At 30.2% G+C, this 69,173-nt stretch overlaps 4 protein-coding genes across 4 annotated transcripts; all 4 read left to right on the forward strand.

Annotated features, from left to right (window-relative positions):
* Positions 1 to 4,059: 4,059 nt before the first annotated feature.
* Positions 4,060 to 23,981, forward strand: LOC111638776 (IST1 homolog). Its single transcript, XM_023384531.1, has 4 exons — positions 4,060 to 4,391; positions 10,176 to 10,408; positions 14,350 to 14,555; positions 22,860 to 23,981. Exons 1-4 carry the CDS (start codon positions 4,123 to 4,125, stop codon positions 23,229 to 23,231), a joined length of 1,080 nt encoding a protein of 359 aa, XP_023240299.1. The 5' UTR covers positions 4,060 to 4,122; the 3' UTR covers positions 23,232 to 23,981.
* A 38,333-nt stretch (positions 23,982 to 62,314) lies between these two features.
* LOC111638772 (SLIT and NTRK-like protein 3) lies at positions 62,315 to 63,174 on the forward strand. The gene is made up of 2 exons (XM_023384527.1): positions 62,315 to 63,111; positions 63,170 to 63,174. The coding sequence occupies exons 1-2, from the start codon at positions 62,481 to 62,483 to the stop codon at positions 63,172 to 63,174; spliced, it is 636 nt and encodes a 211-aa protein (XP_023240295.1). The 5' UTR covers positions 62,315 to 62,480.
* A 60-nt stretch (positions 63,175 to 63,234) lies between these two features.
* LOC111638773 (neuropeptide CCHamide-1 receptor-like) lies at positions 63,235 to 64,439 on the forward strand. Its single transcript, XM_023384528.1, has one exon. The coding sequence runs from the start codon at positions 63,235 to 63,237 to the stop codon at positions 64,366 to 64,368; it is 1,134 nt and encodes a 377-aa protein (XP_023240296.1). The 3' UTR covers positions 64,369 to 64,439.
* Positions 64,440 to 64,853: 414 nt separating this feature from the next.
* LOC111638777 (trophoblast glycoprotein-like) lies at positions 64,854 to 66,448 on the forward strand. Its single transcript, XM_023384533.1, has one exon. It carries the CDS (start codon positions 65,019 to 65,021, stop codon positions 66,222 to 66,224), a length of 1,206 nt encoding a protein of 401 aa, XP_023240301.1. The 5' UTR covers positions 64,854 to 65,018; the 3' UTR covers positions 66,225 to 66,448.
* The last annotated feature ends 2,725 nt before the right edge of the window (positions 66,449 to 69,173 follow it).

Raw genomic sequence — 69,173 nt, forward strand, 5'->3', positions numbered from 1 at the left:
ATATATATATATATATATAGTTATCTAAATTGATCCTTAAAGTGTGATAAACTATCTTTGTGCCATCTAGTGATTACAATAACAATTTTTATATGATTTACAGATTAAATTATAAACATAAAAAATTACATTATAATAAATCTAAACTAAAATAAGACATTTTTCGATTTAAAATATTGAATTTATTTTTATAAAAACATTACAAATCAATCGATTTATTACAAAGTGTAGGGTGGCAATAATTAAACGATTCCCATTCACGCTTTCTACAGCTATATCAAACAAGCGGGATGGCAAATTTAGTAATTATACTATTAAATTACGTGAAGAAAAGAACAGAATAACAGAAAAAATTTCAGCTTCAAAATCCTCCCATTGGGGAAATACGGCACTGTATAATAAATACATTGAAGGCGCAGACAAATTGACAATAAAATTTAATTTTTATGTATTGTACTTACAGCTATGTGCATCCGCAGAGGGGGGGCAAACGCACTAGCCCTCCTGGATTGAGTAATTCCACAAATTATAATCGTATAAGCGATTGAGATATGCCAAGTATCAAACCTTCGACCATGGAATGCTTTATCTTTGAAAAAAATTATTGATGTAATTATTTGTTTCCAAGCTTTGCTTCCACCCTAGAAAATTTTCTGCTGAGACCATATTTACAGCAATGAATGCCAGACTTTAAGATAATTAACACTTTCCCTGTTCCCTGTTGAAGAGGAGACATTTAACTATAAAAATGTTCCCTCGAATAAAATAAAAGTATTGAACAGGTATCTGTATCTACACTTTACTTTTCTGTTATAGAAGTTACAACGTATACACTTTGCTCTAGTATAACTATAATAAATTACGAAACTCTAATGTCGGTTATACTTACAGTATGCCTTGATTTTTGACAAGATCCATCAGAATTCAAAGTATAACAGAAAATATAAAGAATTAATCGTTGAAAATAACTATTTAAAAAAAACAGGACAGAATAAAACAAGTTATCTTTTTGATTAGGAGATAATTCGCAGGAAGAAAATAAAAACAAGACGAGAGAATTACATTGTTAGTGCTTGGCACTATTATTATATCCAAATTAAAATCAAATCAAACGATAACAACAGGAAAATTTTTTAATTTTATGTGATGTTTTTCTATTCATGCAATTTTTTCTTGATTATTAATTATTATAATTTCTAAGGAGAGAACATAATTAAATATGAACTTTTCTGAAATTTTTTTATCTTCTGAACTCTATTTTTGTGTTATTGTAAGAACTGCAGAAAGAAATTAACCAAAGTGATCGAGTCTTCAGACAGATGACACCTCGAGAAGAAGAAGAAGAAAGGTCATGTTACGAAAATTGATTTCACGTAAAAGCTATTGTACTTGAAATCAAACAATACAGTCTAACAAAGAAGAAACTTTTATTCTTAGTATTGATTAAGTTCATTATTTTATCAACAGATAAATATCCTTTTATTTATCTTTATTCGTATAAATGGTGGACTTTTTTTAACTATCAAGAAGTAGTTAGAAACGAGTTCGGAGCATTGTTAGACTTAGCAAGAATTCTGCGATACTGAACACAGCTCCGGATTCGAACCCGGAATCCTCTACGGATATTTGATTACTTGTTTATTAGATATGTGTGAAAAACTACGTTTAATTAATATAAGTATATTCTTTATATATATATATTCTTACTCTTTCAGTCGTGGGCATCTTTTTAATTAATCAAGCTCTTCGTGGCCATGCCCACAATGAGGCAACCGGATGATGAGGGAGGAACTACTCTTCGAAAACTTCCTGCAGTAGCGTAAGTGTTTCTCAACTGGAGTCACTGAACATTTCAAGGAAGCCACAGACCAAAAATCAACTTTTGGGAAGTCTGAGCATTAGAATAAAATATTAAAATTATATAAAAACAATCAAACTTCAATAAGTAAATTATTAGATAAATGTTTGTAAATTATTAAAACATTACCTTTAAATAAAATACAAAAGTAAATTTGACAAAGAAATTTTGAACACAAAGGGCGCGTTTCCATGTCAAGCAGCTGAGTAAACAAACCAATGAGCTAGATCGATCATATAAAACGAATTACTTTATTGGCTTGCTTATTTAGCTGCTTGACAAGGAAACATATCCAAAATGTTTTAATTATAAGTTTCGTACCTCCAATGAATTTCTTAATTATCTCAAACTTCCAATTGGTTGAGATATAGAAGACTTATCAAATTGTATCGGACGACAAAATAATTGAGATCACATCATTAAAAGAATAATTTTATTCGTGGAATGCATTTCAGTCTATGTATGCCCGAAATGCATTCCACAAATCCTCTTCAGCCACTTTTATATTGATACCTGCATCATTTTAACTTAATTTACATGGGTTAGTGATACCAACTTAGGGATTCCGCCTAAATTTCGAGGAAAATGTAAAGTCTGCCCATATTGGTAAACAGAGTTTCGGCAACGAGTAGGAACTTCCAAAAGTCATATGACTCACGACTGTTCTTCGGCGAGATCCGAAGCATATCGTTTCATTACGTGATGTTTTTGCTCAACTGTGCATATATATGTACTGTAGTTCATAAGAAATATGCTACTGTTATAGCGGCTGAACATTTGATCAAATTAAGGAATACAAAATACAATATATACAGGCGTTCCTCGACTTACAAACACGATTGTTCCTGGAGTTTTGTTGTAAATTGAGAGTATAATATACACCGGATAATATACAACCGTTCATAGGGCTGTCCATAATTGACATCTATAATGGAAGGGAGGGGAGTTAAGATTGTTTGTTTATTAAGTTACGGCAACGCAACACTTACGGGCGATCTGGCTAGGGGGAGTTGCCTTCCGGGAGATCTTTTTAAGGGTAACTGGCCCCTATTCACAGTGCGTACCGTGGGTGTCAGCCGCCCGGGACGGAGAAAAATTTCGCCCCCCTTATTTAGATATTTCAATTTAAAAGACCAAAATTCAGTTTTGTCACAGAACAAGCAATGAAAAATTCGGTGGTAGTGCAGCAACCTGTTTAAAAATAGCTCAATTGGATATTAGTGGTGTATATGAACGCGAATAAATCGTACAAGCAAAAAAAAAAAGGTCAACAGATTTCGCAGGATTCCCTCGGATAAAAAAGTTACTAGTTCACCCGGACGGCGAACCGATTCCCGGACTGTCCGGACGATAGCACTATCGTAGGCGCGATACAAGTATAGATTAGGATGTTTCAAATTTTTACAAGATATTATTATTATTTATTGTGAAATTTTGCGTCCCCCTAAAAAAGTGCTGCCCGGGGCGGGCCGCCCCTGCCGCCCCCACTACTGTACGCCACTGCCTATTCAGGTGTTACAGACGTGGAGAAAACCCGGAAAACTCCACGTAGCCAACCCGTCCTGGAGAGGCGCGAACTCATGATCAAACTCCCAGTTTCAGGGAATGGAACAGCTTGGCCATTGGTGAACCCGACCCACAATGGGCTTGCTTAAAAAAGGTCCTCTTAATGCCCACGGGCGGAAAAAATATAAAAAATATTTTGAACTAATTTCATTTAATGAAAATCAAACGAATCATTGCATAATTTATTGCATAAGTTATTAATACCTTTTTAAATCTAAATGCTAATGTAAAATACTGAAACATCTTAATAGTTAAAATTCTTCTCTTCCGGTTTGTAGAGACTTATAAGTTATATTATTACTATATTAAGATTGCGTGACAAAAGAAGTAATTATGCAATGCACTATATTGAATGATTTGAAAATTTTTTCTTATTTCTTTCAGATGCTACTAAAATACAAACGTGCGCCATGATACTTGTATTAAAATAATATTAATATTAATTACATTCATTATATAGCTTATTTATTATTAATGATAACTTATAAAAATATCACAAATATTTACAAATTTATTAATAATTACCGATATTCAGAAAATATTTTCTAGAAAGTAAAATTACCGAAGCAGGGAAATTGGCTATTTACGAATGGAATTACTTTGCTCATCTGGCAATTGGATTGACAAATTTGTATATTGCGTCATTGGTTGTCATAAGGTGACGTCATAATCAGGTGCGGTGTAGAAGAGGAACGAAGATGTTTACAACAGGACCTAATTATGGTAAACTGAAAACGAATTTGCGGTTAACGATAAACCGTTTGAAATTATTAGAGAAAAAGAAAACGGAATTGACACAAAAGGCACGGAGAGAGATTGCGGATTATATAGCAAATGGGAAATTGGAAAGAGCGAAAATACGCGTCGAGCACATCATTAGAGAGGATTATTTAGTAGAAGCTATGGAAATCGTCGAGATGTATTGCGATCTCATTTTGGCCAGATTTGGACTTATTCAACAGATGAAGTAAGTCGACAAATATTTCAAAATGATGTAATGAACGTTTATCTTGGGATTTTTTAGCAGATAAACACTTTAATCGAGAAAATTCATCTTTTATTAATTAAACTACAAATAATTCAGTTCTGGAAATGTCTATCAAATATACTTCTTTAAAAAAAACAATAATTTAGATTTGTCATGTACTAATTTAAATAATTACACCTTGCACTAATTTGACTATTTTACTGCATAAACAAGCAGAAAAGTAATTAGTCCATTCATTTATGTTATAAAACCATTTGATTCTTCTTCCTTGTAGTCTCTAGGACTCCATAATGATGTCTGTTTCGTGGGGTGGGGGAAAACTCAGAATGTGACAAGGGAAAGGGGAATGATCCTTGTGCAGTCACGTTTCACATTTACCATTAATCAGTGTCGTACACACTTTTTTAAAACATGTTTTAGTTTTTGCACTTATTTATATAGGAACATTGTACAATATACATTTACTTTTGCTGTTTTTAGTAAAGCTGCTTTATTTAAGCAGCTACAGAGTACTTTAAGTAATTTCCATTGTTGTAGGAAACATTTCTACACCTCGGCTACTCGGCATTGTTGTTTGGCTCTTCATATATGTTGTTTTGTATGAATAAACATGTTTAGTTGGAAATGACACGGAATTGTTGCCAAGACTGTAAAATATCGGAGGCAGCCGATGAAAGTTCGATGTTGTATAAAAATGCAATATAGAACTTTCATTGGCCTTATTGGACATATTGTTATCATATGTGTGCATTTGCCATTACTAATAAAATCTGAAAACATTTATGTCAGAGAAGATGATTATGTGGAAATCTGTTTCTAATTTTTCCAATTCAATTCTTCTGTCTTCAGTGCTTGTGAACCTTGCTGCACTTGTGCTGCAGCAGCTAACTTAAAATGGAAATAGCTTAACTGTCTTTTAACAAAGAGGCTTTACTAGGAAACGAATCCATAAGCTGTTAAGAATCATAGTAAAGTGGATTGTGCAATTTCTGTGATTGTAATTAAGTGTGGAATTTACATCACATTCTCACTATTTGTATGCTACAAAGGACTTGTCAGTTCATATTTTTACAAGTCAAAGAAATGTTACAATAAGTAACATTATGAAATTGTATTGTTGCTATGAAGTCATAGGTTGTCTTTGTTTCTAGGGTCTGTTGAGTTAAACAAGGTATTTTTTGTTGTTGTCGAAACCGTGTTGTATTTATGTATTGTATACTGGCACAATGAAGTGACTTTTCTTCAACACTAGGCAAGTTTCAATCTTTATTCAGTTAGTTACTAACTGAATAAAGATTGAAACTTGCCTAATGTTGAAGAAAAGTCACTTCATTGTGCCAGTATACAATACAAAAAGGTATTTTTTAAAATATACACAGAACTTCAATATTTATCATCATAGAACTGAGACTGTTAAACTTGCTAAAAATGTTTATTGAATTTTTTGAAAAATTTAAAGTTTGTTTTCAGAATCTTACCAAAAAAAAGGAATATAAGGAATGAGATTTTTCTAAATCTATAGACTACTTACAGATTTAGAAAAATCATCATTCCTTATATTTCCTACAGTGCATCTCATGGACTGGAGGAAAATAACTTTTGACTTTGTTTGGAATGCTTTAGTTGGGAATGTAATAAAGATGTTGAGTGGATGAATTAGCCAGAAATAATGCTGTTTTCAACCTAGTTAATGGGCCATCTTCAGGTGTGGACAGTTGAAAGTAGAATACCTCATTTTTTTCAGGTAGAACACCTGAAGAAGGCCTGTTAACCAAATTGAAAACATTAGTGTTATTTAAACTTCACTCACTATTAAAGGTGCATTGATTAATATAGTCTCTTACCTTTCATTTTTCCTCCCAGAAGATTCTGTAATGAATTGCATCTTAGTATTAAACAATTTGCTTTTTATTTGCTGGCAGACACAACATAAATTTTGCTGTCAAGATGGTTAAGGTACCATCCTACTGCTCTAGGTGAGTGCTTGTTCAGATTTGGTCCTTAACCTCAGGTATTTTTTTATATACTGTCCATTGTGGATATGTCACAATCCATCCTCATCATCCAATCTTCTCCCATTGTGAACCTAGATGAACCTACCATGGTTATGGAAAAAAAGCCCTCTTAGTGCCCATAGGGCAGAGAGTTAAAAATGAAAAAAAAAAATTGATTTTTCTAACTAGTTAAATTTGACAAGTTTTTCTCTCTCTCCACACATTTTAATAAAAAAATTATATTTTGTTTATTTTTGAAGTTCAGAATATCATTAGTTCTCTTATCTTCCATCTCAAATCAATAAAAGAAGAAAAAATTCTGAGTAAATATAATTTAGTATAAAAACTAAAAATGAAAAAGTTAATAGATATAGATAAACTATTTTATTTCAATATTGTGTGACATATTTAAAATTAACTTAGAGATAACTCAGCAACAAATTATGGTGTTTTAAATTGAAACTCAATTCAGCTTCTTTAAAACCTTTAATAAAAACACTTAACACCTTATATGCTGAGATATATTTATTGAAACACAAACGTTTTCAGCCTAATTGAATAGGCCATCTTCAGGTGAACTGGCATTCGAACGTATTTCAAAATTGTATTAAATGGAACGTTCGATCATTATAAATTCAAAATTAAAATGAAAAATAAATTAACAAAAAAAAATAAGTATACTAAATAGATTGACGCCATATTAATATAAATAATAAATAAGGCGATATAAAAAATAAACAAAAATAAAAATAAAAACAAAATAAATAAACCTAAAGGATTAAATGCACGAAAGAACTAAATTAATAAAAATATATACATAAAAAACGTCATATTATATTATAAAGGGCAGATAGGAACTAAGAATTTGTGTGTTTTAACTTTTCTTTTACAAGGAACTTCCATGCCGATGGTAAACCATCAGCATCTGTTGCATTGATACAGCCGTCTCTTAATTTACTCTTATAAATTTCAATTTTTTCATGTTGCAACACCAAAGATGGGGACCTCAACATCTTGAGAATAGATGCTTTATTCCATTTAACTACTGAAGCCTCCACTTGTGCCATATCTGACAAAACAGTGGTAAAATATCCTTTGCTAATGTCATATCTGTGTTCTTTAAGCCTAATAGCCAAATTTTGTCTTGTGACTCCAATATAGTCTTTCCTAGTTCCTAGCTGTTGGTTTTCAAAGGAAATTTTATACACGCCCGCTGTTTCTTCTTTCTTAAGCTTGTCTTTGTCGTTTCTAAGAATACTGTATAAATTAGGACCTCTTTTGTAAACAATTTTGGAGTGTTTTTATCTGAAACTTGCTTCATGATGTCCTTGAAGTTTGTATTATATGTAAATTTTGTGATCTTTAATTGATCTGTTCCTGTTCTTAGCCTCATGCCTCTTTCATAACTTTTTACTAGCCCTTCAATTGTACTTCTGTGGAAACCCAAATTTGTAGCTACTTCCTTAATTCTGTTAATCTCTTTACTCCTATCCAATATATTGGAGCAATAAGTAAATGCTCTCCTAATGAGTGCCCGAAATGCTGACATTTTGTATTCATGCGGGTCATTCGAATTAGCTGGTATGTAAAGAGGATTGTGCGTAGTTTTTATGTAAATGTTCGTTGTTATGCAATCTCCTTTTAGCTGTATGTCTATATCTAGAAAATGTATTCTTTCATGGCTCTTCTGCTCTAGTTTCAGTTTCAAACCATCATTGTTGGTGTTGTTAATAACCTGTATAAACTGTGTATTCTTTTGCCTTTTCTCCATATAATGCACACATCGTCCACATATCTTTTGTAAAATACAATATCTTTTTTGAAGCTATTAACAACTTGTTTTTCTAAGTTGCGTAAAACCAGTTCGCATAACAACCCTGACATTGGGCTTCCCATCGGTATGCCTTTTTTCTGTCTGTATACTTGCTTATCATAGCTGAAGAAGGACTCATAACGTATCAACTTGGCTAATTCTTTCAAATCATTCTCAAATGCACCAACTTCTGGTTTTATGCGAAGCATAAATTCGATTAAAGCTTCGTAACATGATTCTATCCGTACCGACGGATACAGGCTTTCAAAATCCATAACGGACCCAACTTCTTCATCCATTAAACTTAACTCTTGCAACTCCTTAACGACATTGGTCGGGTTACGTGCAACAAGATCACTGTTACATAATTGATCCGAAATGAATCTATGTAAACGTTTTTCCAAAATGTATGTGGGCCCTCTGCATTTCTCCACTACCGGTCTGACCTCTTTGCCTTCCTTATGTATTTTTGCAAAGGCAAATATTCTTGGAATTGCTGGGTTCGGGTTATGCGACCGTTTAAGGAAAGTTAATGCAAAACTTAATGGAGCTCGTTCAAGTTTTTTTACTCTTCTGTCCACGCCTGTGACAATGCTTTCATTAACTCGTTCACATTCTGTTCTTCTAACGTATTCTTCCAATGCTTTGTTATATCTTTTTCTTTCCATTATAACCATATGCTTACTCTTGTCCGCTCGTGTTAGGACCAACTCATTGTCATTCAACCACTGTTTTTCACGTTTTAGCTGTTTTATTTCCTTATTCTTCATTCTGCAGGTGTGATCTCTAAGAACAGTCTTCCATCGGAAAAAATCCTTTTCTAACTCGTTAAATTCTATCAATCCTCTCTCCATTTCTGCTAATGAAGTTTGCCATAAGTTTTCGTCTTCCGGAACAAAGTTAGGACCTTTTTGTAGAATTTCCTTGATTTCATTTGGGATGTGGACTTGGTCCCATATAACAAAAGGCGATGGGTTTATGTTTGTTTTTTTCTTTTTTGTTACTTGCTTACTCAAGATCCACTTCATTTTCTTGATATATCTTTTCCTTAAACTTTTTTGTACCTTTTCTGTCAACCTGCCCACTTTCGCATTAAATTCACTGAGACTTTTTGGATGGTTACTATATATTTCATTTTCTAATGCAATGAGATCTTGTAACATTCCATACCTTTTATTTTTTGCGATTCTGATGGATTTACGTAGGCAGTCTTTTCTAATTTTTTCTTTCAATGATGTACATTCCTTTGGAATACATATTCTATAAATGGACATTGGGAAAACTTTGTTAAGCCGACATTGCTTAAGAAATTCTAGCTTACTATCTGCCTTTATTAACTTCAATGCTAATTTCCTATATTCCTTATATATTTCCTGGCTGGTGTCGCCATATTGCCAATAAATTGGAGTCACAAGACGAAATTTGGCTATTAGGCTTAAAGAACACAGATATGACATTAGCAAAGGACATTGTACCACGGTTTTGTCAAATATGCACAAGCGGAGGCTTCAGTAGTTAAATGGAATGAAGCATCTATTGTCAAGATGTTGAGGTCCCCATCTTTGGCGTTGCAACATGAAAAATTGAAATTTATAAGAGTAAATTAAGAGACGGCTGTATCAATGTAATTATGAATATGTTACCTGTAACTTTACATTACTGTAAAAATTAAATCTATTAATGTTGCATTAATAAATTTAAGTTATTAAATTAAGCCATTATTTTAACTTTAAGCTGTTTTATAATTGTGGTTAATAATTTAGAATGGAAAATTTACTTTGGCTTTTGTGAAAAATAATATTAAATCTTGTATTTTATCAAGAATTTACTTGTAAGAATAACTTTATAATTAAATTCGAGTAAATAAAACATTGTCATTTAATCTATTAAATGTTTTTGAATGTTTAACATTGACTTTTGTAACAAATTAATTTAAAACTTATTTTTTACATTTAGAACTTTAGATGAAGGATTAGCTGAAGCAATTTCAAGTATTATATGGGCAACTCCAAGACTTCAAGCAGATGTAGCAGAATTAAAAATGATTGCAGATCAGTTAACATCCAAATATGGAAAACCTTATGCTCAAGCTGCTCGAGAAAATGCTTTGAAAACTGTCAATGATAAACTTATCCATAAACTTAGTGTTCAAGCTCCATCAAAAATATTAGTCGAGAAATATTTGATTGGTAAATTAAAATTTGAAAATGAAATATAATTGGAAATAATTTTGATATAGTTATTAGTAGATAACATTTTAAAATGTTTACATTAAATGAAAATTTATTTAGTTAGAAACAAACAATGAAATTTATAATATTTTTTATTATTATAATAAATAGTATAACATTAAATGTCAGTGTTTATTGTAATATATTCACTTATTTATTATATCAACTTTTTATTTATTACCATGGTTATGGAAAANTTCGTAATATAAAGCAACTAATATTTATATAATATATATATATATATATATATAGTGTTGTATATATAGTGAAGTTAAGGATTTTCAAAGAATTCTTGAAAAGTAGTGTGCTTGTTGTAAAGTAGTCATATAAAGTAGTCAACAAATGCAAAAATAACCTGTTCAAAACTGTTTGTTTCCCTAAGACAGCTTCCCCACTCTAGCATCCATATCATTGTACATTATCTGAATAACTTTATATATTTCCTGAGTACATCCTTGTTTCCATACTGTACCAGATTAAATGATTAGGTACTGTTTTAAGCCATCTGTATTAATGAAAGTCATATGTAGTTTTTACCCATTATCTGTGTTAAACTAAAAATTACATCTGTGGTTGGGTTTTTTCTTCTAAAAACTAAACTTATTCCTCTATAGCTACTTTTTCCCTAAAGGCTGGTCTATACACAGTGTCTTATTGAACATTTTGTCTTTTCAGTCAAAACGCATTAGTTAAAATGGGTTAGCAACCTGTTTTGTTACTAAGGGCACAATAAAAATTTTTAAAAACCATTGAGGGTGCATAGTTTAATTTTTGAAAAAAAAATTTACAATGATATAGTAAATAAACAAAATAATTGTTTTGAAATATGTACAGTCTGGTCTAATGAAGCACGCACCTGCGTATAATCGATAAACGCAGTCGTAACTTATCGCTTGCATTTTCAGGACACGCCACCTGTTATCATAGAGTTTTGAGATGGACCCTTCCGATCCGTGATGAAATAGGGATGAGGCAGTTGCTCAAGAGGGGCATTTAAGCGGTGTCACCTGACTGTTTTAATCGACAAAACTAATCGATGATAACTTTTTTATCCCCGCTTATATAGCGTGAGATTTTTAAGTGGAAAGTTACGGTAATCATTTATAAAAATTTACGATTATATCTTTTATTTCAATCAGTTTTTCCCTTTCAACGTCTTTTTATATTTATTTTATTGTAATTTGATTCGAAAAAGGAAATAAATAAACATATCAGCTTTCACTTAGCTCAAGTTTCAGGGACCAACGGCGGTTTCGTTTGTAATTGGAGAAGAAAGTGTTTTCTTTCACGGTTAGTGTAGAATTTATTATTTTAGCCGTCATCCATCCCATTGCCATTATAAACAAGCTGTTAATCGTAAATAAAAGATCCGGCTTCCGTTCCGATGTCATTGGTGCTATCTATCCCTTTAAATGTTTTCTCTTCTTCTGTATGTTCAACTATTAATTTTCCAATACTTTTTAATATTGCACGAGACATCTTCATAATTTCAGCTAATAAATCCAATATTGCTCTCTGAACGATGTTTATGTCCATTTTGTCGTCTGCTTTTTGTTTGTCTTTTTTCCCGTTAAGTGTCGCCTCTCGTTTCCCTGTAAAACAACTAAGTCTTGCAAGAAAGTCGAAGTTCTCTAATAAATTTATAAATTTCTAATAATCATATTAATTAATTTTTAACTTCGACTTTCTTGCAAGACTTAGTTGTTTTACAGGGAAACGAGAGGCGACACTTAACGGGAAAAAAGACAAACAAAAAGCAGACGACAAAATGGACATAAACATCGTTCAGAGAGCAATATTGGATTTATTAGCTGAAATTATGAAGATGTCTCGTGCAATATTAAAAAGTATTGGAAAATTAATAGTTGAACATACAGAAGAAGAGAAAACATTTAAAGGGATAGATAGCACCAATGACATCGGAACGGAAGCCGGATCTTTTATTTACGATTAACAGCTTGTTTATAATGGCAATGGGATGGATGACGGCTAAAATAATAAATTCTACACTAACCGTGAAAGAAAACACTTTCTTCTCCAATTACAAACGAAACCGCCGTTGGTCCCTGAAAGTTGAGCTAAGTGAAAGCTGATATGTTTATTTATTTCCTTTTTCGAATCAAATTACAATAAAATAAATATAAAAAGACGTTGAAAGGGAAAAACTGATTGAAATAAAAGATATAATCGTAAATTTTTATAAATGATTACCGTAACTTTCCACTTAAAAATCTCACGCTATATAAGCGGGGATAAAAAAGTTATCATCGATTAGTTTTGTCGATTAAAACAGTCAGGTGACACCGCTTAAATGCCCCTCTTGAGCAACTGCCTCATCCCTATTTCATCACGGATCGGAAGGGTCCATCTCAAAACTCTATGATAACAGGTGGCGTGTCCTGAAAATGCAAGCGATAAGTTACGACTGCGTTTATCGATTATACGCAGGTGCGTACTTCATTAGACCAGACTGTATATTTATACAAAATAAAGATTATACATGCATGTAATAACTCAAAAATGAAAATTAAAAGAATGTACATAAAATAACACAAAATTAAATAAAATTAAATTACAAGTATACAGTATATATTTATGCTTGCATGACCATGGTTCTAGAGGACACTTCTGAAATGCATCATGTGTGCCACATTGCCAACCCCTGAGCTAAAACATTGTGTAGCATGCAAAATGAAGGATTTCCCTGACCTGAAAAAAAGACAGATGAGAAAAGCATCATTTTCTGACAAAATCGCAAATAAGTCGTTTTGTGTAGATGCTCATTACACTCTGTGTTGGCATAAAATGGCAGTATATTCTCAGTGCAATTTTTGACCCAGCATTACCAGTAATATGATTTAAATTATGGTGTGTTTTTGCTAAAATGATTAGATGTTATATAAAATTATGTCAAAATTTTTTCTCTTAAGAAAGAGAATAAAAATTATTGTTACATGTTGTAAATAAATGTTTTATTGAAAAATAGATATATAATAATAATAATTTAAAATATATATAATGATATAATATCTGTCTCTTTTAAATAGTCATTCGGTACCACTGTTTGTGTATAGAGAGAATCTTTTTTTGCTGTTTTTACAGGTGCCTTGTGAAAACAGCAAAATTGGCTAAAAGTAGTGCTTCCTCCATACTGAAGCTTCACAAATGAAAAAAAAAAATTTCAGAAAAAATGTAATTGTGTCAATGTGAAGAGTTTGTTTTGACTGACTGTTTTGATTGAACAGGCAAAATGTGTGATAAAACATTGCATTTAGACCAACTTAGTCTTTATTTAGGATTTTGTTTTTATGTTCGGTGTTGTGATATGAGCTTAATTAATATTTATTGAAACAATATTATTAAGACGACAAAAGATATTTTTGTTCAGACAGTAAGCTACTTGTTATATTTTATATAACAAGTAGCTTACTGTCTGAACAAAAATATCTTTTTGTTTTAGTTTAGCTTTTTAAAAGTGTCATAAGTAAAACTAATAAATTAAATATATTAAATAGGACAGTAATATATTAAAAAATGAAGACTAACAAATAAGTTGAAAGCTTTTTGAAGTCTTTGACATGTCATTCTAAAATGTCAGAACACAATCAACACTAATGGAAACAACCTTTCTTTATAGGCTCTTCTGCCTATACATTTAAATTGTTTAAAAGTCCTCTAGCATCAGATATTTGTAAAACATTTTCTCTGTACAAACTGTTGGAATGGATGTGTTGAAGACTTCAAAATGTTTTCATTTTTGTAATTTTTATAATAAATTAACATTTTATAAATAAAACAATTATCCTGTTATTGTCTAACTGAATTTATAAATTATGAATTTTATATGGAACTAAGATTATGAAAGTTAAGTTTTAAGTATGTATTCTTTACATTTCCAGAAATTGCTAAAAGTCATAATGTACAGTATGAACCTGATCCAGATGTTATGAAAGAAGATGAGCTTATGAATGCTGAAGTTGAACCAGCTGATACACTTATAGATTTTGAAGATAAAACAAATCAAGTTCCACCTTTACCAGGATTTATAGGTGCTGGTGGTTTTATCAGACCTCCAATGCCAACTCAACCTTTTAATTATCCTTCTGTAAGTGTTTTCAAAATCATTTTAATAATAATAATTTATGTAATTAATTATTTAGTGGAATCATTCTGGATTCTTCTGCCATTCACAAAAGCATGTATTGCACAGAGTTTTCTATTATTCAATGCATGTGTGCACATACACATGTATGTAAATATTGCAATGTAATTTAGCCAAATATTTTCTTATAATTTTGGATTAAAAAAAAACAATAAGACATTATTTATCACTTGAAAGCTGTAGATCTTAGAGTCTAATTACAAAAAATAGGCCAAACATGATCGTTACAATATTGTAATTTGTAACTTTTAAATTTATATTTCAGACTTTTTATTTTAATTAGGAAGTTATTCCCTTCTAATAACTGCAAAAAATATAATTAAATCTATCAAAAATAATATCAGAATGAAATTATAAAAAAATACAACTCATTATTTCAATATATTTAAATGTCTGAATACTTGTTTTACTGATTAATAAATGTAATAAATGCTGTTGTCAAGAATCATGTCATGGTTATCATCAATACATGGTATTAACATAAAATTACTGTCAATTTGTTTATTAGCAGTGCTGTTTAACCACTAAAATTTAATAACATCAATCCTCCCTAATACACAAACCACCTAACACAAACTAAATAAAACATTATTTAATATGAATACATAAAATTTTTTAAATTTTTGTACATATTTTTTTATGATTTTATTTTTGAAGGTTTTTCTGTTTTCTTGAAAAAGTGTTTTTGAAAACATGCAAAGGCAATGGCAATTGATGGATTTTATATAGCTGATATAAATTATTACAAAATAAGATGCAAATAGTGGATCATTAAAAAAAAGCTCCTTATCAGATGAATCTAAAGTTATGATATATGTTGTTTTAATCATGTTGAGTTTTGATTTTGTGGACTTAAAAGAAAATATTTGCAAATTAAATTTTATTTTGTAGTAGGCTTTTCAAATACAGAACTTCAGGACCACTAAGACAAAATCTGATGTTTATTTGTCTGCTAGTATATACATACCCAAACAGAGCAAAGATAACAGGAATAAATGAAGACCATACAGGTTTTTGTTTAAGTGGTCTTACCATGCCAGGACACTTTGTCTTCTAACAATTTGTTTTTACAAACTTAGAATCCTCATCAATATATAATCATAATAATTTAACAATATGGAAATAATTAAAAATTCAAAAAGTTCTGAGAAATATTTAGTTATAATTGGGTTAATTAGTGATTTAATGATTAGAGAATTTGGACTTAAAGTTTGTAGGCATATCACCATTCATTGGTAATATTAATTATTAATAAATTTGTATTAATTAAATTTTGATGCATTGAAAATTAAAATTGCAGATGATATTTTAAAATAATATGGACTAGGTTTTTTCCTGGACTCTGGATAGAATAACTGATAAAATTCTTGAATATTAACTGAGTATGATCCTGCCTTAGGTAAATTTTTTGGTATCTTGAAATTCAGTTAAGTTTAAATTAAATTTTAAACATCCAACCATCATATTTTACTCCTAATATTATTAGAACAAACATATCATGCTCAATTGTGTAATCTGCACATTATTTCAAAAAAATTATAACCAAAAGTCAGTGCACAGTTTATTTGAAACAAATTTTGTGACACAACACACACAGGCCAGGGTGCTTCAAGTTACTAAGTATTTTGCTTACTTTGCTCATGATAAATTTTGCTTGTCAACAGCAATTTTGATTAATATAATGACTATCTTATAGTCAATAGTCACAAGCAATATTATTAAATGTTTTTGTGTGATTTATTTCATGAAATTGAGGATAAATAAAGTATGGTAAATATGTAACTGAGACTGACAGTAAATAATTTTTATACTTATATTACCTCTTAGTTTGTTAGTCAATTAGCAGTTTTTACCTATGATTTAATTAAACACTATTAGGAGTTTTACTTTCATGTAATTAGTAAGTTATAAAATACATTACAAAAGATTGCATCTAATTTATCTTTACCAGATAAATTAAAAAGTCAATATGGTAAAGATAAAAAAGAAAAAAAGTTTACAAGTCAATATGGTAAAGATAAAAAGAAAAAAATTATTTGTTTACCAGATAAACAAATAATTTTTTTTCTTTTTTATCTTTACCATATTGACTTGTAAACTGAGTACTGCCATATTTAATGCTACAAAAGAAAAATAACAAGAGTGAAGGATACTATTGTGTTTATAACTATAAATGAGTAAAATTTGTTAAATACAGTTTGCCTGAATAATCAGGAGTAGTCACCAGTAATGGAAGCACAGGAACATGGATAATCTGGAAGTCTGTTTTATTGAAAGATAATCAATTTTTCTTTTAATTTTTAAAATTTCATATTAAATTTAACATAATCTATGTATATAAATAAAGATGTTAGTTTGTTTGTTCACTATACACTCCTAGGCCATTCAACCAATTGCTACAAAACTTGACAGTTGGATTCACATACTTCTAACTTAGATAATGTCATACTCATCATGCCACCTCAAAATATTTATGGGATTTCTATAAATCAATTAATTTTTGTCTAAATTCATTTGTCAGCTTTACACACAGCATTATGTATTGGCAAAAAATTTAAGAAAATAATAAATTAAGTATCATTCTTACAAAAAAGATATAATTTTAAAAATATATATATTATATTCACTTAATTACTGCAACAATGATTTAGCATGAAATAGATGTACTATATCATTATTGCAACAAGGTAGCATATAGCACTTGCCTGCATGGAATCAAAAGTGTTATCCTGTGAAAAGTCTAATATTTAATTTTCCACATCTGACTTGGGTATTTTCATTTCTGAATGGTACTTTCTTAATTCTAAGTGGCTTCTTGTAGCCAAGTGGGTAAAACCACTGAACATTGGTAGTTAGTTAGTCATGTGTTCAGGCATTGCCAACAGGCTGGCCACATGGAGTTTTCCATGTTTCTTCATGTTAGTAACACCTAAATAGGGTTCAGCTTCCCATAAAAGTCTTCGTGGGATGCATCCCCTTGGCAGATCACTCACATGTTATGTTGCAATAACCAAATAAATCAAACTAATGCTAACAGTCAATTATTTATTATGACATCATCACAATACTGGGCTGCAATTTTTTATCACAATGTTCTCAATTCTTTTAGTGGTATCTTGCCCCTGTAAATCATACTTTTTCTGTTAGCAATAGAGTTGTGCCTGTTATCTATAGTATCTAATTCCATTCAGGGGAAATTTTGAATTGAAGTAACTTCTGGTTTGGACTGGAAGTTTTTAAATAGTTACTCTAGGCTTCCTGCTCATAAGCTTTCCATATCTGTCTCGACTTTCATCTAATTCCTTTCTGGAGATTAAGGAAGGACAGACAGCAGGCGAACAGGTCTACAGTTTTTTCAAAATGCAGCCCAATAATTTTTTTATGAATGCAATATTTGTGAGAACATAGTTTTTACAATCTGTTGCAGAAATATAAACACTTTATTATCACATAAAAGCAATTATTCTTGCATTTTTACAAGGATAAGTCATGTGAAGTCTTTTGGACGTTAAGGTTAGCAACATCGATCACATTCAGGGCCATCACAACCTATCCAACATGGATCATTTTTCAAATTTTGATGTAGACCAGTATTAATTAGTAGTCATTGGCCTCCTCCTGAAAGAGAGGATGTTCAAATTTGTTAAATTACTTCAACCCTTTTCTACAACAGTCCATTCATTCTATTGGATCAGTGGTATCGTGGCATTTGAATCTGAAAATTACATAATACACAGTTACAACCTGTACAAAATGTTTTAAGTTGTTTTCGAGGGTGCTGAGTTTAAATATTTGGTCTGTTTTTTGCAAAATTTGATTTGTTGGCAGATTACTTTTTGATATTTGGCTGAGAATGGTACAGTTTTTAGGGTTAGCATTAGGAAAAAAATACGATATCAATTAAAAACATGCAATTTTAAATTTTTTAAAATATCTACTTGACCAATTAAATTGTGTCATTTCATTCCATCTGATAAATGTGACAATAGTAGGCTTTCTGTATACTGTTTATACAGTATATATACATATATATCAATATACATACATTTTTTGGGAATCATCATTTCCCCTAATAGAGATCAGTCTTCCCCGCTCTGCTTTCGCATAATGGGGCTAGTATATGATTTTTATAACTACAAAGGTTATCTTACATCAGAGATGGGCAACCTTTTTCTATGTAAGGGCAGCATTTTAAAACTTTTGAACTGACACGGGCTGCATACAGAGAAAAAAATGCAGTTAAATCACAATTATTTATTCATATATAATTATAAATTAGCATATGTATACTTAATTTAGCTTCTGGAACTAATGTAAACATAATATATTGGAAGTATTTGGTTAAATATTAGTCACTGCTAGTTTTAAATTAATTTCGATGTATGTGTTAGCCAGTTTCTTATTTTAATTTTTACTAAATTCATTGCGGAAAAACTATTCACATACATAAGTTGTAAAAATAACGTTTGAATTTTTGCTGCATACTTCCTTAAGCTGGGAAATTGATATATTTGTTCATATTTTATGTGATGTGTGCCGCAAAAAATATTAAAGCAGGACGCTGGTTGCCCATTCCTGTCTTACATAATGGTTTATCACACTGAATGACCAGTCTAACACATTTTAAAAATTCTGTATTCCTCTAATGTATGCAATTGAAACAATTTTTAAAATTCGTTAGATTTGTCACTTGGTATGATAAATATGTAAGATAACCTTTGTAGTTATATAAATCATATACTATAATATAATATTTATAGAAGGATTAGAAGTACAAAATAATGTTGTTGTTATTTTTGCCTAGGCAATGTTGGGCTCATCTGCTAATAGTTTATATATTATGAATAAAAATGTTTTGAAAAAGTTAATTAAGCTTTAGATGTGATCAGATTTGAATAAAATTTTTGGTGTAAACAGAAAATTCAGAAAAATTTATTGAAATAGCATTTATTGAAATTTATTGAAGCCTTTTTTCTTATATTATTAACTGAGAATGACAGGTTCCAACTAGATATTATAAAACATTGTTAATTTTGCAATATTAATGATTTATTGATAAGGAAATTATTCAAAATATTTTCTTTCAACAATTTTACAACTTATTTAATTAAAAAAATTTACAAATATAGTATACATATAAGTAAAGCTGTATTATTCAAGAATTAACTATACTTGTTAGGCCATTTAATTTATGCCTTGATGTTCTGGAAGTAGTTCTGATGCTTAACATACCATTTTAAATAGCAAGAGTTAACAACAAAGATTATTATTATTTTTTTAATACTAATATCAATATTTGTATTTCTGACATAAATTTTTATCAAGACATAAGCAAACACAAATAATTCACAAACTGGATAAATCCACACATGGATAATCAACAGTATACTATATGTAACAAATTAAATTTGTCAATTTTTTCTTCTTTTTTTAAATCAGTATCTTAAAAATCTAGCAACAAGTTGCTTAACTTTCCTGGCAACATTTAAAACTGTGTGTGTGGTGTCATCTGTTATGATAATTTATTATTAAAAACTTCTTATATTTTTTATTATTATGAAATAGCAAAAAGCTTAAGGGTAGGAATAGGTTTTATAAAAAAAAATTGTAAATGCTAATAATGAGGAAAATTGTCATTAAGTCCAACCCTACTCGAGATATGATAACTCCTTTTATCTCCCTACCCCATTGACCTTTAACCACCAAAACTTAACAGTATTAATCTCCTAATACACAAATCTCCCTGCAAAATTTCAGAAATTTTTAACAAAAAGTACAGGAGTTATTAAGCTTCAAAATTGTGCCCTACACATTTGTCACAAAAAACACATGTTAACATCCATACTTATATTAAAAAAGAAATCCAAAACTTTTTTGCATTTCTTGATGTTTCAAGGTCTCTTGAGTTCAAAAATATAAAAATCTTGAGGGGTCATTTTTTTGAGCAATCAACATACTTTTCCTCTGTTACAACAGAGCTGGAAAAGTAAAATTAGAATGCTTGGATTATTTGAGTAAATATAGTACATATTATATAAGCTAATAATAGCTAAAATGAATACTTTTTTTGTTTATTTTTTTTTCAAGACAATGTTTTGAACTGACCATGTAATACTATTCTAATATGAAAATTGGAGCTGGATGAAGAGAGAATCTTTTTATTGATTCACTAAAATATAAATTTTGATTAAAATGCACAATGTCTTTATTATTGGATGGCAATAAAATTAAGAAAAACACATTCATAATAGTTATCATAAATCATGATAAACATTATTCCTAATATATTTGTAGAAAGAGCTTTTTTTTTTTAAATCATTATTTATCAGAAAATAAATATTTTTTTACACGGTATAAAATAAATAGATAATTACTTTTTTATTAACAAAATTATATTTAATGATAAATCATTTTTTCACTTCATCATTGCTTTGAAAACATTGTTTACCAAGATGTTTCTTTAGGGATCAAAACAGGTGTAAGTCATTTGATGTCAGATCAGGACTATAGAGTAGGTCTGAGTGGGTCCATGCTAATTTTTAATAGTGACAAGGATATGTAGTATGAGATTTGTCACAAAAAACCATTGTTCCTTCTATTAGCTGTCTGGGTTGTTTCTTGTTTCTTTCATGCAGATCACATATAGCACTGAAGAGTGGTTGACATTGTCATCCTTCTTGTTAAACTTTATCAGGAGATTGCCTTAGCAGTTCCAAAAGACAGTCAACATGAATTTACTGAAAGAAGGTGTGACCTTGAACTTTTTAGTTACAGGAGCTTGTGCTTCCACATCATGGATGAACATTTTGACTCTAGTTGAAAATGGTGTGTCTCTGGGTTGTCACTAGTAACAAGTCATTGTAGCATTGTGTCTCCTCATATGTATAATGTGCCAAATTTTTCAGATAGGTAGATCTTACTTCATTTTTAGGGTAAGCTCTCTTGGAATTCATAATTATCTTGCACACATATGATAATGCAAATTACTGATTTTGGCACAATTTTATGAGCCATGGTTGACACACACAATCACAATGAAACAACCAATTTCTTCTATTAATACACATATCCTATTGTAAATCATCTATTCCACTATATTATTTCTTCCACTTTTGACTTGTTCTTGTCTGTCTAAATTAAAATGGGACATCCTGGCCTTTATTAATGACTGTGAAGTAACCTTTACAAAATTTCTCAATCCAGTTGTGGGACAAGCAACCATTTTCATAAATCAGAAGCATTTTAGTGTAAATATCCTTTGCTGTGAGTTTTTTTAACCTACAGAAAATGTACCACAGCTCATTCTTCTTATATATTCTGTCAATACACATGCCATATTTGTTTGCAAAATACATGAAAACTGCAAGAGCTAACATGACTGTTTTGCAATTATGTGAGTTTGCAAATATCTATTTGTTTTTTTACATTTCTTGAAGGACAAAAATACAGGACTCATTTGTGATTTACTTATTGAATCATCATCATACTGTTGTTGTTGATTATATAGCATTATAATTGTATATGAAGAAATTTATCTGAGAAAAATTTCATGTATTTTTGAAGAATAAATTTTGTTTAGCAGATTGAATTTGAAATCAAATTGTAAAAATGGCATGCTTTTATTCCTTTTTGTGGTTAGGCTAATATTTTATGTGACAGATCAAAGAACTTCATCTTAATAATGCTGTATTAACTTAAAATGTCAATTTATAAATTGAATTTTAAAGTAAATATATAAAGAAAAGATTTTATTATATAAAATGGATTTTTATTAAAATGTCTTTAATATATATCCAACATAAAATCAATCTATTCCAAAAGTGAATAAAGTGCAACAGATTGGATCTTATAAATTATCAGAGATGAGTTGATGACATTTTAGTGATATAGAGAGAAGAAATCAAAACCTTCATTAATAGTTTGTTGTAAAATAGTAAATTATCAGATTTTCATTAGAAAATAGATAAAGACAAAAATAGTTTTAAAAAGTTATATGTACAGTAGATATATTAAAAAGCATGTTATAGAAATGCTAAAAAAAACAGCAAAATACTTGCTTCTAAATGAAAAAAAGAAAATAAGTCCTCTATTGGCTGAAGTTTATGAAGTTATTTGTAAAATTTATAGATATAAATTTTAGAAATAACTTCAAATTTATAAATTATTTACAATTAATCAAACATTATGGGCTGCAGTTTTTCTCCTTGATAGTTTTCTAATGTATTAAAAACTAATTTTATATTTCAGGTAAGCGATAATTCAGACGACCGTCCACCTTTGCCTTCTGTACCTCCAAGCGGGCCTTACAGATCTGAAAAACCACCAATAGGTTTTAATGTTGGAGTAGAATTTAATGCACCACCACCAAGTAATGATGTAGAAAATGTACAGCCACTCGAACAACCATCAGAAACAACTACTGAAGAAAACAATCCAATAATTGATACAAAACCAACACCGTATCCTAGAACACAATTTCCTAGTGATTTATTACCAGAATTACCTTCTGTACCAACTACCAGTTTGGCTGATCATACAGTAGGAAGTGATGGAAAGTCAGATGAAGTAGATTTTGATGACTTAACTAAGAGGTTTGAAGAACTAAAGAAACGCAAGTAATTAAATGCATCACTATCTTGAAATGTCACAATAGAATTATGCAGTTTCTACAGCAAGAATCTAATCCAAATTATTAGAAATCAAATATTATAAACTGTTAATAGTTAGTTAGTTCTGTAACAGTTTAAATAGAATTTTTTAAAATGAAAATATAAATTTACTTATTATGATTTAAGAAAATGGCTTTTTAAGTTTAGATTTTATAAAATGAAATCTTGATTTAAGAATAAACATTTATATTTTTGTGATAACTATGTATTTGCAATGTTAAGATTAATGTTTGTGCATTTGTCAGTTTTATTAACAGAAATAAATTCATTTAAACTGTGAATTTAATTGGCTGTTTCCAATAGAGTTTTTGTTACAGCTTTATGCTTGCTTTATTGGAATGTAAAGTGTGAAATACTTAAAATTTGATTGCTTTTGAACCTTGCTGGTTCATCTTCCCAGTTCATAAAATATTTAAAACACTCAAAAGCACTTGGATTTTGAGATTTTTTCCATTCCAATAAAATAGAAGTCTCTTGAATTTTGAGTTTTGAAGTTTGAGAATTTCTAAAAAACTAAACACAAGTTTTTCAATGTTGTTGTTTTGTATTATATTATACCATTTATGTAAGATGCTATTTTTTTCATAAGTGCCTAATAATTTTACATTTTAAAATTGAAATTTTTAGATACAGAATTCCTATATTTGAAGTTAACACACTACAAATTACAAGAATTTAAAACTTTATAATTTGTATATTTTGATTTGTGAATACATTTGTTTTTTTTTTTTTTTTCATGTAAATTTTTATTCATATTTAATAAAAATTTAAGGCACCAGTGAATTCTTTTATTCTTTTTATTTCTAAGTTTTCTGCACTGTGGGCACTAAGATGGCTTTTTATCCATATCCATCATGGACATGGCCAGGGTCATGATGGAAACTACTGGGTGGTAAGGGATGGAACCTGACATATTTGGGACTGAGTTGCCCATGAAAAATTCCTGGAGAATTGTTTACCTGATTTGATCCTAGGTCCTCAGAGCAAGTTCTTTCATTCTATAAAATTAGAAATTAGTAGTTCTTTCTTAATTTACTTTTCCCTGAATAATTTTTTTGTTATGTGGTTCTAATATAGATTAACCATTTTATGTACAGTATGATGATGTTGCATTATGTACAGTACATAGACAAATGATAAAAAAAAAAATATTAAATCTGGTGAAAATAATAATAATCAAAATCAGGTTCTCCAAACTTAATTCTTGCATTATATAAAATATGTATGAGAAATTCACTCAAATTTGCTAGTAATATGTATAGAAATGTTCATATACAGTATATCTTTGTAACATGTTATTTTTATAGCTAAAGCCTCTTATTAACCTTATGTTAATTTTTTGAAGGTGTGATATGAGGGAACTCCTTTGTTAATTTCTGATGTATATAATATAAAAATAATTTTTTACTCATGATTGATATGTGTTGGATATATGTTAGATAATGTCCTGATGAAGCTTTAAGAGTATATTCAAATTGGATGATGAATTCAAATCTGTTAGTTTCTAATACAAAATGAAACCTTTTTTCTTTTTTTACTTTTTCACAAAATATAGTAATATTTGATACATAATATGATTTAAAAATTGTATATAACTTATTAATATTTTCAGGATCTTGAAATTTTAATGTTTTCAAATGAAAATAATCACCAACATTTTGGAATGTTTTTCTATTTGTCAACTGAATTTTGAAAAAAAATTCAACTGCTGGATTATTGCATATTATTGTAAAAACTTTGCTGCTATTTAAAATTTTCTGTTTGTTTTTTATTTTACTTTTTATGCTCTGTAGACATTTTAAGACAGCCTTTTTAATTTGTATGCATTGTGAGTTTAGTCAAGCCACAATGGAGGCAGCTGGATGGTTGGGAGTAGGGCCCAACATATCTGGGACAGACCACCACCAAAAATTCCTTAGGTTATAATTATAAAGTTTCAATTTTTTTTTTTTTTTTTACAACAGAATATAGACTTTCCTCCATCAACAAAAGCTGAAATAAATGAATGAGTTATGCCAAGTGTTGATTATTACGCTGCATTGCGGTTTTGAAAAACAAATATAAAGATACAACACTGTTTCGAAATATGTAATATAAAGTTTCAAGTTTACACAAATGTGTATAATTTTTTTAAATTTTAAGTATAATTGAGTTAAAGATTAATTAAATACAATTTTGGTATTAACAATATCTGAACTATTAAAATTCGTATTCCAGTTTCACCTCATTCCTTATATCAGTGATATTTAAAGCATTTAAGTTAAATCCCTTGACAGCAATTTTCATTTTTTGTCATTTTATAAATGTTAGTATATTATACATTATGAAATATAATTTGATTTGTTTTTAATTAAACTATTAATATAACAGATAGTTTATAAAATGGTATAAAACACTGAACACCTTATAACGCTGAGATATATTTATTAAAACACAAACGTTTTCAGCCTAATGTAATAGGCCATCATCAGGTGAATTTGCTATCGAACACCTTTTGAAAATTCTGTTAAATTTAACAGAATTTTCAAAAGGTGTTCGATAGCAAATTCACCTGATGATGGCCTATTACATTAGGCTGAAAACGTTTGTGTTTTAATAAATATATCTCAGCGTTATAAGGTGTTCAGTGTTTTATTTTTTAAAAAGAAGCTGAGTGGATATCCAATTTATAAAATGGTATGTCAATAATTGTTTAACATAGTTAATAATTTTGTAATTAATTTACTGTATTTGATCATCTGTACACTTAGATTGTTTTTAACACATTAAAGTTGACTATATTATTATTAGTTTAAAATATATAATAATTAATGTGTGTGTATTTTAAACAATTTACGCCCTACTTCATTTATTAATAGTTGATATAATTGAAGTAGAATAAAAGCTTTAACAAAAATCATTGGCAAACAGAAATCATTCTAGGATTAATTCACTAGTTAAATTGTTGGGTTTAATTCATGTATATAATTAAGTCTGTAATAAATTGTCTTTAACTTTCAAATTGTATTTTGTACAATATTAAAGACAATTTAAATAATTTACTATTAAATTTTTTGCTGTCAGTAATAAGACCTCTCTTGTCCATTGTGGGTTCAGTAAGGGTCATAATGGGGAAGACAGGTGATAGAGACTGGAGCTGACATTTCCAGGTCAAACTAAAGATGAAAACTTCTGAGGATTTGACTTGGATTTGAACCAAGATCCCTGGGAATATCCAACTGACATCTTTACAGTCTTTCTGCTGTTGGCATAATTGTTGTCATTATTATTAAATTAAATTCATTAAATTTTATTGAATTATATTGTTAAAACAGAACTGACTGCATTAATTCTTGCTTATTATTGTCAAATTTTGTTATTTGAAGTTTCATTTTATCATTCAAACTATAATTTTGAAAAAAAAGAATTCTGTGTTTAATTCCTACTGACATGCACATTAATTAAAAAGTTGTTAATAAAATGGCACTTAAAAAAACTTTAAAAATCTGAAAAATTGAGTGATACCATCACACAAGTTAATATGATACACAGGGAGGCCTAAAAGTCAGTTAACCATGCTATTTATGATTTAATTTGTTGCAACGTTGTTTTTTGTGAATTGAATTAGATAGATAAATCTGTGGACTTTGATAAATATAGCCTTTCTATTACAGTATAAAAAAACTTTGTGCAAGTAGGCAGAATTTTTCAAAAGTGCAACCGACTATCTTCTGAAGCTTGTGGGCATCCTGAGGAACAGTGAAGATGTCATACCTAGCCATCCTATTGGTTACAGATCCAATAAATTGTACCAGTGTTTTCAGAGAGTCCCATTACACAAAGAAGCTTGTCCCAAAGGCTGAAAACTTGGTCATTAGCAGAAAATTTTCCATGGGTGGGCGAAGCTTTGATACAAATAATTTTCCTACATCAATAAATTTTTAATTATTTAATTTTTAGGAGTTTTTTCACAAGTAGGTTATAATACAGTATTGCATCAATATAAGACGAAAAGATAAAGTGTTCTATAGTTGAGGATGTAAGATCCTGTACATATCTCAATTACTTTTACGATTATAATTTATGGAATTTTTTACTCGATTCCAAGGAGAGGTAAATGCCCCGTTTTCCCCTCTCTGTTGACTTCCAAGGCTGGGAATATCAAGCTATTCCTGAAAACCTTGGCCTTGAGCATAGGCATAAAGTCAATGAATACTATCCAAAACCGAATCATCTCAAGGAACACTTTACCAATGCAATAAAAAAAAAACTGTACAAAGGCTATCTGTTATCGATAGGTGATACTGGAGGGTCACCCTGGACAATGCTTGGATTTAACTGGATAACAAACAAGCCCCAATCAATTTACTACTGGGGAAATAATGGCAACAGGCCGCTCCGATTTTGTCAGGTAATACGGAGAGAGTTTTCTGAAAGACTGATTTGTAGGTGGATATTGTGTCCGCGGCAAACTGAAAATCATTCACATGGATAAAACGTGAAGATTAATCGTAGTTTGCTTTCGGGAAAAAATTATGGACCCATTGTTCAATCCAGGAAATTCTGTACTTTTAAGGAATGGAGGCATCAAAGGTGTGTATATAGTGTGTGTGTGTGTGTGTATAGGCCTATATATATATATATATATATACATACTAGATTAGATTTGATGTAAATATATTATTATTTATAATATTGATTGAACGTTATTATAAATATGTTTATTATTCGCAAAAATTTCTAATTACAGGTATGTCATATTCTAGTGCATAAAATTGAATTATTTTTAACTAACAAATTGAGTTTAATTCACTTTTTACAATTAGGGTATTACAATAATTACATGTTATAGTTTAGAATTCGTAGTGTTATAACTAAACACTACGAGCCCTAAGCTATAACATATAACAGGACACGCCAAATAATGATACAAATAAAACTGCGATGTTCTACGCTTCGGTTTATTTAGCTTATTTGCAAATCTGGCCCTAAATACAAATGATTAGACAAATTGTGCATCATTATTATTTTAAAATCAGCGAAAGAGTAGACACGAGTCAGCCTGAACTTGAGGGGTCTATGTCACATGAAAGAGATGGAAGAAGACATGTGAGAGTTAACACGTGTTACAGCAATAAAATTTGTAAAAAAGTGAAACAATAAAATTATTTATGATAAAGATTACATAAAAATATTTTAAATACGTAAAAACAAAAGAACTGAAAGAGATCCGAATTCTTGTATCAACTTTCTCATATCTTCCATCCGACATGGGTCCTTCCAGCTCGGATTGACTCATGACTACTATTTCGCTATGCGGACTATAATAATAAGTTATCTAGCAACATTTTTTATATACAACTCGTATCTATATAATTTGCATAATACTAGCATTTAATTTTAATAACAGTATGCAAAATACGCGTCTATCTACAAAAAATATCCAGAAACGAGTTGCTTGATTTCCCGGCTACAATGGAACCTCGGTTAACGAACTTAATCTGTTCCGCAATTTCGTTAACCGAAGTAATTTTTCCCATAGAAATTAATGCAAATACAATTTATCCGTTCCAGCAGCCTGTATTTTTATAATTTTATTTGTAAAACGGGTTTTCTTTGATGAAAATATAGGAAAACGCTCATAAACAGTCGATCTAGGTTAAATTTTCGGAAAAGGGGAAAGATTTGACGGGTATAAAAACATCGCATACAATCGTTAAAGTTCCAAAATGACATAGCAGGAACAACGGACTAAATTATGAACGCGAGGCTTATAGGTATATCAACAATCTCTGATCAGACTCGACGAACAGGTGTCAAATAGAGCCTAGGAATACTATATAACTGGATTGCTGTATGTTAGATCTTTCTATATAATAGAGAGGTTGAGGCGCACGTTTTAAACGTGTAAACGTGTACGTGTGACGTTCGGCGCCGCTTTCCCGTAAGCCTAAAAGTTTGACAATGGTGTTTGGATAGTCGGTGGAATTACGCTCGACATTCCAAACACCATCGTCAAACTTTTAGGCTTACGGGAAAGCGGCGCCGAACGTCACACGTACACGTTTACACGTTTAAAACGTGCGCCTCAACCTCTCTAATAATTTGGCTGTGAGTCCGTCTACCAAAAATTTTTTTGGATTACAGAGACGTATTATATAGAAAGAGCCTAGGAACTCGTGACCTGATCTGGTTTCGGTTTTCACCTGGAGACAAAGAAGAAAACAATCGGGAAGCGAGGAATGAGACGCAGAACCAATCAAAAGATGAGATTCAAGGAAGAAATACTATAAAAACCCCGAATCTCAAGGTCAAAACGCAGTTCTAAAAATTCTACGGCGATTAATCTGTGTTGTCTTCATCTGGATTAAGTCCGAAGTCGTGCCCGTTAAAATTTGTGTTGTGTCTCGCGGACCGCTCCAGTCGCCGCAGCTCCACCACCTACCATCGCTTCTGTGACCAAGCGAACACATGTCGTCCGCTCCGGGGCAACGACTGATCAGCTTGCACTATCGTAGGACCAGCGATAGGCAGCTCGTCAGTGCCGGGAAAAAATACTGTAGATAAACCATTTCCAACTACCTCAAATATGTAAGCATCTTCCCGTTCTAATAAACGATTTTCACTGTAAAATACTTGTCATCTTCGTCTTCTCCGCCACCACCAATGTACGAATTGACCCTAGACCATCATCGACGCGCGATTAACTGATTTCCCTAAAAGTCGGCAAGCTTACAAATTTGACACAAAAATCCGTTAAGTTCGTTATCCGAGACAAAATGTTTGCAAAATAAAAGTTCGTTAACAAGGGCGTTCATTAACCGGGGTTCCACTGTACATTTAAAATTGCGTATGGCGCCATCTGTTATGATATTTTATTTTAAAAATTGTTTTATATTTTTAATTATTATAAAATGGCAAAACGTTTAGTTTGGAGGATAGGAATGAGTTTTATAAAAAATTGTAAATGCTATTAACGAGTAAAAGCGTCATTAAGTCCGAGCCTACTATAGATACGGCACACGACCCCCTCGACCTTTAACCACCAAAATTTAATAGCATCGATCCCCCTAATACACACATCTTCCTGCAAAATTTCAGAAATTTTCAACGAAAAGCACAGGAGTTATTAAGCTTCAAATAGTTTGTGTTCCCACACACACACATAGGGCCTACATATACACTAACATCCATACATACAGAAAAAATTCCCAAATTTTCTTTTTTTTTTTTGCTTTTTTCGACGTTTCAAGGACCCCCCGAGCCTAAAAATGTAAAAATTTTGCAGGTCATTTGTTGATCGATCGCCATATACTCTTTACAGTACTACGGCGCAGTTTAAATCTCGTTGCTGTTGATATATAAAGATGCGAATAGTTTGTCTTTGAATCTGTCTAAACGAATTTCGGCTATTACATTTATCGCGTTACTGCCAGCTTTTAGACGTCGGTGAACCAATGGAATGAATGGTTTCGTTTAGTCGCAAAAATGACGGAGAACGTGAATGTAGGAAAGAATGGAAGTTCACCAAAGAAAGAAAAGGTGATTTCACCAAATTAATTGGTCAACTGTCCGATTGAAGATAAACGATAAATAGTTAAATATAATTTATACATCAGAAATAGATTGTATTTTATCAAATAGAAAATTTCGAAAATAGATTAGTGTCTTAATTTTATTTCTATTCATAATTTGCACAAACGAAAAAGTTAGTTGACGCTCGTTCTGAATTAAAAAAATAACTATAATATTTTATAGAGGGACTCTTCTTCTCTTTACTCGGTTTGGTGCCTTTCTTTGCTAATTGGGCTGCAATTTGAAAAAACTGTAGACCTATAAAGTTCCACTGGCATTCGTCTGCTATCTGTATGTTTGTCCTTCCTTAATCTCGAGAACGAAGTTAGAAAGATGAAGATCGAGACCAGATATGGAATTGGATCGAGACCAGAAGTCACGCTATTTCAATTCAAAAGTTTTTTCCTGAATGGAGTTAGATAAATAACCCGCATGACTATTGTTAACAGGAGAAAAATGACATACAGGGACAAGACACTATTAAAATTGAGAGCATTGCGACGAAAAATTGCAGCCCGGCATTGTGATAATGTTACAATAAGTAATTGCTCGTTTACTTACTGTTCAACTAACTTATCTTCTGCACTCCGCGGATTTTGACAAGAAAGTAATACGAATCACTTACATGCGCTTCTCGGAATTAATTTATAATTACGTTAATTTTATCTTTATTGGTAAAATTAACGTAAAAAAATAATTGTTTTAAAGGTTTCTTTCAAGAAAGAAATTCTTTGTTTAATTTTAGGTTATTTTAATTTCTTTTTAAATCGTCCATCAATCCATAACCGTTGTTCCAGTCGATCTTTTCTTCTTTCTTTTCTTTTGGAACGACAGAGGAAACAAAATGGAGATTTCCATTTCTGAAAGAGAAATCCGCAGTCTAAACCTCCACTAGGTATGTCTAGGAAGTTCTTTTAAAAATCAGTTTCTAACAATTGTCTACATTGATATGGTCTAGAAACATTGTTTTTACAATGTGCTTTCATGCGAGTTATGCTTTAATTTAACAAGTTTTAAACCGCGATCGAAATTTAAACTTGATTTAAGTTATTTCGTGCTGCAAAATGACGCCAATCTGCTGTTATATCCATGCTACGCAATACTTTGGGCTGCGTGGATATGACGTCATATTGGCATCATTTTGCTGCATTCTAAACGCTACACCAGAGTATGAAAAAGGAGGGCACAAGCTATAAAAAAGCATCTTACATTATGCAAGCTTCAAAGTCCGATTCGACGTCCGATCAGCGCTCCTAAGAGATGATTCTGGTTGCACTGGAGTCTCGAAAACAAGAAATGTGGGGTTTTGATCAACATACGACGGAATAACTACGTAAAAATTAATGCACGGGACTAATCTCCAAGCAAAGTTTTCTGCGGACACCCACGCTGGGACAATGTACAAATATCGTTCATTAGTTTCTTTTATATTTACAGAATACGCTAGAAGTTCATTTTCTGTTGTTGATAATAGAATTTGGAGCACCTTTGGCAGGGCCTAATTTAGACCTTCGCGGGCCCTAGGCAAAATAATATTTACGGGCCCCTTTACAAATTTCGTATTACTACAAATATAAATAAAATTGTAATATTTAAAATTAAAGTAATTTTTATTTAAAAACAATTACAAACATAAAATAATCAATATATTATTATACAGAAAAATAACGATTCATGCATAAAAAACTAGAAAAAATAAATCATATAGTTCTTTCTGATTTTCTATTCTGCAAAAATATTAATCAAAGAATCGTAATCTAATTTTTGGGCTAACTCGGATTCGATATTTAGTATCGATAGTGCAGATAATTTATCTTCTTTTATCGAATTTCTCAAATAATTTTTAATTCTTTTCAATGTAGAGAAAGATCTTTCACCACCAGATTTACTTATTGGTATCGTAAGATATATTCTTAGAAGAATTTGCATATTGGAAAAGGTTGATATTATATTATTATTTATAATAAAATATAACATTTCTTGGGAATTCTTTTCTATATCTTTTAAAATTGCAACATATTCTTAAGCTTGTTCTTCAATAGAATCAAAATCGTTTCTTAATTCTTGAACAAATCCTATAAGACTTTCATATAAACTACATTTAAATTACCAGTTATTACTTGAAACGATTTGCTTGTTGCATTAATCCTGTTTAATATTTTGTTCCACAACACAGTCATTAAGCAAAATTCAAAACTTTTCATATTATCATATAAACCTCTTGCTTGTATTTGGGTTAATCTTTTTTGAAACACCTCTTCATCTAATTTTTGAAGTGCTGATTTAATTTCATTGAGTTCGTTGATAATGGCTATAATAGGATCAGTTCTTGCTGACCATCTAGATTCAATAATAGGTTTAATAGTAAGCGGTTTATTGTTCTCTTGGAAAAGATTGTTTACTAAATTCCATCGGTATGTCTGTCGACGCAGCAAAAAAGGTGTAAATATTTTTGAATAGTACTGAAATATCTAACTGCCAATGGTCAACAATCTGCAGCAAAATTACCTACAAGATTTAAAGAATGACTGCTGCATTGAATATAATGAGCGCTTTCGCTGTAACTTTTTATTTTTGCTTGAAGACCATTGTATTTGCCAGCTAAATTCGACGCGTTGTCATAGCTTTGGCCTCTGCAATTTTTTTATATCGACTTTTAAACTATCCAAATGAAAACAAGAAAACAATTTGCATACGTAGCAATATACAGACTTATTTTTTCTGCTGTAAATAAGCCGTTCTCTATTAACAATTTCTCCATTACTCTTTTCTTTCATAAATGCTGTTTTATACAAGGTCCTTGTTTATAATAGGTCCTTGGTCCTTTAATACAAGGTCCTTGTTTATAATAGTTTTTGCCTTGTTCTTGAAATTCTTTTTTTGCCTAGTGTATAAATTCAATATTCTGATGAGATTTGTTTCTAATGTAAATATTTTTTATCTCCAGCGTTAGAACTTCTGACCATTCACCAATATCGTTTGAAAATGATTCATAAGTTTCACACAACAATTGTTCGTCACAACGTGTAATCATTATTTTCTTTAGTTTTCAAAAGGATTTCATGTTCTTCAACGGTATCTTCTTCATTTTGTTGTTGGAGATTTGTTTGTTCCTCAATTTTACTGTCCGTTTCTTGATTTTGTGTTTTTTTAAAATAAAAATGGCATTAAAGCGTTATATTGCTTTTCGTTTTCTTCGTCTTTTACTTTCTTTTTTAATCTTTTTTTATGACCACTTACACGATTGTAATTACCTTTAATATTTTGTTCCACAACACAGTCATTAAGCAAAATTCAAAACTTTTCATATTATCATATAAACCTCTTGCTTCTATTTGGGTTAATCTTTTTTGAAACACCTCTTCATCTAATTTTTGAAGTGCTGATTTAATTTCATTGAGTTCGTTGATAATGGCTATAATAGGATCAGTTCTTGCTGACCATCTAGATTCAATAATAGGTTTAATAGTAAGCGGTTTATTGTTCTCTTGGAAAAGATTGTTTACTAAATTCCATCGGTATGTCTGTCGACGCAGCAAAAAAGGTGTAAATATTTTTGAATAGTACTGAAATATCTAACTGCCAATGGTCAACAATCTGCAGCAAAATTACCTACAAGATTTAAAGAATGACTGCTGCATTGAACATAATGAGCGCTTTCGCTGTAACTTTTTATTTTTGCTTGAAGACCATTGTATTTGCCAGCTAAATTCGACGCGTTGTCATAGCTTTGGCCTCTGCAATTTTTTTATATCGACTTTTAAACTATCCAAATGAAAACAAGAAAACAATTTGCATACGTAGCAATATACAGACTTATTTTTTCTGCTGTAAATAAGCCGTTCTCTATTAACAATTTCTCCATTACTCTTTTCTTTCATAAATGCTGTTTTATACAAGGTCCTTGTTTATAATAGGTCCTTGGTCCTTTAATACAAGGTCCTTGTTTATAATAGTTTTTGCCTTGTTCTTGAAATTCTTTTTTTGCCTAGTGTATAAATTCAATATTCTGATGAGATTTGTTTCTAATGTAAATATTTTTTATCTCCAGCGTTAGAACTTCTGACCATTCACCAATATCGTTTGAAAATGATTCATAAGTTTCACACAACAATTGTTCGTCACAACGTGTAATCATTATTTTCTTTAGTTTTCAAAAGGATTTCATGTTCTTCAACGGTATCTTCTTCATTTTGTTGTTGGAGATTTGTTTGTTCCTCAATTTTACTGTCCGTTTCTTGATTTTGTGTTTTTTTAAAATAAAAATGGCATTAAAGCGTTATATTGCTTTTCGTTTTCTTCGTCTTTTACTTTCTTTTTTAATCTTTTTTTATGACCACTTACACGATTGTAATTACCAGTGGCGTGCCGTCATTGGAAGTGGTGGATGCGCCGCTTCCCTTGTATTTTCTAAAAAATAAATACATATTAATTTTAATTATATGAAAATAATCGCACAATATTTTATTATAACCGCATTATGTATCTTATTACAAATTTCTATACTACACGTTAAAAAAAATAAGATTGCTATTGTATATTCGAATGTTAGTGGCGGAGTGGAAGCGTTGTATTGTTGGCTTACATACAGCCAGATTCGCGCATGCGCTTTACAGAGCACCAACCTCACCCAGTTTAGCTGGTGGAAGCCTAGGACCTTGGGTGGATGCTACACGTATACCATATCCAGTTTTATCCAGGACCGGTTCTAGGCTGTTACTCACCCTCGCCTGATTACGTGAATCAGAGTAGATTTATAACTTAACCCAACCGATAAGAATTTACTGGTATGTTTTTACGATAGTTCTGTATAGTTGACAGGAGTTTAAAAAATCCATTAAAATATTTGATATTTTTATTCCGCTCTCCGATTTTATATTACTCACGGATTTCAATGTTAAACCAGCGATATTACGATTTCGTATGTTCCATCTATAAGGGATGTATAAAAAAACGTGTACAATTCTTGTATAATGTTAAAAAATTAACCGCTACTTTGGTAGCATCATTTACAACTAAATTTAATGAATGAGAGAGATGCACCATGTACAGAAAAAGCTCTAGAATTTATATTTCTTAAATTTACGATTTATATATCCGTTACCATAAAAATTTGTCTTTTCACGTTTTTCCTGAGACTACAAATATTCCAGTACAAAGTAACCGGTTTCGACTTATTTCTACTTAAGAAGTAGTTAAATAATTAAGCGATTAGGGAATTGGGGACACAAATAAAACCCTGCTGAAAGAGCCGGAATTTTACTTAAAGAAAAGCTTAACCGAATACAGTGTAGACTGATTTCTTCGTAATATTAGATGTAATAAAGACAGAAATTTTTCCAGTTCAATGAAAGTGATTAAAAGTTGTAAATTTTGGAAATTTCCGTGGACCCTGGTCCTAAAACGAATTACAGTAGAGCGTCGTTTATCCGAATCAATTGGGGGACTGGCGTTGTTCGGATAACTTATTTTTTGGATAACCGATTATGTACGAAAAAATATATCATCCTGAAAATTTTCTTCGTTGCGTGTCGCTTTGCGTTGAATTTTCGTCGATGTTAAGCCTAACGTAAACTTTTTAAAATAATAATCGTGGCTATTGCATCGCTAAAAATTATTTTTTTATTTTTTACAAACAAAATAAATATATTAAAAAATATAAAAACAATAAAAAATTATGCTTTAAAAGTTAATTTAGTATCAAAAACGTAAAATATTTGAGTAGCCCAAGACATAGCCAAAGATTGCAGCCCCACAACACTAGCGAAAATTTAAATTTGCGGACTGGAATTCTTTCGGATAACCGACTTTCGGATAAACGACGCTCTACTGTAGTTAGAAAACAAATGACTATTAAGTTTAACATATGTCGATTTTTACACCTATGGTGAGAAACGTTTAAAATGTACAATCACCTTGTCGCGTCCTTTGAGGAATACTAGTGATGCGACAAAAGAGGCATTTGACATTGACCGGTATCGGCACCCTCAGGATTTGGCAGCCCGCGTAATGCACCTACCAGGACCGTCTCTGATTCCATCCATTAGTCACTCGTAGGGAGCTATTTGAATAAGTGGATTGTTTTAAGATTTAAAAAGTAAAGAATATTTTATATTTTTATATACGTTTCTTTCAAAGCTATATTTAATTATAATTTTCTTTAAAAGTACAGTATATTAATATAATTGAAGAATATTTTGTACTAGGTACTGTACATCTACCACACATTTTATTTCACCAAGTAAGTTTTTATTATTTTATTTATAATTTTAGCCATTATCGTGGCTAGCGATTCGGAATGTAATTGTGATATTAAAAATACATTTAGAGAAGTCTGCGGTTTTTACTGGCTTATCGAACAAACGATACGAATGGACCCTGACCATCACTGAAGTGCCATTAACTGATTGCCCCTGGAAGTCGGCTTCTTACAGAAACACAGCTTCCCTACTATCAAATGTCACGGCACGCCACTGTTAATTACTCATTTTTTATGGTCAGCTTGTATCATATCTCAGAAACTATTAGTGATATCAAAAAGTTATAAACACAAAAATGTAGCTCTTTGAAAACTGACTAAAGTGTAACGATAAACGTAAAAGTGATAAGTCGAATTATACCAGTTTTCAAAGGACACACAGATATAAAGATAGATATTAAAATTACTTAGTTATATGTTAAATGGAAACATGCAAAACATGTACTTCAAAAAAAGAAAAGCTATAACTACAAAAATAGTTATATATCCAATCCACATAGTCAAATTCAGGGCCCTGACACAAAAATTACCTACGGAATGATGCCGAAGTTTCACTAGTGCCATCTGATCGCATCACCCAATTAATGTAAACTACATAACAATGTAATTCGTTCTATAAAAATGTTAATTTAGTTGTAATGCGTTTTTTATTTTTATATTTGAATATCTTACTTACATTGTATTTTTGGAGGTACAATAAAATTATGCAGCAATAAACATTTAATTTTTCTCAACGAACATTCCTTTATTCTGAACTTTACCAAACAGATCTAATGCGTGTATACAAACTGTATCTAATTCTCAGTTAGATGTCGGGGTAATAGTTAATGTCATTCTTAATTATTAACCCTTGAATATGGCACGCTAATAATATAGTAATTCGCAATACTAATAAAACAATGGCACATTTAGAACCTATTACGGGCCCCGGGCAAGTGCCTTGTTTACTGTCTTGTGCCAAATTAGGTCCTGACCCTTGGGGATTAAGAAAAGGGCACCCCGACGAAAAGGTAGGGCACGTGCCCCAATGTACGGGCGCTTTGCGCTACACGCAGAACTTAAATCGAGCTTTACACTTCGTCTCTGCAATCGGCCCTAAAAATATATTAATAAAATCTTATTAAAAAATAAACAGATATTTTTATCATATATAAAATTTACATCACGTTTTTCACCATGTATTTTACAAAACACACTAAATTTTGAAAATTCTTTGTGTCTGTCAGTGCCATTTGGTGGAGCAAACGACCTGCTGGCTCCTCCTAACAGAACTTCTGTTTCGTCTATTTCTTGCCTACTTGATCGATCATCCGATTTATACCAATCTCCAACTTCCGGTCGCCAACTTCTTGAACCAATCATTGATCTTTTCTAGTTTTAGTGAAAGCTTACCTATCATTATTCTAGCATCAAACGAATCAATCTTTCAAAGATAAATTCTGTTCCTCAACTCGTTTATTATGTTCTTCTTAAAACGAATTTACTTGTCACTGTTGAGTGTATGGGAGATAGAGTGAATCACTTCTTAAAAACACAAGTTAACTTTGGGAATTCAAAAATAAATTAATTAAACAAAAAGCCACTTTGAAAATTTGCTGATTAACTACTCAAAAGGATAACAAATCAATAGGCAAATGCTCTATATAAATGCATAAAGTATTGTAAAATTATATTTGCATATGATGAGTATAAAAAGTGAGTGTACTGTACATGTAAAATGATTATACCTTCGATAAAGGGTTCAGTCACTATCAGAACTTGATTTGCATACAAGTTAAACAAGCTGCGGTTTAGGGCCTCGCGTTGAGTCTATAGCATTTTTGGAAAAAAGCCTGTTATATATTATTGCTTAGGATCACAATAAATCTAACGAGTAAGTCCACCATTGATCTCTTTCACGTAATATTTCCACTTTATGTAGAACTTAAAGCAAACTCGACGAGTTAAAAGAAAAAAAAATATAGTCTATATATATATATTTATTTTTATTAACACTTCAATTTTATTAACACTTCTTTTATTTAACACTTCAATATATATATATATTGAAGTGTTTACTTCAATAAATATATATATTGAAGTGTTTTTATTTAAATTTTTATAATAATAAGTGAAAACATTATCGATTTGGAGAACATTATATTATAATTAAATTAAGAATAAACATGGGATTCGAAAGTCTAATTCAAAACTAAGATTTAACATATAATTTCACTTATGATTGATAATATGACTGATAATTAATTGCCTTGTATTATGTCATATTCTTATTTTAAATTTGTTCCAACCTTCTCTTTATGTAGTAGAACACTTTCAATTTTATTTTTAAAGGAATTTTCGAGTTGGAATACGTTCAGGATTCTCATAAAATTCTCATGATTAATTACGATAAATGCTTATCATCCTTCATCTCTGACTCATGCTGATTGACGCCGATTATGCCAAGAATTCTTGTAATGAGAAAACTGAGCTCGTATGTTGCGAAAAATTATTTTATTGCAGTTTTAATTAATATACATAGAACATAAAAAGAACGTATGCAAATAAATGTCGTTACTCTTTTATTTGAATTCAACTAAAAGAGTAACAACATTTATTTGCATCTGAAAATACTTACGTAGTATTTTAGGAAGTTTAACATTCATCCTGGTAACAGGCTTCAGAGAGCAAAGTTTCTGCAACAGGTTCCATTATAATGTCACGGTAGAAGTGAGTATTGTAGAGTGTAAATCTGCCAGCCAGTCAGGATGTTGTGTTCTAACTGAATGGGGGCAGATCTACATAGGGACTAATAGGGCTTAAGCCCTAAGCCCCAATTGTCGTTGTTATTGTTTTAAGTTATGGCAACGCAACACTTGGGCGATCTGCCTAACAGTGGCGTGCCGTCCTTGAAAGCGGTGGAAGCGCGGCTTCCCTTGTATTGTATTTTCTAAAATATAAATATATATTGTGTGATTACTTTCATATTTTGACGTACGTACTTTGAATTAATTAAAATTAATAGGGCTTAAGCCCTAAGCCCCAATTGTCGTTGTTATTGTTTTAAGTTATGGCAACGCAACACTTGGGCGATCTGCATAGCAGTGGCGTGCCGTCCTTGAAAGCGGTGGAAGCGCCGCTTCCCTTGTATTTTCTAAAATATGAAAATAATTGCACAATATATATTTATATTTGAACCTATCTTATTACAAATTTCTATACTACATGTGAAAAAGAAACGATAAGATCGTTATTGTATATTCGAATAACAGTGGCTGGAATGGACGCGTTGTATTGTCGAAACCGGGTCAGCTTCCAAGCAGCCAGAGCACCAACCTCACCCGGTTAAGCTGGTGGAAGCTACACACCAAAATATCGTATAACGCTTCTAACGATTCTATCCAGGACCGNTATTATAACCAAATTATGTATCTTATTACAAATTTCTATACTACATGTGAAAAAAACGATAAGATTGCTATTTTATATTCGAATATCAGTGGCGGAATAGAAGCGTTGTCGAATAGGAGACAGTTTCCACGGCCAAAATATCTGCACTACTAAACAAGAGGTTTATGTAGCTCAGAGGGAAGTGAGAAGCTGACTGGCAGTAAATAGAAAACAGCACTCACCAAGGGGTGCAGTTTTATCAGGCAGACGTTTCTCTTTGTAATCCTGAAGAACTTTGATGACAGTCCTAGGAAATGCTGAAAGTAGTGGTCCATCGGTGACTTGAAGGTCAGGAAGTGAGCACAAGCTGATGAGCTCAGAGGTGCTAGTCCAAAAGTGTCCTTTTCAAGGAAGCAGGGAGGCAGGGGTCCAGGGATGCCACAGATGAAGTTGGTTCCATGGCAATCAGCCAGAGAAGAAACAAGGCGTTGGAGCTGAAGGAACATCGCCGAAGAGGAAGACAAGAGTTGAAAAGGCTCCTATCGTACGTAGGGATGGTTAAATAACCCTGACTAGAGTTGGCACTATCTGGAGCAGGTAGATAGCTGCGCTTCACTTTTTTGTATACTTTTTTTTTGTCTGCCAAGCTCTCGATTAGATGTTTTACGAGGCATACTAACTTGTTCATAAAAACAAAACATTCTTCCTGCATACATGTTCTATTCTGCCACCATAAGAGAAAGCAGAGACATACCATCACTGACCCTCCCCTTGGTGTGCAAATTGTTATAGCAGTCCTTTTCATTTTAGGAGTCACAAACAGCTTTGGAGAGTGTTGTAATTGAATTTCTATTGAATTATTTTTATTATACGAATACAATACTTTCTCTAATCCTTCTCACCTTTGAGTGGCCATTGGTACAAAAATTTAAAGACAATGGAAAAACCTTCTGGAAAATCCTAATGTACTGTATATTCCTGGAAGTTTCCTGAGACCGTTTGGTTCTTGGTGTTTGTTTTTTGTTTATATTTTTTATATTACATTATATTTCTTATATTTTTTCTCTTATACTAATATTTCGTCGACGCATAATTCGATTTGCAATGAGTGGCCATTGACAGAAAAATTTAGACAATGGAAAATCCTTGTTTAAAATCCTAATGTACTAGTCAAATTCGTTGCCTTCCATTTCTATTTCTATTGAATTTCTACAAGTGAAGTGCATGCAATACTTTTCCGCAGCGTGTGTTATTTATTTTATATTACATTATATTATAAAAATATTGTTTCTATAGAAAGCATGTGCTTGGGCTCTTTTTACACTGCTTGTTCCAGCTGTTGTATTGTTTTCGTCAGACCCGACTGGATTTATCAAATACCTTTCCTGCTAGTTCATATGCTTTTCTTCAGTCAAATTCGTTGCCTTCCATTTTTGACTATGATATTGATAGCTAGTTTCTTCCAATATTGAGAGCTTGTTCTGGTACCATTTGTCGACTCAAAGCATATTGAACACATTTGACTGTTATAAACAGCACAGGGAGAAACTTGTTCTGTCATAAGTACCCTTTGATGTGTTTATTACTGTTATTGCTTCTTGAGAAGAGTCCAGAGTCCAATAAGTTTTATCCAGTGTGTGTCTGATGTTTAATTAAGCTTCCCTTTTCTGTAAATTTATGAATTATAATTTCTGTAATTCATGAATTATTTATAAATAGCATCACAATATTAATTTATTTTCATATAGAATGTCTGGTCATTATTTTTCCTGGTTTATATAAATCTTTCCTGCTATAGCACGATGCCACGATGCCATGTTTTCTGCTTGAGATTGGAACATATGCCGCCACAATATATGAATATCTGGTCATTATTTTTCCTGGTTCCCTCGTTGCCTTCCATTCCTCCATTCTATTGAATTATTTTAGAAATTATTAACAACATTAAAATAACTATTTTAAAAGCTAAATATCAAAATTAAGGGAATAAAAACATAAAATACTATTAATAATAAATTTTATATTTTCTCAACGCTAAAGTTGATTTTTACATTTAGTCTTCACTTGCTGTACTGTTTTCCTATATGTAAGTAGTTAATAACATATAAATGAGTGTATTTAATATTCTAGTCTTATTTTTTTATTAGTTTTTTATTAGTATTTTTTAAAAGTAATTGATTTATTTCAATACTTCATAATCAGTGAACAACAAAATTATAAAGTATTCAACCAATAATTTTAAAAATTTTAATTATCCTTGAGTTGTTTTTTCCCTATTTGATACACATTATACTTTTTTATATCAGAAGTTTTATCTTCTGAAGTGTTAAAGTTTTATGTGGCAAATCTGAAATAATTTTGTTTCTCAAGGAAATACTTTACTATGTAATCAGTGAATACTATATCCCAATTTATCTATTTGTGTCTGAAAGCAGGAAAAGCCAACTTCAGGTAGTGATACATCAGCTTCTTCCAGCAGAAGTAGCTTAAAATAGTTACATATATATCACCATCTTGATCAACCATTGTCATTGTCGACTGCAGTTTAATAATTTATTTACAGTGCAGCAAATGGCTTTATTTTGTAACTCAAATTAGATAATAAAAACAGCGCTGGAGTCCACATTCTACTAAGAGAAGTTCCAGAGTCCAACCCCTTTCACTCAAAGAATGAATATCTTGTGACCAATATTGATCAGACTCCAGAAGGAACGAATTTTCACTTAAAAAATACGTATATGTCCAATATTATTTAATAGTGTTTTAAATATAACAGGCCAAGGCTTCAGAAAAAAAAATACTATTTATCCGTGAAAGTCTTGAATATATCAAGTTTCTATAATCGTCTTCCGGTAGGTCAATAAATTTCTTCCAAAACCGAAACAATTTTATCGATAAATTAATAACGAGGAGAAGTCTTTCTAATTTCAGTCTCAGTGCAGGTCCTGAGACCAGTGGCGTGCGGTGACATTTGACGATAGGGAAACTGAGCCGGCATCGGATGGAATCATTGGAAGCGTTATACGACATTTTGGTGTGAAGCATCCACCAGCTAAACCACGTGAGGTTGGTGCTCTGTAAAGCGTATGGACGAATGCGTATAACCTGGCTGTTTTACACGATCCAAATATTTTTGCCGTGGAAGCTATCTTGTATTCGACAATACAGCGCTTCCATTGGGAATATGCATATACGAATTTACATTCGAATAAACAATAGTAATCTTATCATTTTTTTCACATGTATAGAAATTTGTAAATAAAATACATAATGTGGTTATAATAAAATATTAATTTTAATTAATTCAAAGTACGTTAAAATATATCCATAAACTTGTTAAATCATGTTTCGCTATTTGCACAAGTTTAATTCTGTATACTGTATTTATATAAATGTAAATATGTAAAAATACTTAAGACCAACTGATGTTTAATTAAGCTTCCAGATTTGATAAAGTTAACTTTGTAAACCCTTCCTTATGATGCATACGGCTCAGTTACAGAATCGACCATTCTAGTTACCAACTGAAGAAAGGGGTCTTTCCAGTATTGCACAAGTGTGTGTATTATTTCCACTACACTCCATCGCAGGGAAGCTAATGCACATTGCAGTAAACTAAATGAATTCGTTCAAGAAAGGGACGTAAATCGCACGGTGTTCCGTGGTAACATGAAAATTTTTCCTGTCTCTCCCAAGAACAAAGATAACGAAAAAGAGTTTTAAAGAAATTTAGTATAACGTGCGAATAATCTTTGACCGTAGAGGATAAAAAGCAACATCGCATTAATTAATACAAAACAATTCGTTTTATTTTGCCATAGTACATGTTCAAAACTTTTGGTCTTGGTGCAGCTGGAAAGTGCTTATGGATTCTACATGTTTCTTGTGCATTTCGTCTCGTTTCCTCATAAAGTATAATCATTTTACAGTAGTATTCGTAAGTATAAGGCAATAGAGAGGTTGCGGCCGAAGTTTTCATCGGACGTTCACGTTTTCGCGATGAAAACTTCGGCCGCAACCTCTCTATTGTCGCAGCATTCTGTTAACTGTACAATGTTGGTTCTTTTATAAGGACATCGGTATCATGTATTGTCAAATGATTTGCCAAGATCGCATCTTTTAATTTGCATTTTGTTCTTATGTTCGGAAAATTTACCTATTGCCGCGGAACTTGTTTTTTTATTGCATAAATTAATTTATTTTACTGTACATTGAAACTAATACACCATAGGCTATGCATATTATCGTACAATGCTGGAAAGATCTCTTTTACGTCTAGATAAATGTTTAAATGAACAAACACCTTATTATATTTTTTTCTTTGTAAGAAAACTAGGATGGTAGGATTCTGTCTTGGTAGGACTTGACAGGCCCTCGCACTGTATAATCTATAAGATAAAAGATATCTGTAAATTAAATATATTTCTGAACGCAAAATTAGCTCGATAATATGATAATCATATAATTAACTTCGGATATATTAGTGCTATATTATCATATTAATTTCTTACAAAATAATTTTATATTACAACAGCTAATACAATTAAATATAGGCTTATATGTTGTTCAATAGTCTTAGTTAAAGATTAATGAGTTTCTCTAATTGTCATCTAATTAGAGTCGATACTTAACTTCAAATTAAATTCTTTTGATCTCTAAGGATGTAGTTTTAAGCAGAGCTATGTTGTTTATTTCATTCTAAATCATTTATTTTTAAAATATATATAATTAAACTTAAGATTAGAAATTAAATATTGAATTATGCAGAAAAAATTATTATATTTTTATTTAATTTAGTATTTAAAAAAAATGTATGAAATTTCTTTAATAGTCTACAAGAATAGAATGTTAATTATTTTTCCATTGTGCTTTAAAATAAACTGAGTACTTTTCATTTATTTCGCATTACAAAGAGTAATGTCGGGTAAAGAAAAGAAGAGAATATTCAGTTTTTGTTTAGAAATCGAGATGTAACGTCATCTAAAAGATTAAATTCCAGTTAAAATTTGTTTTGTGGTAGACATAATAAAAACGTCGTTAATCTAAGGCCTACAAAACATTACATTTCTTTACTCCCAACTTCATCTAATCTAAAAATTATTTTAAAAAATACAAAATCGTATGCATCGCATTCAAAGAATTTGAATTAAAATTGTTTTATTTTATTTTTTATATTCTATTATTTAATAATATATCTAAATAAAATTTTCTGCACTCGAACAAGTAATAATTATCTATAGCTTACATTTAGAAAAGCATAGAGGAAAATATATAAATATATAATTCTCTAAAATTTAATTTCTTATAAAACTAATGTTAATATGATAAAAGCGTAACGCGTGATAAGAGGCGTAACGCGAAGAGAGACATGTCTATATGTCCTTCTCTTGTCCCTTCCTCGCTGCGCTTCCTTAGATAAATTGCATCAGCTGGACGGAGCCGTAGCTACGGAGGCTAAGAATGTAGTCTAGGTTTAGGTACTTATATATGTATATAATAAATGCTTTCGCTATTATCACGTAAACTTAGACTAATTTTTACACGTGGACTGCATCTAATATACTTAACCGTGCCAGTCGTATCTTTCAACTACAGCTTGCCCCTCATTTATAAATTTATCCCCTAACAATTTATTTCTGGCTACGGGACTGCAGCTAGACAAAATAGACAAATCAATCTTCGAGTAAATAAATACCTTCTCATTTTCGTAGTTTATATAGAACTTTAATCTCACCGAAGTGATTATTCAGTTGATAGACAAGAGTTCTTTTTAAATTAAAATCTATCTGAAATATAAACTATTGAAATCCTCTTTATGTATTATAATAATAAATCGAGTATGTTATTTTAAACGATGAGTACTCTGTGTATTCAGAATGAGTGAAAGGTATCGCATATTCTCATTAAGATCCTTTCCGTAGCACATTCATATCTTCTAATTAAACACGTATTCTTTAAACTTATTGGTTAAAATACCGGGAAAAAAATATTTTTAGAAGAAAAATAATTGTTAAATGGATTATATGAACATATAAATATTTAAAATGCAAATATTTTATATTTAAAGTTCTACTTTTTCAGATTATAACAATCTTAAAAGATTATTTTGTGTGAATTGTTTGTATTGTGTACTTTTTCTTTTGCATTAATTGCATTATGTTATACGCGGATTAACTTTCACGTCCGAACCTTCACTAACGGCCAATCTAAACGGCGGCCATTTTTTTCAGAAATCTTTTTTTAAAATAAAAATGCATATAAATTAACCTCCAAATGACGGTCATTATTTTGTTTTCCCGTCAATGGCCGGTGTTCAGAGGTTTGAATTTTTATATATACAAAAATTTAGGACTATATACAGTCAAACTTCTGAATAACGGCCGCTTGTTCGGAGATTATTTTATATGTTTTTTTGTAAAAAATATGAGTAAGTTGCTAAAAAAAATGACCGCTATTTAGAATTGGCCATTATTGAAGGTTCGACTGTATAATATTCTAATAAAATTGAGAAAAAATAATATATAATAAAAATTCTCACGTATTTATTACGAGGATTAAGTCAAATAACTTATTTTATTGCATCTTCAATCATCGCGCTTTCAAATCCTTCTTAAGTACGGTATTAACAACTTCTAGCAGCTTCTAAATTTAGAAATTACAATGATTTTTTTCTTTTTCCCGGAATAAAGATTTCAAGTATTCTTCCAGAATTTACAATAACGAAAATGAATTTTAGAATGCTATTTTTATAAAGTTATATACAATTTATTACTCGAAAGATCTATAAACCCTTTAGCGAATCGAACGAAAATCCAAAATCAAATAACGAAAACTTTTCAAATCGTATGTAATGGGTTCGATCCATTTCGATCTCGAGCGATTTTTAACTTTTCGAAACGGCTCCACCCGATCGATCATTTCCCCGGATAAACACGGGGTCATTGTCCGCTACGTCACAAAGGAGTGACCAATAAGAAACGGATTCTTTCAGCGAATTCGGAACTGGAGTTTTGAGTGACTTGCATTTACGGTCCGTCGATCTTATCTGGCACACCCGGCTGCTTCTGTCACTCTTTTGTGACGATCACACATCGAAACAAGCAGCAAAAAAGGAAGGAACACAAAGCAATTTTACTACCGCATCTTTTATTGACATTATTAAACTGACGTTTATTATATTTACCTTTAACTTTGGCTTTTATGGCAGATGGGATGACATTTACCACGATCCTTTTATCTAATTTTATATCCGAAACAAGCAAATCTCATTTTATTTGCCCCCAAAATACATTTTCGTTTACGAGAAAATCTGTTGAACTCAATATCGATCCATTGGACAAACATCTGTAACGCGGTCATTTAACACAATATAATTCATTTTTTTAAACAACTTTGGGTAATTTTTTTGAAGGAAAAACATGTTTTTAAATGTAAGTAAGCTTTAAAGAAAATTAATATATATTTTTTGTTTACAATTTACTATTAATCTTTATTATTAACTACTACAAAGGGCTTGTTCCTTTGCTGAGTGATAGGCAAATAGCGAACATCTGTTTTGTGCATCGTACTCTTTACCAAGTTAAATCAAAAGGAGAACAATTGAGAAAATAATATTTAAGAATATAAAGTTTCCTCATAAAAATCTCTTTTCATATTTTGATTAAGTCATATTTAAAATCTGAAAATTCCTTACTTAGCAAAAAAGATATTTGCATATAGATATACTTTGCATAAGAATTCTTTATTTTATTTAATCTCTGCCTTTGCCAATCGATAATAAAGAAAATGTAAATTAAAATTTCCTCTACTTTGACATTTTTCAAACTTCAGTTTCATATTTAAATTGTTGTTAATGAAAAAATGAATTCATATATAAAAGGTCAAAGGTTATTAAAATATGTTTTTAAATAAGAAATAACGCTCATTAATTTTAGAATTTTTTACATAAAGAGAAATATTTAATTCATTTTTAAATATAAAGTTTTTGAGTAACTTAAAATTTAATTTTTGTTTTTCTGTTTCTAAATAACAGAATAAAGAAGCTTCATTTTTATTAATAGTTAATATTTTACGAGTCTTTTACATAAATTCTGATAATCTATCCCATAACTTAGGCCACACCCCATAAGTAGAAGTAGGCCCTATACCGAATATATTTAGTTCACAACATATTAATTTCTCATAGATATGTTAAATAGATTGTCCATAAATCTATACAGGTATTTTTAAAACAATGGTGAGTAAACTGTAAAAATGTCTTTTAAAATGGCGTCAAGTTATAGTGTTATTTTTTTCCTTTCAAAAACATTTAATATATAACAATTATATACCAGTTTTTTAAAATTTGATGTATAGCTTTATATTACAGACGAAGATATTTGAAATTTTTATTATATATAATCAAAAATTTTATAATAAATTCCAAATCTGAGTCATGCCTTTACGAGATTCAATTTCTTGATTTCTCCATCTACTTTGTGTGTATTGCCGAGTGATGACCAAAAAAGAAATCAAGATTCAACAAATTTCGTTGGATCGAACTGACGTAGAGAGAGTCAAATATTTAAACGAAATGTATTTTAGAAGTTTTTTTTTAATATATTTAAAAATTCATATAAATTAACCATATATAAATTGGGGCAAAAGTATATCCCGCGTATCCCTAAAAAAGCCATAGATCTGTATAACTTCACTTGCATTATATATTCATATCGTTTTCATAAATATAAACTGTTAATATAACAGATTTACAATTTGCTTTATACTTAAATTGCCAAAATATAGGCGACCATAGATTCACTATATGGAGACAAGAGACTAGAAATCCATTATAGTTTATCCAAAAGTAAGCATAAATGCCTCATTAAAATATATAATTCCTTTTCAAATCCGTTACAAAAACTCCTATAATGAGCCTGCAAAGATATTCCTTAAACCTTGCTAAAATTCTTTCAGAGCAGAAGGGTTTAAGAAAAGAAAAAGAAGAGAAGGAGAACCTGTTAGAAAGGAATCAATCGGTATTTTAAACTGGATAAAATCAATAATTTATAATCGGCACAGATTGCAGTAGCTCCTTAACCTAGCAAACCTGAATGATATTTCTTAAAATACTTATTTATTTTCAGATATACCGCCAGCTGATTTTTCCCGAAAGATGTTATCTGGTTGAGGTCGTATCCATAAATAGATAATTTGTCTTCCTGCCAAATAATCGTAACACAAATGCACCAAAGTAAAATATTTAAAGCTTCTATAGATAATTTTACATAGTATTTTTGCATTTGTTTTATAATAAATTATTTAACAGCTGCATTAACTTGGCAAAGTCGAAGTATCAGCAACTCTTTGTATACCCCAGTCATAAAGATATCAGCATTGGAATAAAAATGTATAAAAAAATCAAAGATGTAAGCAATTTTTTTTAATCCTCTTAGAAGTAAATAATGTACGAGATCCGTAGAAAAAATAAAGATTACATGGCATTGAAGTATCAGATTTTCGACACAAAGTCGGTAACTGGACGAGATAGAGTTTACCTTTTAAATCATCCGTCAATCAAGAGAAGGTTCATTGATCTTCTAAAAAAACCCAATTCTCCAAAGATTCTTTTGCTCTCTAAGCTAGTTTCTGCCAAAATTAAATAAGGAGAAAGTTATCTATTGGGGTGAAAGAAGAATCGCTTCCATTCAAACTCATTTAAAATAAACTTGCCGTATTTAACATCGCTACCGACTGTCAATCACTTCGTTTAAATATTTGTCAATGAAACTTCGTTTCGTATTACCTTTCAAACTAAATTATTTATTAAAAAGTAGTTAAATGTGTTTATTCTTATTATAAAATCTTTTATTTTATAGTGTAAATTACTAAATTATTGAGTAAACAGACTATTAATTATTACTGCACAATAAAGTACGTATATAAAATTAGAGAATGGAATTATATAGAGTAAACTTTATTTTTACTGATTTTTACAGGATTGTATAGAATAAACTCTAAAAAATTCTGTAAAAATCAGTAAAAAGTTTGTATTTATTTATTTATTTTTTTATACCTTTGCGGATCTTAGGAGTGTTGGAACTATGATCATGGATCTTTACTTTTAGATATTTAAGCTTTTAGACCTTATAAAAAACATTTAAAAAAGTGCAAATATAAATAAAAGTATAAAGAAAAAAAGCGCATAAATCATTTAGGAAAAAATAATAAATAAACAGACAATTACAGGTTATATCGATTATACTATAAAAGACAAAAATTGTAATTTTTCATAATTTTTGTCCTTGGTTATGTGCTATTTTAAAAGGAAAATAAAGAAATTATATTAATATTTTCTTTTTTAAATAAATCATATAATTTATAGAAAAAGAGAGGAAAAATTAAAGATTTTCTTCACACTCTGAAGAAAAAATTATGATCTTTTCAACGCTGTAATTTATGTAATTATGCAAAAGTTAATTAATTTTTTAAAAATAATATAACAGTTTGAATAGAATAGTTTCGAAAATATTTATATATCGCATTAAAATTAGTAAATAAAACATTACTGAAATATAATTATGTATTCATTACTGTATACCTCATACACGAGTAGAAAGTAATGACTGATACAGAAAAATAATACACATGAAGAATATATAGGCCTTAATAATGTTTGCTTTTACTTGAATAATATATCCAAATCATAACATAAAAATTTCGGATGAAAGGCTTATTAAAGAGAGGGTTGTAGTTATGATTTACGATTTTTGCTAGCTAAAAGACATAAAAGACATCATCTTAGTAGAGATTTAGAACTTTTTTAAAGTTCTGAACAAATTTCTGAATATGTAAGAGCCTTATATATCATGAAAAAATGATGTTTCTATTTTATAAAATATATATATATATACAAAGTTTTTATTCAGGATGTAAAATTATCGTTTTTGATTCCTTTATATCTAAGAAGCTAATTATTCAAATGATTTGTTACATGTATTATTTTTCTTCACATAACTATGACAAAGTCAGGTATATATTTTCTAAATGTTCAGATATATGCAAGAATATTTTATTTATTTTACAAAGCCAGAATAGGAAATGTACATTTTATTTTTATTAGTTTTTATTACACTCACATGTATTGAACCTATTGAACTATACCAACTGAATTAATATTTTACAGTATACAGTAGTTTTTCCCGAAGTTTTAAATATTTATTATTGAAGGCTTTAAGGAAGCCTTCTAGAAAGCCTTTAATGGTAGTAAAATTTGTCAATATAACCTAAACAGTTTGGCTATAAAAAGTGATCATAATTAATTAAAATAACAACGTAAGTCGGACGGTCTGTACTAAAAACTAAATGAGATGTGGCCTAAAGAATAATTTCGGATTCTAAGAATTAATTTTATTAAATGTAAAAAATATAAGAGAAATATTTGAGTTTTTATACTTGCTCATAAAAAGTAATAGTAATGAATTATATGTTAATGAGTTGTAAATGGAAGCAATAAAGTTAGAATAATTTAATTATTGTAAAGGAACTCTAGAGGCGATAAATACTAAGATATGAACAGATCTTAATTAATTTAATTTTCCCACTGGACGACTCATCTGTTCATACAGTAATTATAATAGGATATGCAGGAGGAAGGAAGAGATAGCCACTCCATCAAAATATGTAGCGTTCGTATTCGCAATGATTATGATATAGAGTAAACTATTCATCCGGCACATAACATATAGAAAATAGAAAGAAAGCGGTCCACTTTACTACGATTACGCCGCATTTAGTAAACATGGGGATTTAAAGTGCTCACGTGATAGGTTCCGCTTGGCTTCTAATATGATTTTAATGCGATATTGGTCATCTATCGTCCAGCAGAAGCCTGGATGGAGCCGAATCGTTTGTTTCAACTTAATTGCAAAAGGGACGTTGAACTTCTGTTCTAATTGCATTCTTCGATAATTCTTATCTTTATTCCCATATAAGCATCTAATCGAATTCTCTTTTATTATACTTCAATCACAGAGGAGGATGGGAGTAATCTGTTTAGAACGTTACGAGCAAGTCCGTTCTTTGTTTGGATTATTATTTAAGGTCTGTAGTAGCATCGGAGCTTTCTCGGAAAGGAATGCCGATGATAGAGAGGCGTTATCTTGTCAGCCATTATCTTCAGTCGATGCCTTGCTTGGCCGAACTCTAACAAACGTTCTTTGTAGTCGGAAGAAAACTTTCTAGGAACAGTTTAAAACCCGATTGGGTTGTGTTCGAGATGACATATTTGGCACCAACAAAATGACAGAATGTCCGACTTTACATTTGTCAACCGAACCGAATAAAACACTTCTTTGTAGCATAATAAACACACACACACACACACACACACACAAAAATAGTCATTTCTATTCCGTAAAATCACTAACAACAGTCTGGTGTTTGAGGAACAATGAATTGTTTAACTAAATTTAATTTCCTTTCTTCGGTGATAAAAAGATAATTTACTGTACAAATACATAAACTTCTACATTTTCTGTACAAAAATGTATATATAAAATCTTCATTGAAGATGTGTTTGTTTGTAATAAGCTAAAAGATTTCACTGGCTAATCTTAGCTTCTGCTTCTGTTCAGGAGAGTGTTATTTCAACAGTTAGAAAAACACTTCTCTGTAAAGCTTTCTATTATATAAAAGACCACGCACTAATCCGTTAAATCTTTTAGTATTATTATTATAATTAAAACACTATAAAATTTAAAAAAAAAACAAAAAAAAAACAGGAAGGAAGGAAGAGAAAAAAAACTAAAACTGACAAAATGAACAAAAGTTTTATCACCAATTTGCAAGTTACATTTCTCAGAATAAACGAAAAGAAATGCCAAGAATGACGAAAAGAAACCGTTTGCCCCTCTCGAATTTCTTTATTTTAATTACTTGGCTACCGTACATCCACACCTTACTTCATACATCGACTGTAATAAGCCACCGTGACCCGGATATAAACGGGAAAGTCAAAATTTCACTGCGATTAGTTCTGCAGTTGGCCACTGAGGGCGCTGAGTTCTTGAGGGGGCCAAACCATAATACCGCAGAGAGTCCCTAGCGAGAAAGAGTTTTGCCTCCGAAGGAATAGCAATTGCAATTTCTTCACCCGGAATGACATCAGCTGGTCAACTGATGACATTCATCTTTCCCTCGAGGGAACATTTCCTCACAAATTAAGGTAAGTTAACCTACATACCTTCTATTTTTCTACCTTTTATCTTTGTTCCTTTGTTTCCACTTTCTTATAAAGTTTTTTAACCTCGATTAAAAGAAAAAAAAAACGTATATTTACTAAAAACATTCGCGAAAACATTAGCAAAATAGCACGAGTTTAATCATTAAAAAACGCAAATTCTTTTCTTGAATGTTATAAAATTACATTGCAACTCGTATAAAATTCTTCATTTCTGCTAATTACCTTAAGTAAACAAGACGGCAACGTTCATTTTACACGCATTTTATTCAAAATCGACAGCAAAATAATTATTAAATTATTGTAAGACATTTTCGAGGCTGTTAACATCGAAAACAAAACCTAAAAGTAGAAAAATAATGTAACTTCAAGATAAGTTTATTAGCCATTTTTCCTAGAAAAAATTAAAGTTTTCTTTGTACAAAACTCTCTCTTAATAAAAATATAAATAATATAACTCACCCTCATAAAAAAAAAGAACGTTTGAGTTCGTGTGAGGTTTCAATTATTAAGTAATTCATCCAAACTTTTGTATATAATTAGTTGTAAAGAATCCGTAAGAACCTCTACAGGCTATCGATCTTTAAAACAGTTGTGAATTCAGCTAGTTAGGAGTTATTTTATCTTATTTTTCAACATAAAAATAAGCAGGTTTTTGATTTTAAACATATTCAAGTACGGCAAACTGTTTATCATCACAATACACGCTCTGATTTAGTACAGATTTGGCAACCGTTTAGAAAAGGAAGCGAACGATCGAGTGTTCATTGTCGTGGCATCTATCAACACGACAATGAACACCATTTATTTCTAATTGAATAGAACACAGCGACCGATAAGGGGATGATTACGATGTTCATCGATTCTTACGACACCTCTCTTTCAATCGGGCACATGTTTCATTAATGAAACTGTAAATAAAGCGATTTCTTAGAATATAACGTAGAAATTTATCACGATCGACCCAAATCCCGAACACGAAGCATTAGAAATCCTTTAGGAGTATTAAATCTCAAAAATAATTTATTTCGACTGTTTCCGCGGATACTAATTAACTTTAACTAGATCCTTGTTTAATATTATAGGCTTTATTAACTTAATTAGGCAATTAATTTCTAAACATTCGAGAAGTCAAATAGGAATAAAATTAGAATAGTTTCATTGTTCTTAATAAGTAACTTAGCAAAGTATTTATCAATTAATTATACGACTAATAAACGACCAAGTAGCGTAATTAGAGTAGAATCATTCAAAATTTTGCGATTATCTTGGACGTAAGCTAAAACTATTTATTAAGCCGATCTAAAATTCTATGTAAAGACAAGAATCCTGTATTAAAATCCGCGATAAAAGTTTTATGTTAATGCGATTTTATATTAATTGAAACGTTTTTCTTCCCCTTTATTCATTTATTTTGTAATAATCTGAAGAATTACATTTAAAAAACACTTAAAGAAGAAGAAAAAAAAAACAGAATTTTTATAAGGTGTGTTTTGATCAGAGTCATCCACCTTCGTATCTGGATTGAATCCAATCAGGGATAAGAACAGAAGGAGACACAAGTATTCATTTCCTCTTCCTCGCAGCTTGAGCTATTTCCTCTCAGCGGGGATGTTTTATATCTACATTTTCAATTCAAACATTGTCCTCTGGAGAGTTATTCGAGCCATACTTAGACTTCCGGAAAGTTGCCTCACTTATAGTCTACAGTAATTAATCATTATTTACCAAGACTTCCTACGCAGATGAAGTGATCGGTTCATTACTCTATGGAGCATAGCACTTCGAATAATTAGGCTACGTTTGTGATAAAAACTTCGTTAATTGCGGATATCGTAAGCTGCTCGAGTTTTCCCGTTAAAATAACGTTTATACACAAAATGAACGATTCGTTTCCCTTATATTCTTTGCTATAATTTACATTAAACTCATTTTAAATGTTTATAAATGAAAGAATAAATTTCACTTTTATGTGTCAATTTAATCAGCATTTTTATGATTACTCGTAATGTTTTACCTTCATTTTTCTATCTTCCATTTAATAAAATATTCGATATTCTATTACATATAAATTCTAAATATGTTCTTTTATCTGATAATATTCCATTAATCTTGTATCATAAATTAACTTCGATCAATATCACGATTTAATTTCACGTATTAATAACGCTATACAAGTTTCATAAATGGCGAAATTATTAATCAAACGTTATTTAAACTACAAAGAGTTATTAAAATCTTGTATAAAATCACATAAATAAATTAATTACGCATCATGGAATTTAAATACAGTCAAACCTCCAAACAACGGCCATTGAGGGGAACATAAAAAAAATGGCCGTTTCTGGAGGTTAGTTTATTTTGTATGCATTATTATTATTAAAAAATCCGAAAGAATGGCCGTTGTTTACAGGTGATAGTTATTAGAGATTCGACTGTATTTTGATAATTAAATAAATTACGCCTAATTGAAAATTCAAGTACTTAAAAGTGTGTTAAATTATATCGTTAGTATTATTAATGGATTTAATTTTAATAATTTTCTATTTTATTAAAATCGAATTTAATTGAAATAAGTGAGAATATATTTGTAAATTTAATGATTTGAATATGATACGACGTACTAATTCGTGTGATTGATTAATTATCAAGATATACAAATAGATCCCTCGCTTTGCGACCGCTCGCTTTATAGATCTCCGCTTTACGATTACGATGATATAAATTTTTCTTTATGTTGTATAAAACGCTATATATAAGTGTCGTATTTTTATTAGTCATTTTGTTGAGATGTTATATAGTTCGAAGCTTATATTAACTTCAATTTTACGACACTGAGTTTATGGGAAATTATAACTGGAATTCTCGTTTAATAATGACTAGATTAAATCGTAAAAGTGTACTAAACATGCAAATTTATAATATTTAATTATATTTATATTTTGATTTTAAACTCTTTGTACTATTTATAATTTTTAAAATGAATTAACTCATACTCTAAGCTTATTTATCTAATAGCCCATTCACAATTCATAGCTAATAGCTAATTTAACAGCTAGTTCAGCAAATTCTTCTTCTTCCATGTAAATTCGTTAATTGTTTCTTAAGTTCATTTAATTTTTTTCAAGTAGTTTTATATTTCCAACTATTTATTAATTGTTTTATACTAAACTTTTTTTGTTCTGCTTCAGGAATCGACCGAAATCAAATTAAGGAATCTGAGGAAAAGTAAATATAAAAGAGTTATATTAATAATTATTTTATAAAATTTCAGTAGTTTACATAAAGAATTTTATATACGAGTAATATAAACATACATTCGCGGATCCAGTCTGGTGTAGTGAACTGGAGCCCGGTCCCTTAAAGACGCAGTTGGTTACTAACACCTTGACAAGAAAAAATGAATTTTCAAATATTCCTTACATAAGTATAGAGTATTTGAATACGTATGTTATTTATATTCATATATATGTATATATATAACTTCATACTGTATTTTTACAACGGAACATTGTAAACATTCATCCGTTGTAAAGATTTTTAAACAATAATAATAGTCTACTTTTATAGAAAATTATTCATAAGAAACCATAATTTATTACGTATATAGCAACAATTAATGACAAAGTAGGATTTAAATATAAATATTTTAACGTATTAAGATTTTTATTTGTTTTTAGTCCTCATAATACAGGGTTATTCAAAAAAGATGGTGCAAAACTAAAGTTAATTTTTTCGTATCTGAAATAACATACACTAACAGTAATAATATGTAAAGACAGAGGAACTCACCAAGTTTCGCATACACGTTACAAGTGTTTGGTGTAGGCACTTTGGTGACACGGCAGATGTCTGGTTCTGTCCAAACGCGTTCAGTATATCCTCTGGCATTAATTCCGTTGCTTCGGAGATGCGTTGTTTCAGTTCGACTAGAGTGCTGTGACATTGGGACTGATATAGCCTAATGTCCGTCCCTTGGACGATCTGAAACAACGCATTTCCGAAGCAATGGAATTCATGTCAGAGGATATACTGAACGCGTTTAAACAGAACTAGACATACGCCGTGTCACTAACGGTGCTTACATCGAACACTTGTAATATGTATGTGAAACTCGGTGAATTCTTTTGTCTTTACATGTCATTACTGCTGCTGTTTGTCATTTCAAATATGAATAAATCGGCTTTACTTTTGCACTGTCTTTTTTGAATAAGCCTGTATTAAAGATCATGACCGTTACAACATGCGTTTTATACACAAGTAACAACCAAAATTCAAACTTTAATGTATAAAATAAATTCACCCCCAAACAAATTTAAAAAATTGCCTATTCGTGATAACTGAATCTAATTTCTAGATAGCAGGTTTTATTCTCCTTATCCCAAAAATGTGATTCCGTTTCATTTGGAATAGGTCATACTTTTTTATAGAAGGCGTTTCCTTCTCTTGTAGACATATGGTTTATACATTAAAAGTTTATATTTTGGGTATTCTTTGTTTAGTAAACTAATCGTTTAGCTAGTTTTTCAGACAATTTTTAACACTTTGATTAATTGAATCTAATGTTTCTAACTGTTTCCTAAATGTAGATTGTTTATAAGTCTTGTGTCAAGACTTCAAGGAAGAAAAATTCACACGTAATTTATTATAGAAGCTAAAAACGCTACGGATTATGAAGGTTCTAGATTTTTATGCAAAACAGAAAAGTTCATTATCTTCTAGTTAGAAATTTTTCTACTTTATATCAATAAAATACCTCAGATATATTTTTATGTAATTATAAATTAAATTTTAATGATTCTATAACTTCAATTCCTATAATTATAGAAGTCCTAAAGTCAGTTCACCATGTTTTGTTTTGTGTTTCAGATACACTTATGAATATGAATTGTAAACTGAATTTAGAAATAACGGGTTTTTCTGTTTAAAAAAAATGATATACAACTGTACCAATTTGGTACAATTGATTTCAAAATAAGAGCAAATTACTATCTCTTACAACGGTTATGTTAACTGACTTTTGGGTTTCCTTGTATAGGTTTAATTATTCTATTTATTGTATAATACTCTTTCAAACAAGGAAAAAGAAGAGGTAAATTATGACAACGCGTAAAAAGGTTAATCCATGGTAATCACTTTATATAAAACTGCATTAATTGTTAAATATTTTATATTGATAATTAATACAAAAATATATATAGCACGTCTTCCTATATAAATTTTCCATTATAACTAATTGAAATATCGTATATTTTGCTGAGCATCTAGCTGCGGTATTATATAGTTAAAATCCTATTTCCAGGAACGTTATTTGAATTTATGACATCGACTTTACACGGAAAGAGAACGGTTCGCTTTACGACAGATTTCCGACAACTAATTAGTTATTAAAGCAAAAGAACTTAGCTTCCGACTGGTCAATTAATTTAAGCACCTGCTTACTTTTAAAAATGTTTGTTAGCTTTGCTTTTTATTGTTTTAAATAACAGCACTTTCTTTGGTCTTACTACGTATTATTCTCTATTAGACTTTAAAATATTATTGCTATTTATTTAATTAATAAATATATAACTAATATTGTTTATAAAAATTACAACACTCTTGGAAGTTTGATGGCTGAAGGCTGACAGCAGCAGCGACTGTAGTATGATAATAAGTATATAAATTGATATATTTATATTATCGTTTCAAAACTTTCAAGTAGAACTTTTGTTCATTTACATTTTATAGAATATTTATTCACAATTTATTATACAGTATATTTGCATTACTAAGGTCCAATTAATATGCAATGTTATTTATTCAATGGAGAGTTTGGCTAAAATTTGCTAGCAGAACCAAGCAATTTTCGATACAATTTCTCGACTTTACAATTAAAGATTACTATTTCTGTAATAAATAGCAAATTTGATTTATTGATTTTTATATATAGAATAAATATTGAAGTCCTTTTATTTGTCAGAACTATTACCATATCAAAGGCGAAAAATAAAATGAAAACTTAAATTTATATAAGCCTATAAATCAGATCTATAAAACTTTTGACATATTTGACAACTGGTGCGCTTATTATAGAGTTTTTACTGTCTAAAATAAGGGAAAACATATTTTGTAAGTTTTATAAAGTAGAAATGAAAATACTACAATAAAATAAAAAATTTAATCACTTTTCATGTATTTAATGGTCGGGATTTCTAGGCGTCTAATTTATCATGTGTGCTTAGTGATAAAATACATCGTAAGAAAAGAAGTTTTTCCAATTTTTACTTTTCTACAGGATAGATTATCCTTTTTTGTGCACATGATAAGCATTCAGGGCTGGGCTTATAGATTTGTTGTGGCCCTAATATGTTATAATTTAGGGTCACAACAAGTCTACAAGACCAGTCCTAAATGCACTTCAAGTGCACAAGCTCTTCTTCCCCTCTACTAAATAGACTACATACGTATAAAAAATGAGGTCCTATGTTATAATCATAACGTGAGATTAAGCTGTAGCTTGTTTAGCTTATGTGAAAATCCGGCTCTGTATGAATTTATAACATGTTCAAGTAAACCTATAGCCTATTCCACTTCTGTCTGGCATATTTAGAAGTTAAAATTTTTAACTTTTTGCTTTAAATCTCGACACAAATATAAAAATAAAGTACTTTTTAAAAACTATTCTATATACAAAAATAGATGTGAACTTAACCATAGTGTATATTAATTATTTCTTAACAGTATCTTTACTCTCATCCTGAAAACCTATTGTCTTACATTGTAGGAGGTTGAGAGACAATTAACGTCTCTTTAATCATCTAATAAATAATATATTTTCGATTGTTTATTAATATTCAACTAGTCTAAGTTAGTATATATTTGTCGGAGATGCGTTGTTTCAGTTCGACTAGGTGCTGTGACATTGGGACTGATATAGCCTAATGTCCGTCCCTTGGACGATCTGAAACAACGCATTTCCGAAGCAATGGAATTCATGTCAGAGGATATACTGAACGCGTTTAAACAGAACTAGACATACGCCGTGTCACTAACGGTGCTTACATCGAACACTTGTAATATGTATGTGAAACTCGGTGAATTCTTTTGTCTTTACATGTCATTACTGCTGCTGTTTGTCATTTCAAATATGAATAAATCGGCTTTACTTTTGCGCTGTCTTTTTTGAATAAGCCTGTATTAAAGATCATGACCGTTACAACATGCGTTTTATACACAAGTAACAACCAAAATTCAAACTTTAATGTATAAAATAAATTCACCCCCAAACAAATTTAAAAAATTGCCTATTCGTGATAACTGAATCTAATTTCTAGATAGCAGGTTTTATTCTCCTTATCCCAAAAATGTGATTCCGTTTCATTTGGAATAGGTCATACTTTTTTATAGAAGGCGTTTCCTTCTCTTGTAGACATATGGTTTATACATTAAAAGTTTATATTTTGGGTATTCTTTGTTTAGTAAACTAATCGTTTAGCTAGTTTTTCAGACAATTTTTAACACTTTGATTAATTGAATCTAATGTTTCTAACTGTTTCCTAAATGTAGATTGTTTATAAGTCTTGTGTCAAGACTTCAAGGAAGAAAAATTCACACGTAATTTATTATAGAAGCTAAAAACGCTACGGATTATGAAGGTTCTAGATTTTTATGCAAAACAGAAAAGTTCATTATCTTCTAGTTAGAAATTTTTCTACTTTATATCAATAAAATACCTCAGATATATTTTTATGTAATTATAAATTAAATTTTAATGATTCTATAACTTCAATTCCTATAATTATAGAAGTCCTAAAGTCAGTTCACCATGTTTTGTTTTGTGTTTCAGATACACTTATGAATATGAATTGTAAACTGAATTTAGAAATAACGGGTTTTTCTGTTTAAAAAAAATGATATACAACTGTACCAATTTGGTACAATTGATTTCAAAATAAGAGCAAATTACTATCTCTTACAACGGTTATGTTAACTGACTTTTGGGTTTCCTTGTATAGGTTTAATTATTCTATTTATTGTATAATACTCTTTCAAACAAGGAAAAAGAAGAGGTAAATTATGACAACGCGTAAAAAGGTTAATCCATGGTAATCACTTTATATAAAACTGCATTAATTGTTAAATATTTTATATTGATAATTAATACAAAAATATATATAGCACGTCTTCCTATATAAANGTTGCTCTATTTTTACTGAATATCTGTTATATTATGTATTATGGTGTCATATTCTATATATATGATTCCTATATATATATATAATTAAAAATTTCCGAGTTAGATAATATGCATTTTTCTTTACATAAATGCGATATTTAATCCGTATTAAAATTAATCAAAAATTTGTATATTAAATAGATTTAATAAACGAAAATATTTTTCGATGCAATTATATGTTATTGACCTCTTCATTTATTTATCTTGGATAAAATTGTTAAAAAAATTATCAAAAATTTTCGTAATTTTAGATGTCAAGCCATTTATCAATAAATCTTTTATATTCAGGTCAGGTTAGACTTTTTTTTTGTTATTATTAGTACTGTATATTATTTATGAACGGAAACAAGAAAGTACTTTAGCAGCGGAGGGAGGAAAGGAAGAAAGAAAACTTGTTTGACTTCTATTAACAAACCGGTTTTCGCCCACGTTCTCTCTAAACGACCCAGGCAGATCTGCCATTATGTCGACTTTCTGCTACAAAGTTACATCAATGTGCAGCTTTTTGGAATGTTTGAAGCGAATATAAACTTAAAACAACTTCAATTTTGTTTGAAATCAACACTTGTTCTACTTAAACATGAACTGGAAGGGTTTAATCAAAGAAATATCGCCTGTTTGGAATTTCAAGGTAATTTTAGTGATATTTCTGTGGGCTGGTAGTGTAGGCAGGGCCGAGCATAGAGACAGATCTCTGTGTCCGGCTAATTTTCACGGCAACTGTAAATGTGATCTTGATAGAGAGACAAACTATTATATCGTTAACTGCACGGATACTAATTTGGATAATGCTAATATATTGGAGTATATGCCCGTCGACACCGAAGTGCTTATATTCACAGGTAACAATGTTCTAGATTTACCATTATATATTTTTGGAAGAGATGCCAAGTACGATAAATTGAAAATAGTCGATCTTTCTAATAATAAAATTCAAACTATCAAAGACAGGACGTTTCACGGTGTCGATAACGTAGAAAAATTGATACTGAACGATAATGATCTTTATTTAAATGGAAAAGACAATCAACCTAAGATGTTTAGACATTTTTTGAACTTGGAAGAGCTTCATCTTAGAAATACATTCACCAAAAAATTTATTTGGAGTGACCACTACATGGAAAATTTAGAGAAAATTTTCATGCAAAGCAGACTTATTAATTTACGGATACTTAATCTGGAAAAGAATGAAATCAATTCTATTCCAAACAGTAGGATACAAATTTTCCTTTTACTGCCATCTGTTGTTAATGTAAAGAATTATATTAGATTAATTTATTAAAACTCGATTTTATTTTGAAAAGTTTTAAATGATTTTATTTTTAATTTTCAGCATGGACATCGTGTTTAATCTATCATCCATTAATGCCAGTTGGGAATTGCCAGATAACGAATCTCTAAATGATACAGACCAATACGTGCCATACGAAAAGAGACTGGAAACATATGTGGTACCTGCAGTTTTTGCGGTCGTGTTATTGGTGGGTATCATTGGAAATGGAACTCTGATTTTTATATTTGTTCGAAACAAATCTGTTCGAAGTATTCCAAATACCTACATCATGAGTCTGGCTGTGGGAGACTTCACTGTTATCGTTGGAACAGTGCCATTTATAAGCACTATTTACACGTTCGAAAGTTGGCCTTACGGTGAATTTCTATGTAAACTGAGTGAATTCTTAAAAGACGTGTCAGTAGCGGTTACCGTCCTCACCCTCACCATGCTCAGCGTGGATAGATACATCGCTATTGTATTACCCATGAGGAAGTATACGGGAAGACACGCCAAAACTCTCACGGTATTGTTTGCCCTAGGCATCTGGTGTATAGCCCTAGCTTTAGCAACACCGGGAGCTTATTATTCGTTTTTGTGGGAGGTATCCATAAGTCCCGATAAGGTCATATACGTGTGTTACCCTTTCCCACATAACATGTGGCCTTGGTATCCACAGATGATGGTCCTGATGAAGTTTCTTTTACTTTACGCCATTCCTTTAACGTTTATAGGTTCCTGCTACGTTTTAATGGCTCGACACTTATATGAGAGCACACGGAATGGCCTGGGTATAAACGGTAGACAAATAAAACAATTACGAACTCGCGCAAAAATAGCAAAAATTGTATTGTCTTTCGTTGTCATATTTGCCATCTGTTTTTTTCCCAGTCAAGTGTTTATGATGTGGTATTATTTCCATTCTACTTCAAACGAAGATTATAATGATTTTTGGCACGTTTGGAAGATAGTGGGATATGTTTTAACTTTCGTCAATAGTTGTCTGAATCCGATTGCCCTCTATTTAAACAGTGGAGTTTTTCGAAGCCATTTTAATAGAACTCTTTTCTGCTGTTGCTTTACTGATCACACCGAATATACAAGATCTTTACGAACTGCCCAAAGCACCATAAGAACACAATCGTATTGTAGCCATCTCACTAAAATCCAGTCCGTGCACAGAATCGAACGTTGATTGTTACGAAAAATCACCAGTTACAGTTGCTGTTGCTCTATTTTTACTGAATATCTGTTATATTATGTATTATGGTGTCATATTCTATATATATGATTCCTATATATATATATAATTAAAAATTTCCGAGTTAGATAATATGCATTTTTCTTTACATAAATGCGATATTTAATCCGTATTAAAATTAATCAAAAATTTGTATATTAAATAGATTTAATAAACGAAAATATTTTTCGATGCAATTATATGTTATTGACCTCTTCATTTATTTATCTTGGATAAAATTGTTAAAAAAATTATCAAAAATTTTCGTAATTTTAGATGTCAAGCCATTTATCAATAAATCTTTTATATTCAGGTCAGGTTAGACTTTTTTTTTGTTATTATTAGTACTGTATATTATTTATGAACGGAAACAAGAAAGTACTTTAGCAGCGGAGGGAGGAAAGGAAGAAAGAAAACTTGTTTGACTTCTATTAACAAACCGGTTTTCGCCCACGTTCTCTCTAAACGACCCAGGCAGATCTGCCATTATGTCGACTTTCTGCTACAAAGTTACATCAATGTGCAGCTTTTTGGAATGTTTGAAGCGAATATAAACTTAAAACAACTTCAATTTTGTTTGAAATCAACACTTGTTCTACTTAAACATGAACTGGAAGGGTTTAATCAAAGAAATATCGCCTGTTTGGAATTTCAAGGTAATTTTAGTGATATTTCTGTGGGCTGGTAGTGTAGGCAGGGCCGAGCATAGAGACAGATCTCTGTGTCCGGCTAATTTTCACGGCAACTGTAAATGTGATCTTGATAGAGAGACAAACTATTATATCGTTAACTGCACGGATACTAATTTGGATAATGCTAATATATTGGAGTATATGCCCGTCGACACCGAAGTGCTTATATTCACAGGTAACAATGTTCTAGATTTACCATTATATATTTTTGGAAGAGATGCCAAGTACGATAAATTGAAAATAGTCGATCTTTCTAATAATAAAATTCAAACTATCAAAGACAGGACGTTTCACGGTGTCGATAACGTAGAAAAATTGATACTGAACGATAATGATCTTTATTTAAATGGAAAAGACAATCAACCTAAGATGTTTAGACATTTTTTGAACTTGGAAGAGCTTCATCTTAGAAATACATTCACCAAAAAATTTATTTGGAGTGACCACTACATGGAAAATTTAGAGAAAATTTTCATGCAAAGCAGACTTATTAATTTACGGATACTTAATCTGGAAAAGAATGAAATCAATTCTATTCCAAACAGGAACTTCTTTTGTGATCTACCTTCTCTTCGGGAGCTGAGATTGTCGGACAATCATCTCACTGAATTTAATATTAATATAAAATGTTTACCTCATTTGAATATTCTTGATCTTAGTCATAATTATATTTCATATTTAAATAATGAAACTTTAACCGAACTCGAATTATATCCACAATTGAAGATAAACCTGAGTGAAAATCCATTTCGGTGCGATTGTAATATGATCGATTTTTTCCAATGGATATCCACAACAGAAGCAAACCTTATTTCTAAGGATCTTTATTACTGTAAGGATGGTTTTCCACCGCAAAATATCGGTCGTCCTCTATCAAATCTTACAACAAATGATCTGCTTTGTCGCTTTTTCGCACATGATTTTTATACAGATTTGAAAGCCATTTATATCATCTTGACTTTAATCATCATAGCAATGGTGGCTCTGGTAATTACTATTATAGTATATAAAAACAAAAGATTTGTTTACGACGTTGCTCACAGAATGTCAATTAATATTCGCCGTAAATTTCAATATGATTCATTGGATAAAGTGGAAGAAACTGAAATGGAAGTTTGATTTATAAAAACATTAATATCATTTATTCAAATATTATTTACTAAAGTAGTTTAGAATATTTAAAAATGCATATTTATTTATATTCTTTACTGTAAATTTATAATTGCAAAAATATTTCTATAGCTAAAGTAGACTACAACTAGAATATCTGATGTTTCATTATATATTAAAATATATAAACAAATAATTAATATATAATTATTAATTGTTTGTTAAGCTTTATTTGCCCATTAAAAAAAAATAGAAGTTTTTGTATTTTTATAAACATTTTATTAAAATTTAAATGGAATTTTTGAAATTTGAACTTTGTTTACATTATTGATGTGTTATCNAGAAAACTTTAACAATATAAGTTTAAAATAAATTGAACTGTAGATAAATGGTATTTTTGATCCTTAGTAAGTGGAACTTTTTTATTTATATAAAATGATGTAAATTAATGAAAATGCCAGCTATTTAAAAAATAAATCATATAAACAGTTCATATTGTTCATAATTATTTTAATTAATGTAATAATATTAATTATATAATTTATTAATATCACATCAGAACATTTCTAAAAAATTAATTAATTTATCAATAGAATATATTGATAAATAAATTATATATTTGATTAGAATAATTTTACAGACTAATCTTTATAATTTTCAAAATTAATTAAATTCATAATTAAGTTAATATTGTGTTAGTTATAATGAAACATTTCTATAGGCATGTTGATTGATTTAAGTAAAAATAAATTAGTAATTAGTTTTAATCAATACAAAATGAAAATTTAATAATTTTAATATCTTCGATTAATGATAACGATTTTAAGAAACATAATTTTTATATTAAATTAAATAAAAAAAAATTATATTATCTAATAATTTGTTTTGTACTCAAATTTCCAATGTATAATGAAAACGTGGAAACGTTTTTGATAAGTCAAACTTATTTAAAATTAAATTAAATCTATTTAAGAAAAAAATAGAAAATGATATTTCGATGAGAATATCTGATATAAAAATAAACAGTGATTTCATAGTGTAAAATATAAAAGTATAGATAAGGTCTGAGAGAGATATAGAACCTTAGCCAATTATAAATGTAGCATCCTTTACTAAAAACTACAAAAATGTATAAATAAAATCAATAAAACAGATCTGTTCATCACTTATCAAAAGAAACTTTAATTTATATCAATGTCATATCATGTGTTTAATATAAAAAAAGCTAAATTTTGAACTCTCTATGTCTACCCTGAGGTCAAATCATATTCGTATCATGAAATTAAATCTAGTTCTGCATACGGATATAATTAACCATTCCTGCAAAATATAGGCAATTGATAAATCCAAGAAAACTGATTTCATGAAAATTATTATCAATTAAAACTTTATAACATATTATAAGTAAATATACACAGGACTGGATTTATATATTAGCTAAATAATCTACAGATTATAGTGTCTTATTTTTAAATTTATCATTATTTAGTTGAGTGAAGAATTTATAACTTAGGATCATGCAAATCTATATTCAGCCATGGCAATAAGTTTATTTTAGGCACTATATAAAATACTAGGAACCACTCCGAGGGATCTAGGACAACATATGAAGTTAGAGATTGATAGAATCAATATCCAAATGCTACAGAAGACTGCACTACTTGGAACAACACATATTTTGCGTAAATACCTCTAAACATCACAGGTTTCTGGGGAATATATTTAGGAGATGAATCCAGGCATTAATAGCTAATGGGTGTTTCGTTACATAATGATAATAAACAAAAAATAAGTACAATTTTAATTTTTCTCTTAATGTTTCTTGAACTAATTGATTCAATATACTAAACAATATATATCAATATAACAGATTTGAATGAAGTTACTCTAAAATTCACTCCGGAAAATTACTTAAATTATAACGTAACTTTTAAAAAGATTAATTGTATAACATTAAGAAAATTAGTTTTATTCTCAGCAAAAACTTCGACTCTTATCTTAATTAAAATACCATATTATTAGGTATTTAAGATGCACTCGGACTTTTAAATTAAAATACACTTTCAATACAAAAGAAACGATAATAATTGGAAATAAATAATATACAATTTAAAAGTTTATTACAGAATAAACATTTTAATAATATATAATTAACAGAAATTATAAATAATACACTGTAGACAAACAGAGAAAGAAAGTCAAAAGTTCAGATCCATCTTGGGTTCGGCCAAGTCCACAATGACAGGTCGGATGATGAGAGACGAAACCTGACATATCCGGGAGAGACTGTTTATGAAAAATTCCTGGTTGCTTGCAGGATCGATCTCGGGTCCCCCAGAGCGGTAGGCTGACATCTTAACCGCCTCGACCATCCTGTGGCAAACCTAAAAACTAAATCTTCAGCCCTCTGTATCCGGAATATAATAAAAATAAAAATAGAACATAGTTTCATCGATACTATCATGATGAGAAATTTTTCTATCTAAAATTGTTTGATATTATTGCAAATTAATAATAAAACTGGCATATCATTGTTAAATTATCAATTTATTATTATGAATGAAGAAGGAAATTAACTTAATTCAATAATAAATAACTTTTTTGTTGAATTTCACAATAAGAAAATGATTTCCTTATCTCATCTGGATAATTTATTAAATTATATCTTTTAAGAAACTAAATTAGTACATAAAGTTACTGGAAACTACATAGCCTAATAAAATACCATAAGATGTGAAAATTAACTCTCATAAATTAACTTTAGTTATACATTTTAGCCTATATTAAATGTAAATCTGATTAATTTTAGGAAAATTTATGAATTCAATTAATTCAAGAATCTAGGATTTCCAATCAAATTTAATTTATAGAACAAATAGACTACCATTTTGATAACCATAATAGTTCACAATCTCTATTCAGATAATATAAATTAAATATATAGTATTTGTTATATAT

The sequence above is a fragment of the Centruroides sculpturatus genome, unplaced genomic scaffold (assembly GCF_000671375.1).
Source record: "Centruroides sculpturatus isolate CEXI.00-Female unplaced genomic scaffold, Cexi_2.0 scaffold592, whole genome shotgun sequence".
Taxonomy (NCBI): Eukaryota; Metazoa; Arthropoda; class Arachnida; order Scorpiones; family Buthidae; genus Centruroides; species Centruroides sculpturatus.

Excerpts from the sequence above, each read along its gene's own strand:
- LOC111638776 (XM_023384531.1), top strand. The coding sequence starts at position 4,123 with ATGTTTACAACAGGACCTAATTATGGTAAACTGAAAACGAATTTGCGG. Across the intron at positions 4,392-10,175 it reads GGACTTATTCAACAGATGAA|AACTTTAGATGAAGGATTAG; the intron begins GTAAGTCGACAA and ends TTTTACATTTAG. Across the intron at positions 14,556-22,859 it reads AACCTTTTAATTATCCTTCT|GTAAGCGATAATTCAGACGA; the intron begins GTAAGTGTTTTC and ends TTTATATTTCAG.
- LOC111638772 (XM_023384527.1), top strand. The coding sequence starts at position 62,481 with ATGAACTGGAAGGGTTTAATCAAAGAAATATCGCCTGTTTGGAATTTC.
- LOC111638773 (XM_023384528.1), top strand. The coding sequence starts at position 63,235 with ATGGACATCGTGTTTAATCTATCATCCATTAATGCCAGTTGGGAATTG.
- LOC111638777 (XM_023384533.1), top strand. The coding sequence starts at position 65,019 with ATGAACTGGAAGGGTTTAATCAAAGAAATATCGCCTGTTTGGAATTTC.